Raw genomic sequence first — 72,089 nt, forward strand, 5'->3', positions numbered from 1 at the left:
GAATCAGGGGAGGGAACTGGCGGTTGGGAGAAAGGGATATAAACCATTGCATGATGGCTGGTAGGCGCGTCCACTTGATGGGGGCGCCCGGTCTTGCAAGAACGTAATAAAGAGTGCTTCACACCGCATCCTGTCTGAGCTATGGGTAATTGGCAACTGAGCGTTTCTCACAACAGTAATAGTGATAGCAATGAACAGAGCAAAATAGCTACCAAATCCAGCAGTGAGAAGCACGATGTACAAAACCACGAGTGCACCGCGCTCCGCGCCAGGAAAATGTGACCTGCCAGGATGTGACTTCCGCATGGTATCTGAATAACCCGGCTAGAGCTCCCCCCCACTGCTGGGGAAACTTAACCCTATCCTGGCTAAACCAGGACATAAGGCTAACAATGTAATTTGAAAATCTAATATATGGCACCATGAGGATAACATCATTAGTAGTTGGGTAAAATAGATGACATTGGATGCATTGCAGATCAATTCTGCAAGCATGTCTGACAAATAGCATGGGAATTGTATAAAGACTTCAGGTGTCAAAAACAGTCCTTCTGGATAATCCAAAGCCTATAAGTACTAACACAGGGAACTAGTAAGATTGTCATTTTTTTTAAAAGGTTTTGCTCTACTGATGTGAGCTAAATATCTGGTCTGTTACAGTCCAGTGCACCTTCTGTTCTCCACCAGCTTGCAGATCACACTGCTTGTCCCAGTGTGAAACTGATCCAACACCACAATAGTTATTACATAGTACCCTTTCCACTAATTTCAGAAATCTAAGCATCAGCCCTGAAGAGCCATCCTTGCCTTTCCACTAAGCATTAATGTTTTTCAATCAAACACTTTCTTAAAAATAATTTCTTTAGAAACCCACCATCACCACCACTGAAAATGCTATGCCATTGCCTGTAGTTCATTTTTTTCCTAAGAAATTATTTAGCTTTAACTTAAATGAATTTTTACATTAATAGATTTTATTCTCTACCTATTTCCTCAGATTTCTTTATCCATGATCCATGTTATTCATTTGCTGTTCTGTGACACTAAGCACATTATTGCCAGTGGAAATAATTTTACTAAGTGTAATAATTTTACTAAGCTGAATCCTAGTGTTTCTACTGGCCCTTATTCCCAAGGAGGCTGCAGTTTCTCTTTGAGACAAACCAGAAGGAAGGCTTCTGGTTCAGATCCTGGCCAAGGAGTCAGAAGGATGTGGCTCAATGCTGTATGACTTTGGCTAACCAGCATGGTTTTCATCCTTCCGTTCCACATCATCAAAAGGGTGGTGATAAAACGTCTTTTCTGCTGACCTCGATTCTTGCCTATCAGGAGGACAAGACTTCTGCGATAGGGACGACTTCTCTTCTGGTGTAGTACGTGCCACAACATGTCCTGTAAGGTCTTGAACAAAATGACTTAGAGGCCACACTGCAGCTGTTTGACTCGGTGCAGAGAGATGGCCTGTGTTTAACCAAGACAAAAGAAGGTCCCTGGAAGCATTTGTCCAAATTTCTGAAGCTTACAGTAGTGCTGAACAGGGTGATCTCTCCTGCATGCTAACCCACTTGGCCTAGCGAGGAGATATTTTCACAAATTCTACCTAATGGTCAGCTTCTGCAAGGCTTATTCGAAGCAGCAACTCTCTGGCATGATTAGGCTCATTGACAGTGCTATGTGTATACAGGTTGCCTGATCTAGTCCTCTTTTTTGTTTGCTAAACCACAAAATATCCAAGGGAACTCTAAATCTTTGTTTGTGGTGCAGTTATGTGGCTAGAAAACGGACCACTGTGTATGTATACATAAACAACTATAATACTAATTCACTTATGATAATTCAAAACAAACTGCACTGATTTTTGAAGTTAACTACATTGTATGGTGTGCTCATCACTTCCTATCCCTTCTTTACACAAAACCAACTAATAATCTTTTTCTTCAATTTTGAAAAACACCATATTTTTTTCTTCTGCAATGTTCTGTAATGTAAGCATATATGAAAGCCTAGTACAAATTATAATATTTTCTGTATGAAATATTGTTTTTTCATCACTTCTGGTAACTTTTCAATATGCCAGGTCCTAAAAGGCAAAAGCTTTCCACCTTCGAATTGCATGCAGTCTGGATGGCATGTGTGAAATGCAAGCCTTTCAGAAGAGGAGTTAGGATGACCATGCACTCCAAGAACACTTCTCCAGTTGTATCAGCTGCAGGCTATTGGCAGGTCTTTTCTCTCTCTGGCCTGCAGACTTGGCACTGGTTACAGTGACATAGACATTTTGGCTCACAGTGATGGCTCTTCCCAGCCAGTGCTTAAAAGCTGACGTTTAGGGAAGGAGTTAAAGACCGGGGTTGCCATTTGGTGACCCTTTTGTCAGAATCTACTGATATTCTGATAATCTGTATTTCAGCCACTCTGATCTGTAAATCTTGTCTGCAACTTTGAAAATTCAAAATCTCAGTGAAATTTAATCACAGCACTACACTCTAGGGGCTTGTGCACTATCATGGAAAAACTGAGTAAAAACAAAAGAAGAGAGAGGTGTACTGAAATTGGCACCATAGCATGTTAGTGGAGTATCAGACAGGGCAAGCAGTTCAGTGGGAAGAAGCGAAGACATGGTCATGAAGAAGTCAAAGGAAAAGAATGAGATGGGAGCTAATGAAATTACTCAAAACACTAACAATGACACAGTCAGGAGGACGGGAAATCTGTGGGCATTCATCTCCTGCATGAAAGAAAAATGTGTATGTGAAGGAAGCCAAGACAGAGAAACACAAGAACATGGGTGGGAAGTTCTCCGTGTATGGTGAGGGAAAGGATAGTCCCTCTGAAAGCATTTGAATGGAACAAGGAGGTGCATCTATGATTCAAGATGAGGCGAGGTCAAAGATGACTGAGGTCATAGGTCTGAATGACGAGTGCCCCATGCTGTTGATGGTAGTGGTTTGGGAGATGAAGGCAGGTTTGAGAAGTATGGTTTCAGAAGTTTAGTTTTGACCATGCTGACTGATGTCAAAACGCACTAGGGATGGCTGTAGAGACAGTTGTCTCAGAGGGTTGGATAGATGTTGACAAACCTTATAAAGGGCTGTAGACCCACCAGTGTCTGTAAGAGGAGTGAGAACTGAAAACAAATTAACATCTCTGCTCAGAGACAACTCCAGGCTGTAAAAAAAAAAAAAAAAAAGGGAGAAAGAGAAAAATGACAGGCCTCTGTGGAAAATCAGACAGAAGAGGAATACCTGATGAAAAATACACTAATGGTCAGGCATTGTCATTTCATGAAACAAACACTAGGTTTTCTTCCTCTAATGGGGTGAATATTTGGCAGGCTGCACTAGCATACCTTGCATAAGAGTAGTAATTATCAATTAATTAATTTGAATAAGCAATGAAATCACCACATTCCTATTTTGCTGGTTTTCAGGCAATAATTTCCTAATCAATATTTATTTACTCAGTATTCCCATCTGGAACCAACTGTGGCAATTTACAATCACTCCAAGTAACCAAAAACCAAATAGAAAATCCTGTTCTAGTAATTTTAAACTACTGTGTAACTTATTCCCCTCTTTGGGAATTCATTTGCTATACTTTAATTATACTACACTACTAAAATGTGTTTAAAAGTATTTCACACGAAGGCTAAACAAAACAACATCCTAAACTTGGGCCATTTATTGTGACAGTCTGACAACTTGTTGTGACAGGCATAACAGATTGGGTAGCAAAAGCTGAGCAGCAAAGGCTGGCTGTCTGACTTTTGTTTCGGCAGACGATACTCTTGCTTGCTTACATTTTTCAAGACTGATCAGAACTAGCAAGACCATTTCCAAAGTAACTAAAATTTTGTAAAAGCTGCAGTGTAAGCAGTGCTGCAGTTTTGGGGGAGGAGGCAAAGCCATAGCTCTGTAATCCATGGAAAGCCATAGAGGAGACATGAACTTCATTCCTTGCATACAAGAAAGAAATTTGGGATGAGGATTTCTTCCTGACTTGGTCCAGGTTGATAGGTAGCTTGAGTTGGGGCTGGGCTGGAGATGGTGACACCAAATCCCTGTTAAAATCACAGTTTCCCTGCCTCCCCTCCCGAGGGCAGGCTGTCAAAGCTTGGTTAAGAAATCAGCTCACCTTTCTCCTTCACTGTGCAGTGAGGCATGGATTTGGAAGTCTTTATCTACCTCTGTCACCCCTTCAAATACTTATGGTTGGGAATGGCCTTGTTTCCCCATTCTTTGTCATAGCTCAGGAGCTATTTAAAAGGCAGCACATGAGCATCTCTCGTATGCCAGGCCAAGCCTTAATTGTTCCCAGTGCAGGTTTAGACTGAGGAAAAATAGTTTTAGTGCTAGATACATATCACTTCGGCAAAAGAAGAGGTGCTGTCTGCATCACTGCACAGCTGAACTGCTCAGATAGATGAAGACCCTGCAAAAAATCACCATTTTGCTTAAGTGTATGGAAAAACCAAACTTGGAAACTTCTTGCTGGGAAACTGAATTGCCAGTTCTGTCCAGCTCTTTTCATGACTTCAGCACCAATAAAAACCAAATCATCCACCAGTCACTAGTCCATGATTGTGAGGACCTTAATCAAAACTCAAAATACTCCTAAAAAGGCTTGGAATTTTGCATATCAGTACAGTCAGAGGCACACAGAATGTGTTTGAAAGCCATCTACACTTTTCAAGGAAGCCAATTTGCCAGAATTTACTAGCCACATACCCAGACTGCACACATAGAGGGACTCAGACTGCAAACCCGTGGAAGCAAGGACCTCAAAACTACCCTGAAAATAAAGCCCTCAGGTTTATTTCTAGTTTGCCTGAAAGAATAATACAGAGTAAGGATTAATACAGATGGTTACAAAAAGCAGCTATAATAAATACAAAGTGTGCAACACCTCTTGAAATGCTAGTGTCCCATAATCACTATATTTATAGATTGTGACAATCATTTAATCAGATTAAAATCTGTTGAACATAGATAGCTAGTCATGCAGAGGCTGTACTGGGACCAGGAAGCATAAGCAGTCTAAAGAGAAGGAGATGGAGATGAAAACTACATATAAAGGCAGGCACGCATGTGTGTCTGTGTTCATGCCAGCAGAAGGAGGTGTGAAGATAGAGGAGACTTATTTTATCTTGCATTATGCAAACATCACACAAGATACTGAATGAGAAGAAAATGTCCTACAAAGATGTTGTGAAATTCCACACAATTTAAAGAAAAAGGCCTTCCAAGTTTCCTCTTCAAGGCATATGTAAACTTAAATACAACAGCAAGAAGTCATGAAATGCTATGAAAATGTGCAATAGAAGGATTTAGCATTCTCTACACATTCTTTTAATTTTTTTCTGCACACCAAAGCCAGGCAGAAACCCAGCCTAGGCAGACAAACAGAAAGGGAAAATAATGCATGACTAGTGTACTTTCAAGACTCGGTAGACACCCTCAAAAGTTGTTGGATGATCTTCCATTGTTGATGTCAACTGTTGGTACTGCTAACGGTGCACAGGGCATCGCTGGCTCTTATCCATGCCCCACAAAGGCTGAGGGCACTCTCAGTACTTCCACCTTGCTGAAAACCTCTCTTAAGCCCCTTCACATCAGTAGCTGTGATTAAACTGTGAGATTTTCTCACTAACATGGCAGGGGAGGGGGAAGCCTGAGTTCAAGAGGCTGGAAGAACTTTGACGAAGAAAAATGCATGAAAGAGGGAAATTCTGAGGTCTCTAGAAAGTGCTGAAATGAAACAAATATTCCTAACATTTTCATAAGAGGCTGTAATTCAAAATGAGTGGCTTATTCAGAATTACCTCCAACCTAACTCAGGTCTTAGTAAAACTCTATTTTTAACTGGACTTTAAGGGAAATACCCTAGAGACCTTTAGAATTTTATATTTTTATTCCCCTGTATTAAGATATTTGCAAATTCTTTATCAACCAAAATGCTGTTCTACAGGGTAGTTCAGAAAATCTGTGGAAATAAAATAATTCACTGATAAGTACTACAGATCTTCACTAGAAAGAAAGTTTTATAAGTACGATCTAATTTTATACATGCAAATGCCCACATAAGGGACATTTGGTGAAAATTTACAAAAGCAGTAGCTTCACAATAAAATTTATGAGATTAGGCTTAAAAATCATACTGCTGTCCAAATATCTTGTTATCATATAATTATGAAGTTTTTATTCTGTTCATATCCCACATTTCCCACGAGAGTTACCCTGGTGCCAGGAAAGCTGCAAGGCAGTAACAAAGAACATTCCAGGGTTTCCACTTCAGCAGGCCTGCAGAGGAAACCTAAATATTGTTTACATTTAGAGTAATGTATAGACTCAGAATCAGACAACACGTACTGGCTAAGTATTTCTATACATTTTGTCCATGTTTTCTTATTTTCCACCTTTAGAAGGTGGGAAGCTGTGGGCTTCAACTCAAGGCATGAATGTTGAAAGCGTGTTTTGAGGAGACAGATGGCTGAAAATTTACTTACTCTATCCTGATTTGTCCCCCTTCTTCTGAGATAAATGTCATTTCCCCAGATCTACAATATTTCCAGTACATATAGATTTATGAAACTTTAAGTGCACTCCCATAAATTTATCATATTCTGTGAAAACAGTATATAATTAGCCTGCAGTCTATTTACACATGTATGCAGTAACTGGCACAGAACCATATGCATGTACAATAGGAGTAGTCTTCTGGACACTACTGAAGTTACGTTTTCGTTTCAGCCTGATTTTGCCCAGTTAATCTCCCCTCAAGATGAGTCCTGAACATCATCGAGGATCCAAAGATCCTACAGCTGCTTTGGGCAACCTGTTCCAGTACTACATCACCAACATTATAAAAATTTTGTGACCAATATCTAATTGGGATTTCCCACATTGCACCGTGTGCTGGACTCATTCCTGTACGTCGGGGTCTGTCCTGCACCAGTAGCCCAGACCTGGACCCTGCACTCCTGGTGCGGCCTCACCAGTGCCAAGCAGCGGGGCAGGGTCAGTGCCTGGCCCTGCTGCTGCTCCTGTGCTGCTGCAGACCTGGGTGCAGGGGCTGTGTTGCTGCCCAGGAGCACTGCTGCCTCCTGGCCACATGCTGTCCCCCATGACATTTCCATAGAGCTGCTGCTCCTGGCCATTGGATTCCAGCATGTCCTGCTCTGTGGGTGAGTCTGTCCCAGGGGATGGACTTTGCTTTGGCCTTTGGGAAACCCTGTGGGGTTCCCATCAGTCCACTGCTGTCGCCTGTCCAAGTCTCTCTCAGTAATAGTCCTGCCCTCCAGGCCACTAACAACTCCCCTCAATCTTGTCTCCCCAATATCTTGCTGAGAGTGCTCTCTGTCATTAAAGACACTAAAGAGCACTGGTCAAAGACAATAGAGAGCTGCTTCCAATGAGACTAGCCAGCTCCACAAGCACCCTTGGGTGCATCCCATCTCACAGACTTGTGTTTCTCTCACTGGCTTAAGTCCTCTCTAACTCAATTGTCTCCTGCCTGCCCTGCCTCATTCCCCCAGGTTGTGCTAGTTCACCTAGGGACCTGGGCAGCTGTGGACAAACCTTACCAGAAAAAACTAACACAAAAAAGGCATTGAGTACATCATTCTTTTCCATGCCCTTTGTCGCTAGGTCCCCCACCCTGGTAAGCAATAGGACTACGCTTTCCTTAGCCTTCCTTTTGATGGTGGTGTATTTACAGAAGCCTCTCTTGCTGTCCTTCACCTTTCTTGATAGTTTGAAGTCCAGCTGAGTTCAGATTGCTAGACTCTGCTGCTCCATGTGCTCCCAAGGAGCTTGCTCCTGCTTCTACCTCATGCGTACTTCCCTTCTGTGTTTAAGCTCAGGCAGGAGCTCCATGTTCATCCAAGCAGGTCCTCTGCTGCGCTTGCTTGATTTTCTGCACATTGCAACGGACTGCTCTTGTGCTCTGATGAGATGACCCTTGAAGATCAGCCAGCTGTCCTTAGTTCCTTTGCCCCCATGGCAGTTTTGCACAGGATTCAGCCAAGCAAGTCCCTGAGCAGGCCAAAACCTTATCTTCTGAAATTCAGGGTTGTAATTCTGCTCTTTGACCTTCTCACACTTCTCAGGATTTTAAATGACAAAATCTGATAGTCACTGCAGCCAAGGATTCCCTTGACCTTCATGTCTATAACCAGTTCTTTCTTATTTGTGAGTAGCAGATCCAACAGAGAATCTCCTCAATTTGATTTGTTGATCCCCTGCATTAGGAAATTATCTTCAATAAGTTCCAGATAACTCCTGGATTGCCTGCGCTTAGCTGTAGTATCTTTCCAGCAGATACTGGGGTGATTCAAGTTACCTACAAACATCAAGGCTTGTGATAGTGATGAAAAAGGTGTCTTCTTCTACTTCTTCTTTCTGATTGGGAGATCTGAGCAGATACTTACTGCTACATCACTGGTGCTGTTCTGTCTGCTGTTCAACACCTGCCCCAGAGTGAAGCCCCACACATTTGAGCCACCCCTTTGCAGAGGGTACTCACGCTCCATGACTGCTCTCCCTGCCTTTCCTGAAGCACCTGTATCCCACCACTCCTCAGGACTCCCCAGCTCTCTGCATGTGTGAGAGTTGTCCCACCATGTCGCTGCCATTCCGCTGGGGTCACAGCTCTGCCACTGTGTACCCACTGCTAATGCCTCTCCATTGTCCGTAGGGCTATCTGAATTCATGTGCAGCTGTTTGAGATGGGCTGTAAGTTGTTCTGCTTTTGCAGATCATGCTGTCATCTGGACACCCCTGCTCTGCCCTGGTGCTCTCACTTCTCTTGAGACTATGGAAAGCATCCCCCTACATAGCTACTTTAAAGTCCTTCTCACTGTTTTATCAAGCTTGTTTGCAAAGACTTCCAGCCCTGCTTTGTATGGCTTATCCCATCCTTTTTTAGTAATGCTTACTCCTCAAAGAAGGTCCTGTAGTCAGTAGATGCCAAAGACCTGCCCGCAAAACCAGCCATGCAGCAAATTGCTGACCCGCATGTTGAGCCTGCTTCTACTCAAGTGTTCTTGCTTTGCTGGCAGCATCAAAGAAACACCACCTGGGCCCTTCACCCTTGTCCCCAGAGCTCTGTAGTCACTCTTGACACTCTTCCAGGACTTCCTTGGCAATATCACTGCTGCCCATGTGGAAAAGTAGGAGGGTAATAGTCTGAAGGCCAGGCAAGCCTTGGCAGTCTCTCTGCAGCATCCTGGTCCCCAGCAGACACCAACCTGCCAAGACAGCGGGTCATGTCAGTAGATGGGTGCCTCCATACCCTGCAGGAGGAAGCCTCCCATCACTGCTGCTTGCCTTTCCCCTTTTTGCAGACGACACGATGTGCAGTCTCAGCTGGCTCTGATGCATCCCCTGTTGGGTGTTTGTCCTCGCCAGTGCCAGGGCACTGAGCCTGTTCTGCAGTTGCAGATCTACAGGTGGAGCAGAAGCCTTTATGCTGTAGCTAGAAGCCAAGGCACCTGTACCACTGGTGGCAAAGAGCATGCCTTGCACCGTACTGAGACCATCACATCTTGCAGTCTCCAAGCAGCCCCACCCACGCCCCCCTTGCACCCTGCAGGCCTACGGCAACCACCAACACCATGTGCTGGCACGTTGCTTGTGGGGCCTGACCCTTCCTCGGCAGGAGGTACACATCTCAGAACCAAAGTCCAGCTATCAACAAAGGCATTTCCAAAAACTTTTCCAGAGGGAGACAGGCAGCACAAATGAAGCAGTGACTTGCAAGCAGAGCTACTGTGGTGTCCGGAGCAAAGGATACAAGAGAAAGAACATCAGACTCATTAACTGCTCTATCAACTGTATCTGCCAGTCCTACAGTTGAACTTTGCTGCTGCCACTGAAGGTTCAGCATTAGCTAAAGAGTGCCCGGCAAGATGCCAGCAGCATTGTACTAATGCTTCTTTCTTCATCTGAAATGCTAGGAAGAAGTAAACTTTGTAATACTAAAAATATTGTGGATTAGTCTGTGGGAAGATGACTTGAAATCCTTTTATTTGGCATTTTGCATTTCTTATGCATAGGAAAGAAAAGTAGTATGCTGTAGTTGTCATCTGCATCTTCTCTGATGACTCTCGGAGTGGGGCATGTGCTGTACAGTTCACCCCAGTTAAAACTGTTGTGGGACAGGAAAGAATTTAGAATTAAGAGTCTTCCCAGAAAATTACACTATGACTTTTGAGACTTTCTAGAAAAGTTTCCATTATTTCATTTGCAAGAACCTTTGTGGTGACATCTCATATACTTTTAGATTAAGATTCAAGCTATTTCTTGTTGGGGAATGGCTTAAGGAACAAGGACATGGCTCCCTAGATGACTTGATCACTGGTGTTTAGCATGATTAGGCCTCAGTTAGCATAACTGAGCTATGCAGAAAGTATCGGCAAAGTCACAGTGACCTTGAGTAAGTAGTAAACAACTTTCTGGGCAGGGAGCCAGAGAAAAGAGGGTGTCGAGCAGGGTGCGAGACCACGAAGGAGCAGGGATGTTACAATGTAGCCTTCTGATAGAGCCAATTAGATTATGACACGTCTGCATAGTTAATGTAGAAAGAGAGAAAAGAAGTTGTGTACGCAAATAAAGTTGAAGCTTGCTTACCATTCATGTTGAATTCGTGTCTTGCTTCCTCTGCTCGTCGCAATTTCTTCCAAAATCTTTTGAATCCACACAGGATGGAAAAAAAACCCCAGAAGTATCTCAGAAAAATCTGTTTCTGTAGTGAATTGACTGCAGGGAAACGCTTGCTCCAATGCTGGGAGCACCTTCGCCTTTCGTCCTTCTCTGACCTTGGTGTTCACAGGACTGTCTCTCACACTTTTTTCCTAATTCCTCACACTGCCATGTGATGTTTTGCCCTTTCTTAAATATATTTTCATAGAAGTACCACCATCTTGGCTGACGGGCTCATCTGTGTCCTGTCGTGGGCCCACTGTGGAGCCAGATGGAACCATGTGTCCTTTTCTCACAGCCCTGCAGCCCACCTCTGCCAAAACTCAGACACAGATACCCAATACAGCAGAAAATACCAAAATTTTTGCACAAAAGCCTGAATTAATAATATTTTCTTTTAGTACTGCAAGGTAGAATGAAAGTACAAACCTCCAAAAGCACAGCCATCCTTGTAGCTTTCTCACTGTCTCTGTCATGAGCAAACACAGCTGTACCTTCTACTTTTGAAAAACAACAGCTACCACAAGATGGTAGCACAGATAGCATTAATCAGCTGCAAGTATGAAATGTCATCTCTGTAACGAAAGACACCTTATAAGGCACTGAGGTAGTTACTACCCAAAACTGTCTACCACACATTTTATATGAGTTTTCTGGGTTGACAGCACTTCCCTTTCCTTTCAATCTTTGGACCTAGAACAACAGCTGTATGCAGCTTTCATAAGGGCAACATAAATCCAATTATTTCCATGTGTGTAGTTTAAAAACAAGCCAGTTGTTTTATTAGGAAGTTGTGCTATAACTGAAAATAACATAATCATTCAAAGTATCTGGAATTGTTAGGAAGCATGTAAAGACCATTCATCTGTTTTATGCCTGTGTCTTGGGAGGGAGGGAAGTTACTTATTTGAAAAAAACACAGAATACATCCTGGGGAAATTTCAATTAAAGAGATACATTCAGAGTAAGCTTGCGAGTTGCACTGGGAAATTTTAGAGAGCTTCACACCAGCTTAACGTATCCATTGTAAACGTGGTTGCAGTGGAATTCCCGTGTCCCTAAGAGCCCTGGAAGAGAGGGTGGGTGACGGCAAAAAGCTTCATACAACACTTTGGAGTTTAACTTTAAAACATTGTGTAATTGCCAGATGTAGTATATGTTTGTTAGTTTTTCTGACTGGGAATTTAAATACTGTCCTTTCCTAGTTGCCAAGATCTTGTCTTATCACAACAGCCCAACTAATTATGGCCTGTGGAAATCCCAAGTGTTTCCTCTGTGCCAAGTTAAAGTCTTTTTAAGATGAGATTTTAAAAAGTTACATTATGACCATCACATCCCATTGCATAATGCTGGTAAATACATTTTGCTTCTACCTTTTCTGCTAACCTTTCAGAATATTTGTACAATTCTTACTGTGGATGACAGTACTCAACATAAATGACAATGTTCATATTCTGAATTATCATCCCAAATGTGCAGGACACTTCTTAACGACAAAAGAAATTGATGGTTCTCAACCCCCAATTTGCAGACTGAAGAAGTAAGAAGGCAGAGATCATAGGACAGCAGATGACACAGAATATGGCTGAAGCTTTTGGCAGAAAGGCATGTTATTTATAAATTCTTGGGGTTTGCTCAATATTAAAACCACAAATTTCATCCTCATAGTACCAGTGGCTAAATCCTCTCAACTTCTACAGCCATCTCATCCAGTATCTCTGAGCCTTCCCAATTAGACAAGAATTTCAATCTTCAGATAAGGCACAAAAACACCTGGTAAAGGAGGATGACTCCATGATATCTTTTCTTTTGTCTCCTGCAAATATGGGCTGCTTGAAGGACTTAAATAAGCAATGATTGATCTGGGCAAAAAAAGATTTCAGAGAGAGGGACAAACATAAGATTTTAGATTTTTCTAGGTTTCCAAGCACATAGAAATCACATATGAAGTCTAGCACTGTTGCCAGCTCCCCCTCACATTTGTAACATATTTCTGTAGGGAACTCAAGGGGATATCAACACCATTGTACAGTTTATTATCCCTAAAATGGTAAGAATGTGCCACAGCTTTTAACCTCATTTCATTCACCTGAACACTGAGGGAGATGCAGCTTCACCTTCAACCATCCAAACTTCCCCTCTATTTCTGGTAATCTCAAAAGAATGAAAAGAATTTGCTTTCATGACTGGCATATTTCTCAAGAATTTCTATTAATTTCAGATGAAATTTCAACTCAAAGTTGTCTTCAGGAAAAATACTGAAAATTAGATTTTTTTTAGATCCATATGAAAACAATTCATGCAAAGCATATGCCTATAGATATATTAGCAAGGTTTAATCTTGACAGATGTCACTCCGAATTCTGTTACAACAGAGAAAATATAACAAGGAAAGTTATTATTACTCTGCTTATTCAACTTCACCCTGCATCTTCAGTTTTACTGCTACAAAATATACAGAGAGAGGAAGAGAATTTAACAGTAGTAGAGCAATTAAAATGTATTGCTGAAATATCTGTGTATTTCAATATAGAAGAAAAAGGAAAATAAAGTGCCTGAGCAAGCTGATAGAGACAAAGTACCTTCAGAAGTGAATGAACAATGCATGGACAAACTTGTGAAACTGGGAAAGGAAGTGGAAAAACAGGGAACAGAAACTCGCACCAGCCGTGCAGAACAGTTCACCATTACAGAGGCATTTGTTTCCCTGGCCATTTTAGACAAGGGCTGCAACTTGAAAGCATGGCAGGGCTGACACAAAACCATTTCTGTGACAATATTCCAACCTCTCCTGTTAGATCTGTGTTAAGCAGCACTGGCAATATAATACTTCAGGACCTGGAACTGGAGCAGCACGCAGCCAGACTCAAGGCTGGCAGCACAAAACTCAAGTAGCTAGAAGCTGAGCCAATTTGCATCCCCACCAAGTACTGGGCAGCAGCAAGAGTGGGCTGCTCAGCAGTGGAGCCAGGAGCCCAGGCACAGGGAAGAACCAGAAGGACTGAGCTGACACACTGCGTCCAAGCAATAGGGAGGCCCCCAGCACAGCCCCTGGCACCTCTGCTTGTGGCAGCCTGACCTCAGGCTACCTGGCTGCACTGTGCCAGAGCCAGCCACCAAGCAGAGGCAGCCAAGCCCCAGGGGGAGGGCTGGAGTGGGGCGTCCTCCAGACCCCAACATTAACTTCATGTGATTCATGCTCTGTATATATTGACCTATCTGGTCAGATATCCGAGATGTTCAGGGCACATACAGAAAAAAGAAAGGTGCTAAAAGAAGAAAAGGATGACGAAAGAAGAGAAGAAAGCTTGGAGGAGAAGTGTCAGCTCTGGAGCTGTTAGGCATTTTGTAGAGAGGTTGTTAATCACTGATGAAATGTATGATTTATGAGCTTCTTTATGATGTTTCAACAGGAAGATGCTCCATGCAAGACCTCTGCTGTCCCTTCTGGAACACCTTGGCTAGGTGTAAACAAATGCATTATACAACTGCATGAAGGTTTTGCCAAATATGTTGTTAATATCAGATGGTATGGCTTCCTTGCTGACGTTGTTTGGGTTGGAAAAAATAGACATTGCTCTTTCTCCAAGGCTGCATTCATCACAGGACAAGAAAACCAAAGTGAACCAGTGCAAGGACTTTCTCAGTGCCTCACTGGCTGTAGGTGACACTGGATATTTGTGATGTTGTTGCTGCTGTGGAAACAATTCAGGGGAACATCGTCTGTCTGCGAGGAAACATGCATAGTTGAGACTGGGTGAAACATCAGCTCTGGTAGGACAACCACAGCATCTCAACAAGCAGAAGAAAGCTGATTCTTCCTCATCCCAGTGACAGACAATCCTACAGTCCTGAGACAGTGGCTGAATGGATGTGTCACACTGCCTGAATCATGACCTTCATAGAAAACAAATCTGTCAAATGTTACTAAAAACAAATAGCCCAGGTGGGGTGATGTGCATACAACAGTTATTCAGCTATTTGTGTTTTGTAACTCTGGCTTGGGATGCTGTTGTGCTGCAGATGCCCAGGGTACCATAAACATTCTTGCATTACTCTCAGCTAACCAATTCTGTTTTAGTATCCATGGACACTAGGTAACCACTTTTGGGAACTATCAGAGCTTAGATTATCAACTGTCATTTTATGTTTTTAAGATCGCCATTAGGAACTCTAATTATGTGGACCTTGCAGAACAGCCTATGATCTCCTGGCAAGAAGGGGGCTTTGCTGCTGGTGTCCATTTTTTATCTCAAAAGATGGCTTCACATTCCCAAACTGTAACAAATTACTTCTTGCAATGAAGTCGTCCAAATCTTCCAAGATATGTATGTAACTTCCAGTCAGCTGAAAACCTAATCACCTATATTGTTACAGAGTCTCTCAAATAAACACCCAACCACCAAAAATTAAAAATTTTTTATTAACATAATTAACTAGCTCTCCATAAATAACAGGTTCAAATGTCTGTGAGAGGATAACAGAACAACTTCCTAGGGTTTCATGACAACCCAAAACACAGAACAAAGCCCCACTCCCTAGGGTTTAACAGCAACCCAAAACGCTCTATCGCTCACCTAACAAGTGAGGGCTCTCAACCTCGAGGACCTGCTCAGGGCAGCATCCTGACCCAAGTCACCTCGAGGAGTTTCCTTGGGTGGTGTCCTGACCCAAGGGGAGAGTCCTTGACCACAGGGTGCTGCTCCAGGGGACAAGTGCAAATTGGCTCCCCCAGGGGACTCCATTTATACTCAGGCCGAATCTCACCTGTAGTCAACAGCGGCTCCCATTGGTCAAAGACCCCAACTACCATGAAGCCCTGAGAACAAAGGCAATCAGGAGCTGCTACACTTCAGCAGCCAAGAAACCCTATTTTCATTGGGCGGGTGCACCTGCCACAATCTACCCCGTGACTACAGTCATGATTCGGCTAGTTTCCTTGAAGTGGTGCTGCAGTCACCTCTTGCCTCCAAGGTTAAAAGGGAGTGTGGTTCTGGTAAGTCTCTATACTCATTGTGGATTGTCAGATGATTATACAATCGAATCTTAAAAAAAAATCTTCCAACCATACAATGTATTACAATCAAAATTGAAGGAAGCTGATTAACCATTCAAGGAAGATTCAATCCAATTAATGCTTAATATAGCAACAATTGCCTCAAGTCTCTTGCCACTTTCTTCATTTATTGACCTAAAGTGGCATTAACACAACAGCACCAAATTCAATCACATTCTTCTGAATTCTGCCACTCACCACCACGTTGTCATCCAAGTCTCGATTGTCCATATGGATCACCATTGCCAACCAGGATGTTGAAGTCATCTGCTCCTTCAAGATCTTAACAAAAACAACAGAACTAGGCCTCGGATCAGAACTCAGGCATCAAGTTAAAAATTAGCAATTATCTATTGGGCATTAATACGGTGAGTTTTTCTACCTTTCTCTAAGGCTTCCCAAGCATGTTGACAATGCCCATTAGCCTGAGGATAGAATGGGGTGTGCAAACCCACTGTATTTCTTGTGTGCCCACTCCTGGAACACCCCGGCAGTAAAGTGACTCCTGTTACCTGATTAAACTGATTTGGGTGTTTCCTTCTCTATCTGCCGTGTGTGGCAATAATGATCTCACTGCACATAGAACTTCCTCGCAGTTTCTCACTGCCCGACTACCACAGCAGGGGGGGGGGGGTTTTCCAGAGATCTTAACCCCTTCTCCAGGCGTGGTTTTAGCAAGCTTTTGAGCCAGTGCATAGCAAGCAACTGTCGGAGAGTGCCGATATCCCCGGACAAGACATGCAAATGGGAATGGCACACCGTCCCACGGGGGAGCAAAGCCATCTCTGTTTTCTTCCTGCAAAGGCACCACAAAGAGCCTGTCCCAGACCTGGCGGGCGGCTCCTGCAGGCCGCGCCCAGCCCAGCCAGGTCCTGCAGCTGACAAATCGCCTGGATGGGCATTCAGCCGCCCATAATTGACTGTTAATTGCCACCTTTTTCTTGGTTTGGGGATTGGTCACACCGGAGAATTATAAAGCAATGTGTACTATTTATAATCTTTTTTCAGTATCATTAATCACCTCAAAAATACTCTGTTTGGCAGCAGTTGGCAATGGATATTGAGACACACAGGTAACTTCCGTCCCCCTAACTGCAAAACTCCACACTTCCGTCTGGTAAACACCACTGTTTACCTGCCAAACCATCAAATCCTAATATTTTTCCTTTGTTCTCGAGTTCTGCCTTCCAACAATTGCACGAACTTCAAGATATTAGCAGTAGACTACCCATATAATATTGCCCGGGGTACCCCCAGTGCCAACGCCTTCTGCCAAAGATGATTCCTTCCTGAATCATAAAATCGACCTGACTTATCCCAGGGCGGTTTAAACTCTCTATAATGAGGCTGCTCGGGGGGGAGTTTCCGACAAACTGGCCGAACCCTCTGGCTTCCATCTTGGCCCCCACCTGGGTCAGTCCAGCCCATCTCTCGCCCATCAGCAACCAGATCATGTAACACTTCTGCCCATGTTAACATGTGCACACGAGGGCCGGGGGGGGTTTCGCTGGTTGCATTCAATAGCTCTTTGCACCCTTTCTCTGAGGGACTGGACATGTATCTTTAAGGCATCCGGGAGCCTTCTAATAAGAGCTTTAAGGTGGCTGGGATCCACCAGCACAGCAAGCGATATTCCGCACCGCCCCCTCTCACCCATCGCCTGAATACCAGCCGCCTTCTGTACTCCTTCTGCCAGCTCTGACAGTCCCTTCACCTTAATAGTAACAGGTTCCACCCCTCTCCTTAGGGTCCACAGCCCCAGCCCAGTAAGCCACTCGAGATGTTATTGACTGGTTAACCGCTGGTCCATCACTTAAAAACACACCAGGACCCCAGAAGCCTTCCGCCTCATGATCACTCAACAGAATTCAATCCCTCCCCATTAAAGGAACTCTCCACAAATACTCAGTTTCAGTTTCACCCGGCTTATGCTAATATTTAACCTGAAGTTCAGTAAACTCGGGTCCCGTCCAGGGGGTTGTACAGACAGTGGTTCAGGGGTTCCCACCTTGTGGACCTGTATGCCTTTCTGTTTTAATGAGAGGTCGCACATGTCTTTCCTCCAATCCCTTTATTTCCTCTGAGCCACTTTCATCAGACTCTCCCCAAATATCTGCATCCCACTCCTCAAGATCTAAACTTGTAGTTAACTTTCAAATCTGAACAACACTAGGAGAATTTTTTGCTAGTGCCAACATAATTTCAATTTTTTTTTCTAATAACCACCTTCTCTCTCTTTCTCATAACAGTTCTGTCTTCAAATAATCAATTTCCAACCACTCCTCTAAGGTATCTTTCTCCACTACTACAAAATAATCCTGCACCTGAATCAAGCAGGCACCTAAAATGGCGCACACTTTTCCTTCACTTCCGCTATTCTACCAACTTCCCCAGCTTTATTTCAACTTTCTCACAACTGCCACGAGATCAAACCACTTCTCCTTCACCCATTGTACATCTGGGGAAGAAGGACACAACTAGACTTCTGTAGCAACTCCTTTATCAACATCCTGCCAACTACACCAACTTGTTATAGAGGCTCTCAAATAACCACCCAACCACCAAAAATTAAATTTTTTTTATTAACACAATTAACTAGCTCTCCATAAATTACAGGTCCAAATGTCTGTGAGAGGAGAACAAAACAACTTCCTAGGGTTTAACAACAACCCTAAACACCGAACAAAGCACAACTCGTTAGGGTTTAAGCAACCCAAAACACAGAACAAAGCCCCACTCCCTAGGGTTTAACAGCAACCCAAAACGCTCTATCGCTCACTTAACAAGTGAGGGCTCTCAACCTTGAGGACCTGCTCAGGGCAGCGTCCTGACCCAAGTCACCTCGAGGAGTTTCCTTGGGCAGCGTCCTGACCCAAGCAGAGAGTCCTTGACCGCAGCATGCTGCTCCAGGGGACGAGCTCAAAATGGCTGCCCCAGGGGACTCCCATTTATACCCAGGCTGAATCTGACCTGTAGACAATAGTGGCTCCCATTGGCCAAAGGCCCCAATTACCGTGAAGCCCTGAGAACAAAGGCAATCAGGAGCTGCTACACTTCAGCAGCCAAGAAGCCCTATTTTCATTGGGCGGGTGCACCTGCCACATATATCCACCTAGTATCACATGAAACAGTGCCATATTGATGTGATGAACCCTCAAACATGCGAAATAGGCCAAGGTAGTCATTTAAACATGAGGTCATCATTCATCCTAAATCCACTTAAACCTTTAAAACCTTGGCTCTCTAGGCCACTTTTTTTAGGAAGGTACCCAAATGCATCTAGTTGTCCCATGCTGTGCTTAAGGAAAGAAATGTGGTTCCTACATCTACACCCTCATATATACCCACACCTGATCCAAATTCACTCCAGACAAGACATATGTTCTTTGAGTTTAGAAATCCAGCAGCCTGAGGACGTGGGGCAAGGAGAAAGCACACCCAGAAAGTATGCTAAAGATGGCAGGGATCTGGTTAAACACGATTACTCAGAACAACTGTGTTGCTATCACAGAGTAGTACTGTATGGGCAAGGGCTGACCTTCATTTCTAAATTACATTAATATTGCTGGAGGAACTAACTATATATGGAAGTGGCACTGAAAATTATAATCTCTAATTGGTGTCAACGAGGCATTGTTAAAAGAAAGTATCACACTGGCAGCAGTCATTACCACACAGATAATATGCTGCATACTATTTCAACATGTCTGTTCAGTGCGTGTGGGAGATGGCATCATTATTCACCTGTTTCACCTATATGACATGGTATGAGTATTTTGTGATATTGATTATTCTTTGGCGATCTTCATTGTGGTGCCAGCTATTAGCATCCGAATAAAGCTGTTCTCTTATGCATTGTACATCAGTGTTGTTTTCCACCATTGCCCTGTAGCAATCAGTAATCCTGTACAAAAAGAAAGCAACAGTGCAATTAACTTCTGACAATAGTATAAATTTTGGCTTGTTAAAACAAGGTTTATTAATATTCCCAGGATAATCACCCTAACCTAGTTTAGCCAGCTGTAAAGTGTAATAAAATACATACAGCCATGTAAATCTGATAGCAAATATGAAAGCTCACATAAAGCAATAGAAAAGTTAGAATGAAAATATAATAAATTGATGGTCTTTAATAACACTTCAGAGTGCTGGAACTCTTGCATTAATTTTAAAGGCAGCAACAGCACCTAGTGTGTAATGACAAACATAATCTCTCACACTCTGAAATCGAGATGCCAGCACAAAAAACCTTGTCATTAAACAACATGAGGTTCTGCTTTGTGGCTGAACTCTTTATCTTCATAATTTTATTCCCCCCCTTTTCTTAGGCTGTAAGGCACAATTTAGTCTAATTGTTTACTATGACCCACTCCATAGCAAAAGCCAAAGAGCCTTATTGAGTTATTTCTGTGCCAAACATATAACTTGCCATGAAAAATGAACTGTAGAGATTTCCTCTTTTGTTCTTGCAAAAAATAAACAATACAAGGGATTAATAAAATCTATTTCCACTCAATAATGCCTCAGCCCAAAGTCACTGGTTTCTTGGCTACAAGTAAAGCAGTAGAGATCACCTGTACAGTACCAGAACACAGCCCTATCACTAGCTTGTGATGATCCATTGTATTTAATTATCTGTGTGGTTTCTGCAGTTTTCACCTGTGCCAATTCAAGCAAGAGTGCTGGAAATTACCAGTCACAAAGGAACACCACCGGAGAAAAAGAAGGAACAAAAAAAGACAAACAGTTCAATACAAGCTTCATGATGACCATACATTCTGAGATCCAGCAGGCTGCTGCATGGTCCGTGCAGGAAAATGATGAATGAATGCTGTTTAACATTTTGCTTGAACAGTTTTTCCTTTCAGAAAACTATTTGCAATACAATAATGAGAAAAGCAGAGCTGTGAAGAGAAGCATTTTATAAGGCTGATTACCTTTCTATGGCATATCATTTGATACACACTTTGTTTATCCAGAGTGAATTCAGTGGTTAAAAAGATTAATTGAGCCTATTTTATGTTACTTGTACATGCTCTCACAGAGGAAGTGACTTGTGTTTTTTCTTACTGACTCAAGCACAAGAGCCTGCAATACACCAGAAACAGCAAAATGACTTTTCTAAATTTAGCAGTTCATAAATCTTACAGGATGCCAACCCATTCAGTGGGGTTTTTTTCCTTCCTTCTTTTAGGTCTTTCCTGTATGTCCAAAAAACTAAATGTGCATGCAGGAGATGCACAGTATCTGCCTTTGCTTTTCTGCTCTGCTCTTTCACAGTACAACAGGCATCTGACAGCTCACTTGTGCACTCTCTCTCTATCACTCTCCCTGCTTCTCCCCATAAATCTGCACAGGTGTGCAAGCACATACATACATATGTACATTTTTTATGCCTCAGCTGATGGAGAAGAAATGACTACCATTTCAAAGCACAAAGTCCTGTAGTTTGAAGGAGTTGTGTGATCTTGTTCATGTAGGTAGTCAAGGATCAAACTGTTATTATCCCAACTACACTCACCAGGTGAATGATCTTAAAAAATGCTACGGCACAGCTCTACATCTCTTCGCTCCTATGATCTTCATTGCGATCTTAATGCCTTGGACAGCAGCTTGTCACTTAGTTCAGGCTTGTTCTGTGCATAATATGCTGGACACCTAATCTTTGAGTGCTACAGGTTTTCAAAAGATAAATGGTAAATATTGCCAGACGTACTGGTTCACATGTCTTTGATGAGCGACCAGACATATTATTCATCAGGATTGAAGACTTAGTTGTACACTAATGGTTATGAAATCACCATGCCTGGGAGGTGATAAAGGAGACTGCAACACATGTTCAATAGCTTGCTGAAATGACTCACTTTGGGGTTTAGATACCAAGTCTTCAGTGCTGTCAGATATGCTCATCATTATCTTTACACACATAATCAACTAACAGATGACATGTGGGATCCACATCTGTCAGGCCAGGGTGTACTGGCAAGGTTTAGGTAGCCAGGGGCGCTGCAGGGTTGCAGGAAGAAACAGGGGCTGCCCTGTACCAGGCACAAACGGTTCCAGCTGGATCCAAAACAGACCCACCACGGGACACAGCTGAGCCCAACAGCCATGCTGGTGAAAATACATTGAAGAAAGGGTAAAAATTTCTGCAGGACAGCTGTGAGAGGAGTAGGAAAAACATGAAAGAAACAGCTCTGCAGGTCAGAGAAGGAGGAGGCGGAGGAGGCCATGCTTCAGAGCAGAGATTCCCCCACAGCCCGTGGTGCAGCCCATGGTGAGGCAGCTGTGCCCCTGCAGCCCGTGAAGGTCCATGGTGAAGCTGTCCACCTGCAGCCCGGGGAGGAGCCCACACCAGAGCAGATGGAGACGCACTGAAGGAAGGTACAGCCCGTGGAGACCCCATGCAGAAGCAGGCTCCTGGCAGGAGCTGCAGCTTGTGTTTAGGACCCCACACAGGAGCAGGTTTGCTGGCAGGACTTGTGACCCCGTGGGGGACCCACACTGGAGCAGTCTGTTCCTGAAGGACTGCACCCCAGGGAAAGGGCCCACGCTAGAGCAGAGGAACAGTGCAAGGAGGAAAGAGCAGCAGAGGCAGAGTGTTATGGACTGACTGCAACACCCATTCCCCACCCCCCTGCAACTGCTCGGGAGGAGACAGTAGAAGAGTCAGGAATGAAGGAGTGAAGTTGAGCCTGAGAAGGGCAGTTTATTTTGTCATTGTTTCTCATCATCCTATTCAACTTTTAATTGGCAATAAATTAAATTGCCTCTGACTATTTGGCCTGTGACAGTAATGGTTAACTGATCTCCCTGTCCTTATCTCAACCCATAAGCTTTCCCGCCATGTTTTCCCCCCCATCCTGTGAAGGGGAAGTGACAGAGCAGCTTGGTGTCTATCTGGCAGGCAACCAGACAAGGTCAAACCCACCACTCATGGAGGCAGTAACACAGGAGAGGCAGAAGGCAATTTCCTGCTTCAGCCCTGAGAGCTACTGCTGCGCACACAGAGAAGGCCCAAACCCTGAAAACAAGACCCTGCCTGAGCCCTGTGCCTTGCACACACATGAAGCAAGACACCTAGGGTGAGCCAAGCTGGGCAAACATTGTCTAAAGCAAGGAGGTCAGGAGGAGCCGCTCTATTGCCAAAGCTACAGACAAGACGGATGCCTTCACGGATGTGGTGGCAAGGCACAGAAAAGGGGCAAACAGGCTCCTCCTCGATAGCTGCACAGCAATAGGACGTGAGGTAGAAGGCACAGGCTGCAACAAGGGAAAAACAAAAGAGATCTGAAAAAAACTCAACATTTCCCAGAGGAATACTCAACCATTAGAAGGGATAGCACAGAGAGGCTATCTAACTTTAGGAATATTCAAAACTGAACAAATCCCGAACAATCTGATCAAAGTTGTTCCTGGTTTCAGTGGATGCTGGGACCTCCTGACCTCTAGAGGTCCCTTCCAACATGAAGTACTCCCGACAGCACAAACATCCCATGGTCTGTGTTGGTAAGACACTCAAAATGGAAAGATAGATGTTCTGTTCGCAAAGTACACAGTCCACACATTTAAATTCATTTTTTTTAAAAAAAGTCTTATTGCTTTATTTAGATTTTGACATAGCCCACTTAGGTTACTGGAAGTCCTGTTGAAGATGTATATAGAAGTAACTGACTACTTCTTAGCTTAAACCAAATAGACTAAAATAATGGTAGAATTCAGCCTGAACAATTTATGAACTAAGCAATTCTTCCTTTGTCTAAGAAGAGCAATCACCATACTATCCATTTTCTGGCTTTTGATTTGGGCTTCATTTTTGTCATTTGTTTTAAAGCAAAACTTTGAAATAGTCCATGGATATATTTTACATACTACAAGAATACAGGATGGCTTTATGAAATCAGAACTTCCAAACAGTCTTCTGAGAAAATTTCAGTACTAGTAATATTCTATCTTCTTTGACTCAAAAGTGCATACGCATTCAAAGGTTTTACACATTTCCCAGACATCTTGTAGCATACACGAATCACATCAGCTGTTTTTGTTCTCAATGGGAAAAAAGTTAAATTAATAATTTTAAAAAGCGTTCCATGGAAAGTGCGCTACATTTTTTCTTCTGGGAAATCAAACCAAGAGGATCTGTTGACAAGTGTCTTTGGCAGTCTTAGTATCAATGGTTGTCTCTCTGGACACTCTAGGAAGGAAGTCCTGGGGGAAGGCAGTTGACTGGAAGGCGCTGCTGGTGCTTCTTGAATGTAGCTGGTTATAGTTTCTGTGCGAGGGGTGTTACTCCTGGTACTCGCTATGGTAAGACCCTGATCAGCTGCTGTTTCTCGAATTTCAACATCAGCATTTCTAATGCCACCATCTAAGCCTCCCCTTCTGGTGGGAATATTGCACTTTTTGGCTGCTTCTCCAGTTTTTTCACCAACTCTGTAAACATCTTCACATCCTGTCTTTCTCAGAAAAGAAGATGGAGACTCGTTTTCCCTCTCATTTATCTGAGTTGTGCCTGTCCAAGTAATACTGCTGTCACGTTCAGTACTTTCTGGCTCCTTGCTACTATCACTATCAATTGTAATCACAACTGGAGAAGAATGTGCCGAGTTACTCATGTGATGTTTCCGGTGTTTTTTCTTATGCTTTTTCTTTTTCTTTTTAAGATGCCTTGCAGTGTCTGTTGCTTTTCCTTCATAGACTATCTCCACACTTGGACTCCTCACCTTTTTCTTCTTTTTCTTACGCTTTGTCTCACTGCTTGCTCGATTGTCTGAAAGGCTATCTTCATTTTTGAAGCAGTCAGTGAATTTTGAGGAAGTTTTCTTGGGTTCATTTTCTCTCTCTAGACTTGTGCTCTCCATGGATGCATTTTCCAAGTGGCGAGTTTTGTACTTCCTTTTTCCACCAGGCTTTTCACTTTTCATTCTGTCAGTTCCTCCAGAAGGGGTCCTTGACCTGTTGCTTGATCGACTCCTTGACCTGCATTTTTCATAACAGTAATAGTGTCTCTCACGGAGTCCCCTCTGGCTACGCGGATCTCTCCTTTCAATAAATGATCGTATCCTGTATTCTGGACTCTCAGATTGCCTTGAATAGAGGGCATTAGGCTGAGTCCTCCTCCTGCCAGAGGATTCACTGTCATCTCTGAACACCTTTTGACTACAGAAAGCATAGCTCCACTGGCATCTACTTTGATAATTGTCTCTTACATAATAACGATCACTGTCTCTGCTTCTTGATCTCCTTTTGCCATGGCCTTTGCTACGTGATCGTGATCTGCTTACTTCTCTGGATGGAGTGCTCTCACGACTTAGCGAGCCTCTCTGGCTTTTTAGAGACTCTCTGGTGTCATGAGCCCTCGATCGCCTGCTGCTTCTTTTGCTCCTATGTTTGCTACTATCTCTGCTTCTCGATTGTCTCCTTCTAAGTTGGCTTTTGCTACGATGCTCCCTCCTAGACCGATGGCCATGACTGCGACTGTTCCGTGAACAGGATTGTGGGCTCCTGGACTTTCCCTTTCTAGACAGTCTGTGATTCCAAGGGGAGCATACTGTGTCACTCCCCAGAGAGGGGCTCCAGCTCAAGTCCCGTGGAGACAGATCTTTTACTTTACATTTGTTCTTCTCATCATCTTTTGACTCTGTCTTCTCAACTGCAGGAGATAAGCAGCTTCTACAACTACCTACATCCTCCTTATACGTGGGGGAACATGGTGATAAACTCCTGCTTGGTTCACTATCACTCCAGCTGCGACACTGGATTGGTTGCTGTTTCTTCACATCTTCCCTTTTCTCTTCCTTGATGGACTCCTCAGTGTCTGAGGACAGCTCAACCACTTCTGGTGTCCTCTCAGCTAATGGCTTAACATACCCAACAATAACACAATTGTCCGAGGAAGAGTCACTGTTGTTCAAATCAGCATTAGCCTGTAACTGAGTTTGCAGTTTGGTTCTTCGACTCTGTGTAGCAGAGCCCTCATCAGAACTTTCTGACGTCTCCAGAGGAGAAGCTATGGTTGCACGAGCCTCTTCTGAAATAGAATAGGAAGGCCCCGGAGTTTCATCGTCCCAGGGGGCCTGACCAAGACCAGTCACAGACAAACTGTTATCTGGCCCTTGAGAATATGCCATATCTGGAGATATTGTAATAATTGATGAGTCTGAGTGGCTTCCTTCATCATATGATGGTGCAGGACAGTCATAATTGGCGTGTTGATCATATGCTTCTAAGTTAAAAGGACAACGGGCAAAACTGATGAATTCATGTAAGAAGTGTTCAGTCCGATTCAGCAAAAACGGCTTTAGATCGTCAGCAAAGGCCTGACTTTCCAGATCATACCTAGTCACATTACTCATAATTACGTGCTGCACAATATTAACCAAAGATCCGTGGGCACCAAGCAGGACTGTAAGTTCTCGCTTCAACCAAGGAACCAACCTGTGAAGGCAAGCAGGGTTGCGGCGGAAAAACTCTGCTGAAATGTCTCTATAGCGGCCACCATCCTGAATACTACGAATACGCACACCGCTGCGGTACAGAGCTCTGCGGAAGTTGATCATGTCCTCCTCCTGAATCTGCTGCAGAGATATGCCCTCTGCACTAGCCTGCCTCCTTGAGGCCAGACTCCTTATCATATGCTGAATCTCTTCAACTCTCTGCCGCACTGGTTCGTTAGACAACCCTTCAAACAATACCCCATTATCTGGAGGTGACAGTGTCCTTCGGGAAGGAGAACTGCCAGCACGGCGCTCCCCTGTTAAGGTAGTACGGTAACGAAATCTTCGGCCATCGGGGCTTGCAAAAGAGCTATTTTCTGACGGGCTGAGTATATACTCTTTAAAGTCATCTTCAGCACGAATTGTATGGAAAATGGAAAAAAAGGGTTGCTTGCAGAGGGGGCATTCTGCTTTGTTTTTTGACCACTCCTGGACACAGCGGAAACAGAACCTGTGCAAGCAGCGATCTAGATACGCAACATTGTCAAATCTATCCAAGCAGATGGGGCATTTAGAGTCAGGAGATGCATCTGTTGGCAGCTTGCTGGTGCCAGCTTTTGGCGAAAAATTGCTATCTTCTGAAAACTCCTTATCTGCTGAAGTCATGTTCTACAAAAGAAAGACACAAAAGATCATCGCTATCCCAGAGAGACAAAAATGTTAAAGTTTAGACACAGAAACCCGTAACAGTCACCTTCAAGGCTGCAAAACCCCGTGTTAGCACCAAGAGAACACCAAACAAAGAGGCAGCACGACCTAACTACTTTGCTTGGCTTCTCTTCACAGTGAGATCTGGCTCTTCAGAGTTGCAAGTTTTAAACAGAGCTTGAATAATGCTGGCATACATGAAGGTAACAGGCAGGACTCTGTCTTCCACCCCACTCATAACTGCTTTGATGTAGTAAATTTATGGTTAATGTGGTATCCTTCGAAACGCACTTCCAAAAGAGACCAGGGTTTACATATGAAAAATATGAGAGCGTATTTTGACAAAAGTCACAACAAGTAATTGCACTGGAACTAAACTATCAGTGTCTGCTGTTCTGCTGGACCTGTCCTGCTCCTGCACCCCCTGCCCACAAGCATGAGCATCTGCACGAGCCTCTGCTGGGCACTCATGCTGGACCACAAACGGTTTCTTGGACTGAGCAACCTTCAGGGAAGTTTTCCAGCCTAAATTAGTCTTTGTTTTTAGGACTGAAGCAGAAACAGCCAGGTGTCATTTCTACGCCCATCCTCGGGTACATGCCACCTTTTTATCCTTTTTATCTAGTCAGGCTGTCAAGCGTAATTATCAATAAATCCACCTATTTTGCAGTTATTTTTGGTATCAGCATTATCTTAAGGCATTACAACACAGCGGAAGTAAGTTACCGTGCTGCTTCAAAACTTGGTAGCCCATGTTTTGCAGCAAGCTCGGGAGCGTGTCGTAACCGGACACCGGGCACAAAGTCTGCCGTGCAGGCCAGCGAGACACGCACACACGGACGGTCGGGCACACACCGGGGTACAACCTCACGGACGCGCGGGCTGTCACGGGGGGGGGGGGGGGGGGGGGGGTGCGGGAAGAGGCTGACGCCTCTCCGGTACGACACCGCCCGCCCGCTGCGGGACACCGCCACGCCCAGCACCCTCCCCCGCGCCTCCCGCTCGCCTCGTCTCGGGCCGCCGGCCCAGCCGAAGGGCTCCGGCGCCGCTCCTCCCTCCAACTCACCGCTGCTGGGCCCTCGCTCCCCGCCCGGGCCGGGGCCGCCTTCAGCCTGTGGCGCGCCCGGCAGCGTCCAGAGCCCGGAGTCTCCCGCCGCTCGTCCCCCAGCGGGCGGCGGCGGCGGGCGCCCTCCGCCAGGCGCCGTAACGGCTCCGCCATCCGCGGCGGCGGGCGCGGCGTTGCCACGGGAACCGTTGCCCCCCGCCACCAGCGGGGCAGCGCCGGGCCGAAGCGCTGCCTGCCGGGAGCGGCGCGCGGGCGCCTCGCTTGAGCGTCACTTCCGCCGGCGGCGGCGGTCGGGTCTCGCCGGCGGGCGCAGGCGCTGCTGAGCGGAGGAGGCCGAGGAGGGGCCGAGGCCGGCAGGGTTCCGCCGGGGCGGCGGGACCTGCGCCCGGTCTGCCGCCTGGTGCGTGCCGGGGCTGGCGGGAACCGCGGCGGGGGGCAGGTCCGAGTGTGCCGCCCGCGGCGGGGGGGAGGAGGGCGGGAAGGCCTGAGGCCGCCCGGCCCGGAGGGCGGGTCTACCGCCCGGGGGCAGCGGAGGAGCGGGACTGGGTGTCCATCTTGGTGGAGGCAGCGGACGCTGGGACCTGGGGTGGGTAACGGGGAGGTGCTGCCGCCGCCAGCGCGCAATGTTTTGTCCCGCAGCTGCTGGCTGCCGTGGTGCTGCTTTCCTGAGGCTTCGTCCTCTACGGGGCAGGGGTGACTGCCCAGCGGCAACTGGAGAGCGGCCTCCTGGCCCGGGAGCTGCCGTAGACAATGGCAGAGCCCGGGGGACTCTGCCGGGAGCTGGGCGTTGTTTCCGAGGGTACGGAGGGATCCGTCGGAAGGCTGAAGGAGCCTTTTAGTCAGTTGGGCAAATAAAGCATAAACAGCTCTTGGAAAAGAGGAGGTAAATAAAGCACGGAGAGTTACTAGAAAAGTGAATGATCTCTCCTTACTGATTTACTAGCACGTATCAGCAAGAGACACACGTACCCATATGCAAAAAGAGACACCGACACAGCCAGCTCTACAGACTGTCACAGAGAAAGTGCTGCTTTCCAGAGCACCTGCCTGTAGTACTACCAGGACTCACACAAAACATGATGTTGTGGTCTGAGCCCAGAGGACAACTGAGGAGCACCACGCAGCTGCACAATCACTTCTTCCCCCTCAGGGATGGGCAGGAGAAAACAAAACAATAGGCTTGAGAATTGAGGTAAGAACGGGGAGGGATGATTCACCCATTATGGTCACAGGCAAAAAGACTCGTTGAGGGAAGAAAACATCAATTTCAGTTAAACACCACCACCACTTAATTTTCCAATCAGAGTAGGTCAGGAAGAAATATAACCACATCTTAAAAACACCTTCCCCTCATCGCTCCATTCTTCCTGGACTCAGCTTTGCCCCAGTTTCTCTACCTCTTCCGCCCCACAGAGGCACAGGGGATGAGGATTGAGATCAGTTTGTCACCTGTTGTCCCTGCTGCTCCTTCCTCAGGGGGAGGACTCCTCACACTCTTCCCTTGCTCCAGTGTGGGGTCCCTCCCACAGGAGACAGTCCTCCACGAACCTTCTGTGACGAGTCCTTCCCATAGGCTGTAGCTCTTCCTGAGCTGATCCAGCCTGGGTCCCTCCTGTGTGTCACAGTCCTCCCAGCGTGGGCTTCCCTCAGTCATGGCATTTTTGGGCACAGCCACCTACTCTGACATGGGCTCCTCCCTGGGCTGCAGGTCAGCATCTGCTCCTCTGTGGAGCTCCACAAGCTGCAGGGGCAATCTGCTCCAGTGTGCCCCCCAACTCCTTTCTTCCACTGACCTCAGTGTTTGCAGAGGCATGTCACCACTCCCATTCTTCCTCCCAGGTTTCTCTTCTTAAATACATTATCACAGAGGTGCAGCTGCCATCCCTAATTGGCTCAGCCTTGGCCAGAGGTGGGTCAAACTTGGAGCCCCCTCCCCTGCTACCAAAACCCCTGTCACACACACACAAACCCAACACACATGACCACAGCCAGCCATGTCCCTTTTCTCCTCTACAGCTGGTAAGGATTGAAGTTTACTAGTGAAAGCACAGATCCCCTGAGTACCAGCACAGCTCTTCTGTCCATCTGATAACCCTGCCCTGTACCCTCAGCCCTCTGGCTTGCTCCTACACACCAGCTGGTCCAGCTTCCTGCTCACAAGCAAATGCACATGCATGCACTGACACGTTTACCCAATGGATGCTCCACACCCACAGATCTCACCAGATACCAGCATGAGCCTATGCCTGATACCCTGCCTGGACCCAGGGCTTCCTACTCACCAGCCACCCCACATTGAAGTTTGTTAAAATGTTACATCCCCACCCCCAACACTTTTCCCTGGTGTTTGTGGGAGATGCAATCACTTTGGCTCCCCAGCAGGCAGCACCAGACACATGGGCACCTGCAGTCCTGCTTCACGTGCTGGTGCCGCAGCTTGCTTGCTTTACTCATCCCAGTTCCTCCAGTAGCTGTGCCTGGGGCACACGTACTGGTCCTGTCCCAGTGGCTGGAGCTGAGACCCTCACTGTCACCTGTGCCCTTTGCTGGCACCCAGACCCTAAACCACTCCCATCACTGGCACAATAGAAGGGATCTGATCCAGAATTGTCCTAACTTGGTCAGCTTCCTAAATGTTGTGTGCATGTGTTGGCTCTTAGGCAAGGTGGGATCCACTTGGAGAGACCATCTCTGGAACTCCCTGAATCACCAAAATGGGAAGATGGAAGGTGCCCCAGGCTCTTCACTGGGGGATTTTCATTTATGAGCTGAAAAGAAGCAATTCCGGAAGTTAAATGGCTCTGGTTTTGAGTCTTGGTTTTCTACACAGCTGGGAAGAGCGAAAGTCCTGTGGCTCCTCTCTCCCACAGCCCACACAGACCAGCAGCACCTTATTCCACCCACTGACCTCTAGAAGCCAGGAAAAAGCCTTCCACTGGAGAGGCCTGCCTCTGCTTCCTGGGCCTTTGCGTCTTCTGGGGTCGCTTGGTCCGTGGCAAGGGTTTTCCCCACAGGCAGCTTTGTGGGAGTGAGAGCATGCAGGGGCCTTGGTCTCATATTCTCCTGAGCAGCAGCTGCAGCAGCACTGGGAGTGCCCAAGCTGTTGACAGTGGGACCCACAGACTCCAGGAGGGGACAACCTCCAGCCCTCTCTCTGGCTCACCCTGGCACCAGGGCCAATGCCCTCTTGGGGACAGCAGAAACAGCTCCTCGGAGGAAGGAGGTGTTCAGGAGCCTCTGTCTATTTGATTTCTGGGGCTTTTGAGCATCTCCCGTGTTAGCTGCATCACCTGGTGAACGCATGAAAATTGTCATAGACCCCAGCCATGCCCCTGCAAAGGTTTCTGTGCTGGCAGAGAGGCTCTCCACCTCTCCACTGATTCTAGGAGCCAAAGCTGAGCAGCTGGATCATCCTTTGCTATCCATGCAGTAAGAGCTCAGCTTTGATGTGTTGTTGTCCTTACCGTGGTGTTCAAGCAGTCACCAGGCTCTCTTTCACCTGGCCAGCTGGGCACCTCCAGCAGCACAGCGCCAAGAGCAGGAGTGATGGGTGCAGAGCTGGCCGGCCCAGTTAGAAAGTCTCTGACCTCCAGCCTGCCCCAGACTGTGGCCTCTCACTGTTAGCTTCTCTGCCTTTGTTTCAGGTACCACCACTGACTTGCACCTGGAGCTGCAGGTGGGCAGGGATCAGCCACTGCAGGGTTTTGCGTTGCTCGGCTCCGCTGCAAACCTTCCAAGTGCCATTTTGCAGTCACCGCGATGGAAATCACCCATTATAACTTTGTTCCTTCTGGGTAGGGAGTGTTCGTCACCACACGGAGCTGGTTTACCTGCAAGCTGCCACCAGATGGCAAAATACTCCCCAGCATCGGTCCCCAGCCTGCTTGCCGCTACCGCAGGCCGGAGCTGTGCAGGGCTGCAGGGAAGTCGCAGCACGGGCTGAATTTCTCTCCCCTCGGTTTGGCTGCTGCTCGGCGTGTTCAGGGGTGTCTCTCCAACAGCCTCCAGAGGAGAGAGACCTGCCCGTTGCCTTTGGTCCCTGGAAGCCCAAGGCAGAGCCCACAACTGCTCACAACAGAGATGAAATGCCTGAGAATGTCCCTGCTGCTGACTAGGACCTTGCACAGAGATGGCAAGTAGGCAGAAAGAGAACTTGGTCTTTTTATGGTATGGTCCTTAGCTAACTGAGAAAACCGTGTGATGTTCTTGCAGATATTAAGAGAACTGAGAGTCTCAAGACCTTTTTCTTCTCTGCCCTGCCCTGCCTATTCTCCCTCTTCTTTCTCCTGTGCTGCTGTCATAGCACCATGCTGGAGTCAGTGTTAAGGGTCTAAGAAACATCCTCAGCTTCACATCCTGATGTTTGCCTGAAGCCATGTCAGGATGATGGCAGCAGCAAGAAGCAACTTTTTTTCTCCCAGGTAACGTGGGAGTGGGATCAAAGCCCCTGTAGAGGTTGAGAAATACCTCATTCGAGTCTAGTGGTGAGGACAAAGCTTGCAGCTTTGGTCTCTTTGGCTCATCCTTCTGCTTGCCTCCGCTACTTGCCCAGTAAACAGTAGCTCTTTGAGGAAAGCAAGAATTAAAATCATGTGCATCCCAAGGATTTGAAACTGTCACCTCGGCAGGAAGTCTCTGTGCTGTGCCACATAAAACATAGACTCGAGAAGCTCTGGTAACCAGAGAAATCCCAGAAACTTGAGATTTAGATTCAGCTCAGTTTCCCATATTGGAGTAAATCTTCACTCTAATTCTTCTGCCCAGAAGTTATGCATTGTCTTGAAAACATGCCATAAGGATCATTCTCCAGGATAAAGCTCCTGAGACATGTATTGAAAGTATTTTAAGAAGATCTCTAGTAGATATGTAGTCATTAGAAATAAGGGAATATAACCTCAGCATTTCATCAATAGCAGTATTAAAAATTTACTTCCTATGCAGTTTTGATGTCAGTTTTCTCATTTCTTAAAACACTGAGCTACCTCTCGCTGAAGAAGCTGTCTCTGAAGCTGCTCACTTGCAGTGTTATCACCTATGTCATATGTTACACCTCTCCTCCCCTTTCAAATTCTCTGTTCAGCCTGTGCTCATGTGCTTGCTCATGGAAGTCATGAAGCACATGCAAACCTCCTCAACTTGCTTTTGGGATGACGCAAGTAGGACTTGGACTCAGTGCTCAGCATCCATTATCCTCTCCTTGCCCACGAAGATGCAGTGCAGAGCAGAAAGCATAAAGCATGTGTTTCCTGTCACAGTCAAAATGTTACAGCAAATAACTATGTTTAGGCAGCATTAACCATTCAGATGAGATCACCAGAGATGGCTATTTTGCCAATGGTATCATCCCTAAAGGAATATATTCATAATGGTGATGAAATCTCCCTCAGATCTTTTTTTTTTTTTTTTAATCCTTTTTAATAAAGCATAGCTTATTTATCAGAGCAAGGCTGGTTTGTTAGTCCTGAAGTGGTTTGTTTGTTTGTTTAGGTTTCAGAGGGTTGTTTGGAAAAATTGTGATCAGCATGCTTTTGATTAGCATAGCTAAGAGGACTTTCATTTAATGAAATGATTAATTGATTCAGCCAGGTATGCAGCCACACTAACAGCTGCTTCAACAGATACAAAAGATGCTCCCTCAAATATGACCTTGCCTCACTACCATGAGGCAGTACCCATGGATACATGTTAATTATAAGGTTGATAAGAATATGTAAGGATAACTAATGTAGCTGAGTTATTTGATGAAGGCTATTGAAAACAGTCAAAAATGGAAACAAAATCATTAGTCAGGCAACTGTGGGCTAAATTCAGCTTTAAATCACTTTAACATATTGATGATAATCAATTTCTCCCAAATTACACAAGCAAGGAAGCTGAAACATAATTACTTCATTCCTGCATTAGACGCTGTTTGAAAATGGAGGAATTACACAAGTTCAAACTAGAGTTTAATAGAGCCCTTGCCTGCTAATAATAATTACATGCTTTCATTATCCTCTCTATTATTTATGCAATACCACCTGTAACCTAAAAGCTGTATAAATACAGATTTTGGTAAATACACACAATTTCATGGTAAATGGAAATGTAACAATCTTTTAAAATCCCAATGGTGGCCAGACATAAAATGATTATAAACCTAAAGACAGTACTTAGGACTACAAGTAGCTCCCAGGTCACCACAGACCAAGAAGCAAAAGCTACAAATTTTGTGGTGAAAGAGGAAAAAAGATTTATGCATGGTATGAGACACAGACAGATAAGGGTAAGAGAGAACTGCAGGAAAGCAGAAGACAGCACTGAGCCCAAAGGAAGGTGACATGTCAGACTACCCTGTCTGAGGACACTACCAGTGACTGGAAACACTCAGCAGACTTAGGATGGGTTTGTCTGAGTTGTGGTGCTGCCAAAAATCCTGTAACAATTTGGACAGACAAGTTTCAGTTCCCTATCTGCAAATACAGGCAGGGAGTTTCCTTGCTGCATTGCCACTTCAGGTCTCCTCTACTGTTTGCTGCAGCCATCTGCCATCACTCATCCCGTGCTGCGACCACTTCAAACGTTTCTGCAGGAAGGAACACATGTATCTGAACAGAATTCAATGCTACAGGACCGTGACTCACCATCAGAGGCTCAATAAAGCTGTGTAACACATGAATGTGAGCAACTAAAGCAAAGCAAAAGCATACAAAACCTTTGCAGAAGCTAGACGGCAGTGTTGGCACATGCTCTAAGGCACAGGCAAGCTACTGCTCATATTTCACACAGTGGGCTCTAATTGTGGGTCTTCTATTGACAGGAATCAGTTTTTGACCTCCTTTTTCATCATCTGAAGAAGAAATGGTTTAGCACCTCTGAAACTTAAGCCTCAAAGGAGGTACTCAGAGTTTATGGGGGAAAGCAAGAGCCAAAAAGACTCAGAGTTCCCAAAGCAGAAAGAACATATCCTTTTCTTTAATAGTAAAAAGGTGGTTTCCCCCCCCCCCAAGTCACGTTTCTGCATGTCCGTAGATCGTCCGATTTCACAGTGACACACCACCAAATGAGCTTGTCACTAAAAGGAAGTTGCAGTTTTTGAAACAGCTATTTACATGGAAATGAGATAAAAAGAGAGGTGGAGGGCTCTGCTACAGATACTGGAAGAGACAAATGGTTAAAATGATAAAGACCTTCAAAGACCATATGTTGCCCCAAGCAGCCTTTAATGAATTTTATTGTGGTTCAGTGAGTCTTGTTTGCTTTTAACGGCTCATTTGGCAAGTTGTTGCTACAGCAATTTCTAATAAGAATGTCACAATAATCTTTTAACCGTGTACAGCTTTGTGACTATACAGGATTGCTCTGAAAGTGAATTTTGGACTTGGTAAGATGGAAAAACATCTGCAATAAGTTCCTTTATTTCCTTCCTCTGTGGCGCACATCACACAGAGGAACAGGAGGACAACAGTCACTCCCAGGAAAAGCAGAAGGAATTCTCTTCCACTCAGATGAGGATTATTTTGAAATTATAACAGGAGCTGAGAGCACAACATTGCCAGCAGATAGGAAAAGCATTTACTTCCTTCACACTTTGGGTGTTACTGATTATAGTCAATACAACAATATATTTCCTCCCAACATACTAGATTTTTGGTAATTTTCCCAGTCCTCTATTCCAAATGATATTTTGACTCTATCCTTGTGCTGTGCTGATTCAAGTAGAAAAGTAACCAAAATGACTAAAATAATGAAGTGATGAACTGTAATTAAGACTATATATATATTGTTTTTCATCATGAACCAAAAGCTCAGTGACAGCAATAAAGCCCAAAAGGAAAAAAGATTTAAACCCAAACTACTGAAATAATTTGCTAGCTATGCATCTTGATAACCATACCTTATCTTTTTTCATCAGTCATCCTGCTGTCACTCCAAGTTTCTGTAGAGGCTCTCAAGCACAGGAAAACACACCATGTTCCGTATTGTCATTTTTCAGATGTAACTGTGGGTGGACCATATATTTCACAGCAGGTAGGAATGCCTAATGAAAGAAGGAGAAATTTGTGGTGCAGGAAAAGGGAAAGGAATTGAAAAGGAGACTTCCCCTAGGAGATTAAATCCCAGGTCCATACAAACAACTCACCATGACTTGGGGCAAATAATCCCATCAAAGTCAATAAAAGCATGCCATTTTAAAAAATCACACTCTGCGTAATCTGCAGTAGGCTTCAGATCAGTGGCAGACATGAAGCTTGCTACAACTTTGAGAGTTTTTTCCAGTGATTTCAACGGGACTATTCACATACAAAAACGCATGCTGAACTTCCAGAATCTGGACGCAAAGCCAGTTAATTCCATCTAGCTACAAACAAGCTCCAGACTAAAATCCTTGCAGGGCTGCTATTTATTAATCAGTATTTGTGTATCTCTTTGTGGTACCTTCTAATTTGATATCTTAAATCACATACCATACACCCTGTTTGCAGGATCAGGCCATAGGGATGAGATTTGCCCAAGTACTGTATCTCTGCAGGAAGGGCTAGTACTGTAACATACCATACTGCACAGAGCAGTGGGCCCTGAGTGTGGAGAGTTCAGCTGGTCTCTGACTGCAGCAAACCTGCTTCCAACTGGATTTTTACAGTATTTGTATTCCAAAGGCTTGTGGACCACATACTGTATGAAATTTACAACTGAATGCACTTGTCCATTATCATCCCATTAGTGATTAAAAGAAGAGAGTCCATGACTTCAAATCAACAACCTCTGCCTTGGTAATGCTGAGCTCTCCTCTCCATAGAGAGAAGCTGTTTGGGTGTTTCACCTCAACAGAACTAAACTAAGCAGTTAACATTTCAGTCCTTGTTTCCATTTCTGTGCAGATAGATGGCACCTATTAGGAGTTATATGCCAATCTAAAAGGTGGTCAATTAAACGATTATACTTTACTTCAGACATGCAGCATCCAGCCACAGCCTACAGATTTTATCAGCTGCAACAAGAAGGGTTTTGCCTCAGTAGAGAACTGAGAGATTTGGTCTAGTGATGAAAGTGTCAGCTTAATAATAAACCCCTCCTCCACTGCAGTTCATTAAGCCTTGATCCAAAGCATGGAGCAGGTAATGACTTCAAGGAGGTCTGTCAGCACTGTTGTGTTGGGGGCACATGTAATCCTAACACTCAGATAGCCAAGCTTTTGTGGAACTGTAAAAGATAGCACACATCCCATGGAGTTTACAGTCTTACGTAGAACTGCTGCAAATATAACAAGTGAAGGGAAATAAAGTCATGACTATTTCCCTGAGTAGGAGCTGAGGAGAAAGTTGGCTGAGCTCACAAGCAACCTGAGAGATAGCAATTGACTGCAGTCCTCCTGAGGGCCCCACGCCAGAGCATCTTTCCAGGCTAGACAGGGTTTTAAAGAGCCTTTAAAAAAACAGCTAATATATACTTTTTACTAAAGTCTTCTGAAACTCTACTAAAACCACAGCCACAGCCATTATGGGAATCGTGGGCTACAAATGGATGACAGTGGAGGAATGTAGAGATTAACAAAAAAACTCCTGTATGTCACAGTGGACCACTCCAGACTGAAAGGTGATGAGTCTGATGTTTAAAAACTTGAGGCAATAGTTATTTGATGGCTACTACCACAATAAACTGGAAGAGCAGAAATAAATTTGTTCCCTTGAAATCTACAGTCATCTGCCTCTATCTGCAGAAGAGCTCTTTGCATTACGTGTGTCCAGGACACAAATGCTCATGATCATGCCATCCAGCTCTCACAGGAGTGGGTCCAACAGAAGTGGAGCAAGGATAAGCTTATCACTGCTTATGTAGGTTTTGCTCCTGAACCAGCAGTCTGTAGCAGGAGAGCCGTCCTGCTGTCCCAAGACCAGTATAATAATTTTCTCAAAACCATTGAGAAATTTTCCCTTTTTCTCAAGAACTTCTGTGGATTTTTTTTACAACTGTCAGCTCACCTGCACTTCACAGAGAAAGGGGCAAACTTCATCTTTTGCACATACTTGTTCTGCACTCCTTTTAAGCAGTCTGTGAATCCTAGGTGGTTATTACAGCCACTGACATTTCTGTCAGTCCCTGGTCTCTCCAGGTGCTCTCTCTGCCCCCAGTGACTCTTCTCCTCTAACATTTTCCTTGCCTTTCATTTTGAGCCTGGAGTATGCTGGAGAGCAAGACAGACAGAGGGACAATACTAGTCTGAGGGGTAGGATAGGAGGGGAGACAGCTCCACCCAGCAGGCAATGGCAAACTGCCTTCCTCAGGATGAAGCAGATCAGCAGAGAGGGGTATTCTTCCATCCCCTGTAGGCTGCACAGCACAAGTGACTAAGTGGGGACATCAGCCACTCACAGATGATTGATTTGTATCTTTCCTTGCAGAGATTGTTTCCTTCTGAATAGTCCATTAATTCTCCCTTCCAGAAAAAAAAAAAAAAAAAAAGGAAAAAAATAGTATTGCACAGGAAACCTTGTTTCTGGATAAAAAGAAGGGTTTTACAACACATGTTAGCACAGAGTTGAGAATTCAGAAACAACTATTTCATTGCTTTTCCAGATACTACAGGGCACGTTAATACATATTAGCACAAAGTCTGTGTACAAATATGTAATTTAATATGCTTTATAAAGCAGTTGTATCTCAGATCACTAACTGTTCATTTGAATGGATAATAAATATAATTTTCAATTTTCTCAAAATGGTAAAAGCTCATAAAAAACACAATTTCTTAACACAGATCTCAGTAGACTTGGTATAAACTCCTGGTTGTGTCTTCTGTGCAAGATTCACCCACAGTTAGTCTGATTGCTCTGTCAATTTTTCTTCAGATAAATTCAGATTAGGAAATCTTTATCCAATAGGAAGAGAGATACATAATTACATTTCAAAACTACTTTGCTTATACTGCACTGGCCAACATATCTCTCAGCCACATTAATGTTGATAATAAATACTAACTGGCTCCTTCCGGGAAAAGAGTACACAACACTTATTGGAAGAATGCATACCTCTAGTTTGGGAAGCAATTTTAGAAAGAGCTTAGCAGGATTCCTCTATTACTGCTTAATAATCATATGTTCTATTATTGCTTCTTTTGAGTTAAACATAGCTCACCTATGTCATCTTTTGCTGTTGAAGTCAGATAATGAAACTGTAAGTGATGCTTTAGAAACCTGTATAAAACTTCAGTGCTGAATTAAATGGACAATGTCAAGTGCTAAATGAGTTACAATTAGTTTTAGAGGAGAGCAAGCTATGCCTGCAGCCTGCTGATAATTTACATTTTCACACATTTTTCACTGAAAGTAATGCTTCTTTCCCTGATAGTATTGTGTAAAAGGCCCAAATGAAAAAAGAGCAAGACTGATGGTATGCATATGAATGTAGAGAACTGTCAGCATTAGATCAGGCACATCTCCCTGTCCCTGACAGGGGACAAGAGACTTCTGAAACCTCTTACCTCTAAGAAAATGAGGCCACCTCCACCAGCTGAAGTTTGACTCCTTTTCCTGGCATGATCAACTCAGCACACACAGTCATGCCTTTGAAAAGAATTAGAAAAAACCTGTTCCTTACTTTGCTGCATTTATAACAAGTTTAAGCACATCTTGCCACAAATTTAAATTTAAAAACTCAAACTGAAGTCAGGTTTTTGCTAAGTACATGCAACTTTCCTTTGAAAATAGTGAAGTAAAAGTTTTGAAGTGCAAGTAACAAGGACAGAGGCCACAGCTCTTACAGTGCAGCAGTCATCATATTTAGTCTCATTCTTAACAGAGGTGATGATGTCTTTTATAACTATTAAAAGCCTTGAATGAAGCATTCAAGCAGCACACAGAACATGGCAATTAAAAGCCACAAGATAGCACCTATTTTATATTCCATGTTTACAAATCCTTACCTATTTAAAGACCTTTCTCCTGTCACACCTGCATGGACAAACTGAATTACTGTGGTATGAAACTGATTAAGCCAACATATGAGAACCCACACAGGCCTTGTGTCTCATAACATGAGCCACCCAAGATTTAGGTATCTAGCCTAAATTAGCCAACTAGGTTTCCCACCACATCCCAGGCCATCTAATTTTTACTGGATGATCTGGTGTCTTGGTTTTCACCTATGGGCCAGCCTCAGCTGGCTTATGGCAGGCAGCTCAATGAATTATTGCTTGCTTCTCTTAATTTCTTGGGAGTGCCTTAAAAATGTGAATCAGGCATTAGGGCAAGAGCTATAACAGGATCTTGCTACACCAGAGCAATGCTAACTCCAAAATCTATCAATGATTTCAGTGTAAGCAGTGGTGGGAAAATGTGTGTTAATCACTGTGAGTTTGGGACATCTCTACTTTTTCTCCCTGAAACTGCCCAGCATTGCAAGTACAGAAGCTGCAAGGCAAGAGGGTTATATTGTAACAGCCAAAGACAATGGACTTTTTGCACAGGTTCAGTGCAGAGGTTTTATGCCTTCTGAGACAAAAGCTTTTACTAAAAAAGTGATCCGAATTAATGAATTTTTCAGAAGAAATGTAAGGCAGAGAGATGCCATTGGGATGGGGCAACCTCAAAGTCAGATATAGAAAGTGAGTTTCTCCTGAACGTCTCATCTGTTTGCTGCTCTTCATCTTTCCATGGCTTCCAAAATGTGTGAAACTAATTTAATTAACTTTAAACAATGTCCTTATTAAACAGAACATGTGAAGAGGAAGAATTTAACCTGTGCATGGTGTGAGAGTACAGACATTTGTCCTGTTCATGTCTAATGTCTTTTGGTTTTGAGAAGAATATTTGACACATGAAGTATAATCAGCAACTTAGCTCTCCAGTTTGCCTTCTTGACTTGCTTCTGGTGCCTCACCCTAAGAGTTATGCATCAGTCAATGTATTTCATATCCTCCTATTGGCCTTGAAAAAAGGCAACCAGCCACAAAGCTGTCTAAATGTTGCAAAATTATCAGGTGAGCCTCACTGTTCAAAGACAAAGTCATCAATTACTTTATAATGAGAACAAAGGTAAAAAGAATTGAGAAGGTATTTTTAGCACTAACCAAGCCCAACATATTCCAACATGCTTAAGTACCTACACAGGCATATTTTATAAAATATGTTCAGCTTCTGAACAGAGCCTGAACTGACAGTGCAAAAATCAACCCCCTTGCTTTTTTTACCCTTTCATCAGGGTCTGCTGATGTTATAGTAGGACTGTAAGTTGAATAAAAAGGCATGTCCTTAGCTTCTTGGTCTCATTCCACACCTCTCCTTCCCAACACTGACTGCAGATCCCTCCTCTCCCAGATCCTCCTGTGCATTTGAGAGGTGCCATGTTTGGCCTTTCCTGTGTGAGGACAGAGCTCGCATCAGAAGGAAATATCAGGAGTGCTTATCTGGGGTGAGTTGCATTTGCCACTAACCATTCACAAGGGACAGCTGGCATGTGAATTGTGTATCTCTAAATAAAACTTGTGAGGACACAGGAGTGAGATGGGCAAACTCCATGTGAGGTGGGTTTTTCTGCTCTGTTTTTTCACCCAGAGGAGACCAACCTGTAACAAACTCTGATTTTGTTCGTCTCTGAAGACTGGGCAGCATCCCCATACCCCACCCATGAATTAGAGAAAGAATAGATTAGTATTTAAGTAGCAGGTAGAACCACAACTCTGCCTAAGAAAAGATGCTTTCCAATGGCTTAGCCTTGCTTGCTGAGCTGATCTGCCAGGCTGCACCGTCTGCCAGAGCAGGCAACATGACTTCTAACAATGAGATCCAGTCATGCAGTGAAGAGATTAATTCACATCAGTTACAATATCTACTGAAGCAACTCATTAAATCAGCCAGGTTGTGCCGTCCAGCACACCTGATGGTCTCAATCTAATGTCTCACCCTGGCCCTGGGGTTATCAGTGGGCAGCTGTAACTATAAGTGATTGAAAAGACATTTTCCCAGGAGAGTTTCTGATTCCTGGAACTCAGGCATCACTGATTATTTTCCCTGTGTTGCCCATTCCAATCTTTCCTTTCCAATCTTCTTATCTCCTAGAGGGCCTATGCAGCTTTCTAGTGACTTGAAATCAAGGTAGGAAATCAGCAATATTCTGATTACAGGCAAGTTCTGAAGGTAACACATGTGGGCTTATAATGGTGCCATGTTAGCACTGTATCGATCTACGGATCTGCTATTGTCTCTGCAAAGTAGGAGCTGATTCATCTAAGAGGTCAAATTTTGTTTCCTTATTCCTGCAAAGCCTTGAAGTGTGTTACACCTGGAAGACATAAGGACTTTCAGGAATGCCAAAGCAATTGTATGCATTTTTGCAGAAATTATAGACTTCTTTAAACATGAGTCTTTTCAAAGAAAATTGACCCACCAGGTACACATCTCTCAGCTAACAGAAAGCACGCAGCATCCACCACATTTTAAGATTCCCATTGTCTAGTTGGGTCATTCCTGCTGAGAAATGCCTTGGAGCATGAGTCACACCCTGACCTGCAAAGGACCGGTGAGTTTAGTCACTGGGATAAGGAGTCTTTCCAGGCAGAGCACGCCACATATGCATCTCCCATCTCTGTTCTTAACACCAGCCAAGGGTGCCCACAGGGTCCCAACCTGCAGGACAAATTAGAGGGGCTTATTTTTTTTGCTTTCCTATGGTTTCCTTTCAGCCTCGAGGTCTGGACTTGTACCACCATCTCATTTTGATGTGAGCTGCAGGCAGCTGTCAGATGGCAACACTGCTCACTAGTATGTGAATGGGAATTGAGTCAGCAACTTGGGAAGTAAAGGTTTAGCTTCTGTAACTGTTCCTTTAAACCACCCAGTCCCTAGAATCTAGTGAGCTATTTTACCTTTAAAAGTAATCATGTTCTTGGGGGAAAAAGGATAAAATTAAATGGGTTTAAAGGTAGAATTATTCTTTAACTTTAAAAATTATTATTCTCTAAGCAAATCCACACAGATTCAGTCTCGTGGACATGAAAGGACATATACTGTCTAAACCAGCACCATAATCAAAAAGACAAGATGTGTACAGCATGCAGTCACTTACAGAAGGGATTGCATGTTTGCAAAATTACATGCTGGCCTTGAGGAGTTCTCTGGGTAACAACTGGAAGGGAAGATATACAGACGAATACCTTTCAGCACGATAGTATCTGCAGTTTTATTTCTGGACATGGAGTAATATTTAATATTCCCTGGCACAGGGTCTCCTATGCAAATCCTTCAGGCTCTTTGAGATCAGCCACCTTCTACCAGCAAGCTGTACATCCCCCCGTTATTTCCCCCACTGCTGCAGGGATGCACATGCTCTGGCTGAACAGAGTCCTCATTAGTAACCTGCTGCCTTAAACATATTCAATACCTGCCCTTTGGTTGGCTGGTCGCAAAGAAGCAAGAGGAACTTGAAAGGTCAAAGGGAAATCACTGAACAGAGCGAGCCATACAGCACACACCACGTAAAGCAGGCAATGAGTTCTCAAGCTCTGGAAAAACTGGGTCAAAAGGGTCTGAAACAGAAGCTGTTAAGCAAAGTGAGAAACCGAGATTGTTATTTCAAAGCTGCTCCATGAGGCAATATTGCTCTGTGGCCATGATATGCTTTGCTTTTGGTTGTGCTCAGCTCAAGACTGAAGGCAGTTTTGAATTGCAAGACAGCAGGGATTGTATAAAGCAGACACAAGCCACACTGGGAGCAGCAGCCATATACAAACGCAGGAAGGTGAGGAGGAAAAAGCAAGAGCAACTATCCTGATAAGGCGAAGAATTTAAATCACATGCTTTCAAAGATAGGCAAGGACAGCAGTGAAAACCTTCCACACAAAATAACAGGTAAAACCACACATATAGAACTTTTTCACCTTCCAAGAATTTCATGCAGATTGCCCTTTTAGGTCACAACATCTCAGCTTTCAGCCTACCCACACAATGACTATGCCTAGTCCTCAAAAGTAGAGGAATAAAACCAGCGATGACTCCATCCTCCTCAGAGAGGGATGCTACAGGATGGTACTTACAAGCCTCCTTGCAGCACTTGTTGGGAGGACATTTCAAAACTTACAAGGCATCACTTTGTGTGATCCTAGGTAGCGTCAGATGCTTGAATGCAATATGTTCAGAGTGCACAGCCCTAAGTTGAGAAACACAGGGTCTTCTAATAGGAGCTTCATGGCAGGTGTGAATGCTGCTGAGACACCCAAGCTTTCCCTGGTGTGCTGAAGTCAGAAAAAGCATCCCATCCTTGGGACTGCAGGAACTGGAGTCAGATCCTGAGGCAAGAGCAGAACTCTGCACTGAAGAATTTACCTGGAAATTTGTACAGAAATACAAAGGGGACAACGATTTTACCAGAAGCCTTAGCCAGAGTCATCCTACAATTATCTGTCCTTATGTCTTGTTTATCTCATGGTGAAAAAAAACAACCAACAACTGTGAAGTAACACCTGTAAACAGGTGTTGAAGTGACACCCTCCTGTAATAGCAGCTCCTTATAAAGAGAATGCGCCAGGTCCAGCAGAGACCACAACGGAGAGAATAACAAAGGTGTGTGGTCACTCACATTCCATCTTGCTCCTGTGACAGCTGAGCCCTGCGCATAGCAAGGCTTTTGGGGCTCCCCCCCTGCTCCTTGTATGCAGTGGAAATCCAGATTTTGGTGTATGTCACCTCATTACGTTGCAGCAGGAGAAAAGACTTCTTTTTCTTACCTACCTGTGAACGGTTAGGCCATGACAGAAATAAATCACAATAAATTATGAGGTCCCACTCCAATCACAATTCTTGTTGCATTTAGGGTAAGAATAAATTTGGTAAGAGATAAATCCCCTTGCATTTTTGCCAGTCCTCAGAGATTAGAGGGGCTAGGGGCAGCTGGACTTAATAGGTATGCCAATTGGAGCCATAACTATAGGTCTGACCCAGACGCTCAATCAGCCCGTATGCTATAGGTCCGGTTGCGTTCAAAAGAAGCCATCAGATTCACAAATAGTGCGGATTAGTGGCCGTCACTATAGGTCTGACTCAGCCCAAACAGCCATATACTGTAAGTCTGGTTGCATTTAAGAGAAGCAGTCAGATTCACAAATAGTACGGTTTATTTTCATGCAACATCTACAGATTCTTTAAGATTGCCTATGATAAATGCACAAACTGCAGGTTGGCTATATAGCACTACACAAAAGAAAAGGATTGGAATCACACACACACAGTTCCTGGGGATACACTCAGCGTAGCCGAGGAAGTCTTACCAAAAGGCATCCCTTCTGGGGCAGGGGGGTGAGAGCACAAACCTGTCAATCTGTCCCTCCGATTTGGTGTTGGATTATCATCCCTCCAAGTTAGGTACAAACTTGGGGTACTATTTATCTTAGTAGGTATGGTGAGTGGGTGGGACTGTAGTCAAACCATTATTCTGTCGGTAACGACATAATTAATTTTGTGGTGCCAAGGGGTACAGCTGGTTTTTGGGGGAAAAAGAGGGAGGACGGGAAGCAAGGTAGACTTGGTACGATGGGTGCAGCTGGGTTGTGTGGGGAAGAAGGGAGGATGAGGCACATAGTTGGATGGTTGCTACAAAAAATCATATTTTGAGGGAAACGAGTAGAACAGGAGATAAATCTGTCCTTGAAGTGAAAGAATGGGACCGCGCGGCCTGCACCCCACTTCACATTCCTACTTGGCGCCACATCAAACACACATCACTGGACCTTCGTCCCGTCCTGTGTTTATTCTGGGCACACTGTGTCAGGAAAATGTGTGCTTTGCAGATTTCTCACTGTTTTGCTGTTTTGTCTTCCTCACACTTCCAATACCTAACAGCTCTCTATCAGCCTGGAGTATTTCCAGGTAAGCAGCAGAGATCCTCTACCTGCCCAACTAATTTTTTTTTCTTTTTGTTTGGGTTTTTTTTAAAGGAAATATACTTTAGATGTCTAAATAGCCAAACTGGAACAGCCCAGTTTTGGGAACCAGCATGCTCTGCAGCCATGGCGAGTTCTCAGAGTCAGCCTGATGCTGCAAGGCGTGGACTGCGTTGATTATATTTGTTTAAGTTAAGTAAGCAATTCTCACTGGAGAATATATTAAATGCTCAAATCTGTTTCTATGCTTTATGTTCCTCAGCTTCAGACTTTGAACACCCAAGTGAAAAACTGCTGCAAAAAATGATTTTTTCAGTCACACCACAACAATACACATCCTTTGAGCTTTAGACATTTGAGAAGCTAAGAAGGCCTTTCAAGATGAAACCTGGGGACTTAGGAATGTTTCTAAGTTCAATTTTTATTTAATTTCAAATTTTAATTTTTAGAATTCCTGTAGTTTGGAAAGTTAGGTGCCCAGCTGGATCCCACAGTGTTAGATGGGGTTTTTTATTCTCAGGCAAAATAACTTATTTTGACATTCACAACAATGCAGTTTACAAATGGCTTCAAAGCCCCACATCTGTTGGAAGTGCTGGACCTTCAGTGCCTACAATGGACATGTGATTAAACTGGCTGTCAGCTGAATGGCTGATAAATGCTGTGAAGTTTTGCATGCAAGGTAAAACAATCTACACACCCCACTCCGCCCCGAATTTATATGCTAAAGTACTACATAAATGGACATCATTAAGCAGAAAAGCAACCACATGAAATAAACGCAGTAAATGCTTGCTTATCCAGCCATTAAATAAGAAAAATACAACCTAGATTGAGGGATACAAAAATGAAGAGTATTTTTTTTTCTTATGATACAAACTATTATCAGACTCCTGCCTAAAAAAGCCACATAACAAGACAAACTTACAATGCACTGGAAGGGAAGCACAAGCACACTCGTGTTGTACCACATCAAATTCACAGTGTTATAAGGCAAGTGATCTCACTTCTTGCAGCACTTGAGAAAGCAGAAGGAGAAAAAATAAAATGAGGGTGGGGGAAGAAGGGAATTTGAAATACAGAAAGAGAACAAAAACCCATACTCTTTAAATTTCCCAGCGTCCTCATTTGCATATGCATATCTGAAAATGCAAGTTTCCTCCTGCCCTTTTTAGACACGGTATTGTTACAAATTTGTAATGAGGCCACAGTCTGAACAGACACAACCTGGAGTCCAAGCCATCTCTGAAGAACTGGCAGGACAAGACTTGTGCAGGGAGACAGCAGCCAAGATCAGTGCACAGCAGCAGGGCAGACCTCTTCAGCTTGGTCTGAGGCACCTGTAGTTCAGAGAACGTAAAAATAGAAAGTGGCATGTTTTTAAGAAAGCATCAGCCTTCTGTAGTGCTGCAGGTTAATGATATTCTGCTAAAGCCATATGGATCTGTGTCAGCAGACACTAAGGAGAAAGGAGAAGAAGACTGGGAGATGAAGAAAACCAAGACAACAGAGTGGGAAAGCTGAGGAGGAACACGAGGGGAGCTGCATCTCCACTGGACTCTTGTGACTGGAGGTCATCCTGGAAATGGCAATTTAGTATCCTCACACCCTAAGCCCAAGGGAAGGACTGGTTCCAGTGTCTGCTCCCCACAGGGATTCCCTATCTGGCACAAGGTAAAGAGCAAATTAAGTTCTGTCTGAGCAGCCCGTAACCCAAACCCAAGCTCTCAGCAGCTCCTGTGCACACCAGCCACCTTTTGGGGCCTGAAAGCTACCAGCCCCTGGCATCAACCCCAAGCACCAGGGTAATGCAGCGTTAGCTCCTTACACCCTTATCCTCTGCTGAGGAATACCCCAGCTGCTACCTCTGCTGGGGCAGGTGCTGGTGTGGGGAGGACAGCAGGCATAGCCTCACAGCCCTCCTTTAACGAGATGCATACCCGTACAGAGGCACTAGATAAGACCAGCAGCTCAGCTCAGGTGAGGCACCCCCTCTAAAAAGAGTTGAGGTTATGTGCAAAAGTTTGTCATCATTTATGCAGGTGTCTAACAGCAAGGTGAAGAGAACAGCCAGTGTGCTGGTTTTGACTGGGAGAGAGTTAATATTCTCCATAGTAGCTATGGGGCTATGTTTTGGATTCGTGCTGAAAACAGTGTCGATAATACACTGTTTTGTCATTGCTAAGCAATGCTTACACAGAGTCAAGGCCTTTTCTGCTTTTCACATTGCCCCACCAGTGAGGAGGCTGGGGTGCACAAGACATTGGGAGGGAACAGCTGACCCCAACTGACCAAAGAGATACTGCATACCATATGCTGTCATGCTCAGCCTATAAAGCTGGGGGAAGAAGAAGGAAGCAGTGGATGGTCAGAGTGATGGCATCTGTCTTCCCAAGTAACCATTCCACATGATGGAGCCCTGCTTTCCTGGAAATGGCTGAGCACCTGCCTGCCGATGGGAAGCAGTGAATGAATTCCTTATTTTGCCTTACTTGCACGTGTGGCTTTTGCTTTACCTATTAAACTATCTTTATCTCAACCCATGAATTTTCTCACTTTTACCCTTCTGATTCACTCCCCCACCCAGAGAGACACACGGTAAAAGTCCCAGGACATTGAGGGGTCAGCAGGTTGCCCCCATAGGGACAGACTTCCACGAGGCTCTGGAAGTCTGTGTGGGCAGAAATCAAACCTATGGATCAGGTGGGGAAGACAGAGGAGACAGGGAGCAGCAAGGGCCAGCCTCCCTGCAAAGCAGCATGAGCTGGGATTGGGTGCAATAGCAGGGCAGGAGTGAGCAGGGACCTTGCTAGCAAGTGCTGGGATGCAGAGTTGCAAGTGTGGGTCAGGGTTGGGGTCAGAGGCAGAGGTCAGGGTCAGAATCAGGATCAAGGAGGTATGAGATTGGGCAGAGACATCTCTGCTGGCGGCTGTGACACAGTGCAGTGGGGGGTCAGCAATAGAGCTCAGCTTCAAAGCATCTCCCCAGGGAAAGAAGGAGCAGGTCTTTGCTTCCAGCTTCCTTCACAACCACTGTTACCAGCAAACGACCTGACCAGGACCTGACCATGGATACAGCCAGCCAACCTTCAGCTTGGCCAGCTTGCCTCCTGGCAGGGAAATGTGCTCCTGGCCCTGAGAAGTGCTGGTCTCACACCTCGTATGTGCTAAGGCAAAGCTTTCCAAGAGCAAACAGACCACATCCCTAGTGTCAAGAAATCAGAAACATTCTGACTTTGCAACATTATGGTACTCAAGCACCATGCTTTGGGTACATAAAGACAGGCAGATGAAGAAAAAGATGGTATGATTCCACTTTTATGCATAAAGAACTCTGGAGAGAGTCAGTTTGCCCAGTTACACATGTGAAATTAAACCTGTTTTCCTAATGGCTTTAACTAATTCTCTTTCCTTGGGTCAGTTGCTTCATGTCACACCTTGAAAGTCAACTGGCTTGGAGGAAGTGAAGTCTCAGGGCCAATAGTCTCTCCCCAGGAAGAACGTGTGCTGAACATGTCCACCTCCAGACCAAGCTCGGATGAAATGTGAGCTTGCTGATGGCGGCAGCACACGCAGGACAGGCAGGCTCTCCAGTGGCCGGGCACGCTCCCCCTCGGTGGCTGCAGCCCGTGTCCAGGGCTACGCACTGTGCCCAGAGGATGTTGGTGTCACTGGCGGAAGAGGGGTCTGGTAGGATGACAGCTACCCCTGCCAGCCATGCAGGAAGGAAGCTGTAAACCAGCACTGAGTGAGACCCCGATGGATATCAGAGACAGACCGACGCAGGACACCCTGCACTGAACCATCTTCCTCCTAGAGCTGCTTTACCTGCCAAAGCCAGCCTGACCCAGAAGCTGCCAGCTGAAATCCTATCCCTTGAGCCCTTGTGGGCTGAAAGATAAATGCATCCACAGGCACAGAGGAGACAGAAGTGTGGATTATCTTGGCCTACTGCAGCTCCACAAAACAAGCTGTCCTCACTGCATACTGCAGACCTGGGTGCAGATGCTGAGGGTTGACACACACAACTGAAAATCCTACAGCATGTCCAGGAGGATCCTTGAAGGTCAAACAGCAAAGCACATGGTAGAGACACATCCCCCCGCTCTGATCCTTCTCATACCTGGCTTTATTTTTCTTGAGACCCTCTCTCATTGCAGCCCTCCTGCCATGAGCTGCTGCCCCAGCAGTGCACAGGTCCCACCAGGCAGCTGGTGCACCCTATGCGTTACCTTTGGGCAGCACGTTGCTTTTCAGCTATTCAAACTATTAAAGCAAGAGGCTGTGCCTTTCAACCCTGGTGCTGAAACAGCCTTGCTACCACGGTGGTTATGATGGGGGCAAGCTTTGTAAAGCTAGACGAGGCCTGGAAAGCCCTCCATTTACAAGCTCTGACCCTTTGATGGGACAGCTGCTCCGGTCTGCCAACAAGGGTCAGGCGTGAGCACTGCTGATGATCTTACAGACCACGGGAGTCGCACCAGATCATTAGAGCTGGGAACCTCCTTAGAGGTGGGCATCAAAGCAGCGTGCTCCTGCTGCAACAACCACACCAAAAAAGCAGAGGTAAAAATGCTTTCAAAAGAAAACACAGAACAGGCACTACTGCAGCTGTAGGCTTCTCAGCTCCACTAACTCTCTGGGTTTTTAAAACCTCTTCACTATAGATGGACAACAGCTAACACATCAGTGTCATGGGTCTGTTAAGCAATCCGGATGTAACTAATTACTTCAGGAGTGGGTGACCTCTCAGGTATTCAGAACAACATGTGCCATGTGAGTAAAGCCTCCCAGTGCGCCCGGCAGCTCTGGCAACATGCCACCCTTTGCTCTGAGACCTTCCCCACCTACAGTGGTTCAAGATTCAGAAGCAAATTTAACCGGCTGGAATTTTTGCCTCTTCCCATCTTCTCTTCTGAATGAGAAAGCCAGTGAAGAAGGATGAGCAAGACCATGCTAAAAGTATGCATAACCAGTGCGCTTTTTCTTGGAGGACCGTGAGCATTGAAATCATTCGGGCACACCACAGCAGAGTGATGTAAGGGAATCAGTTCATGCACCACTGAGATGTATTCATCGTTGGGGGGAAGTACAACAGCTGTTTAGCCACGTACAGTAGCAGCATGTAACAATTTTATGCTAAGAATGCCTGAATTAATTGGACCTTTGGGGGAATTGAGGAAGGCAGAGTGTAATTACTTGAGCTGGAATTTATCCAGACTAAAAAAAAGAGCTTATTCCCAGAAAAAAATTATTATGGGAACTTCCATAACGAAGCACATTGTCCAAAAGCACCCAGAATGCTGGCTTGACATTTCCTATTAAAAGCTACCCAGTGCTGCAAAGAAATAGGCCAAATTCAATTTTCAAAGACAAGACCATTTTAAGGGATTAATCTCATGCAGGCAGATCTGATCAGTGGAAGATGCAAATCAATATACACCAATTTACTTTATCAGAGGAACAGGTCTGCTTATACTGATTTATAAATGTTGAACATCTGGCTAAGGTATGTTTATTAGTCTGTTTACAACATGAGAGAGTTATTTATAATAAAATAAATAAGCATTCATTTTTTTCATTCCTTTGGCTACCCGGAAGGCTGCTGTCAGGCTGTGAATGCTCAGAAGCCTACAGAGAAGTGACCTAGAGCTAATGTCAGACCATGAGCTACTGAGCAGGCCCACATCTCAATCAGTCAGCAAATTTTGTACCAGATGTGACTGGTTTCTTATTTAAATTGAGTCAGTTAAAGAAATATTAAGGTAATGGATGAAGCCACTATTAGGCTGAAAGAAGAATATCATATAAAAATTTAACTCGTACAAACCAGGTAAGTGAAGTAAGCTGAATTGATCCTGCTTTTGTGTTTAGACAAAGAAAAATATGCCCAGACTCGGCCTGAAACTTTCTTTTCAGTGGCAGGGCCTCTGCAAACAGCTCATCTAAAGCACATGGTGATTCAGTTACCTAGCTGTCTATGCAGACCTATGTAAATCATGAACTGTCTGAGCTCTATACACTGTTCAGCAGCCCGTCAGCTGGCTGGTACATGCGAACAGGCTGATGCTGATCCTCCCAGCAGAAGCCACCTGGGATCTCATGCAGCTTGTGGTGCTGACCTACCAGCTGTGGGGTCTTGTCGCCTTGTTCAGAAATGAATTCAATTGCAAAGAGCAATTTAGGGCATGCCCTCACTGGAGGAGGCTCTGCTGTTAGGTAACAAGAGGCCATCTTCCAGGACACAGCGTCCCACATCTAAGACGAGTGAGACATTTTTATTATTAGAAAGCTACGATGTACCTTTGCAAGCTTCCACCAAGTCTTTTTTATACTTGCTCTGTCAAACAGAAAGCCTGATATTATTCATACTGGTCTTTTTGTGCTATGCTTTTCACAAGCACAAACCTGACAATTACAAGCTTTATTAAAAAAACAAAGCAAAATTTGCAAAGAGAATACTAATTCTTGCTCATTCACACACACATTCACATACAGACCGGGGTGAGCATAGGACAATCTTTCAGACATCATGTACCTATGGATAGCTGGAATTCACGGAAACTCAGCTTACATCAATGAATTACAGTTTGGTTTGGTTAAGGAAAGTTGGGTGTCCCATTCATCACTTCAGATCTCGGATGTGCATTTAAGAATTTGATCCAGTTAATGCGCACTTAAGCTTTGATCCAGTAAAAATCTCCCTGGGACATATGGATTGACAAAGCTGATGACACTGTCCCAAAATTGGCTCTGTAGTGACAGTGGGCAGCTGTTACACAACTCAATGCTGAAAGCTGATCTCGTTTCATCTGCAGGCAGCCAGGGAATTGCCTACCCTCCAAACATTTCGGCAGAAAGAAAGAAGGATCCCAGCCAAAGGAAATGAGAAGGTGATAGGCATGAAAAGACGAATCACCTCAAATGCCTGAGGGTGATGGAATGAGTCTAAACACAGGCACAGCTTTGCTCTTCTAAGAGGCTTAGTGCTTTCTTCCCAAAGCTAACTTTCACACAAGGGACCATCTCAGCTCACTCTAAAGAAGAAATTAAGTAATAAAAGGCATTTCAGGAATACCAGAACAAATTCAGTGCTAACATGAAGGGAGAAAGAGCTACCACCAGCAAAACATTTGCTCTGCTAGGTCATACTGCTGAATTTCATTCATTTTCCCTAAGCACACTTGAGACATATTCCAGAAATATAAATCTTGAGGAAAGACAGAGAAATTGTCTCAACATCCCTTCCTCTACCAAGTCTGCTAGGAAAGAATAAAAAGAAGTGGATGTTCAAAGCTGGGTTCTGAAGCACCAGTGGTTGCATGGACTAGAAATGCACAGCTACAATTGTGGAGGTAACCTCAGCTCAGCTCTGTCCAGTACAAGCCATCTTCCAGACTTAGGTCTAATCATATGATGATGATAGAAATTGCCACAGCACATTTCTCTGACACATGCTACACCAGCTACTGTCTCAGATAATTGCCAGATGTGAGAAGAGGCATCATCCAAAGAGGAAGAATGATACATGTTTTTTTCCCTCCACCCAAAAAGTAGATTTAATTTCTTACAAAGCTATAATGGTCTTGTTCTCAAATCCTGGTCTCCGGAGGTTATTAGCAAAATGTCTGTTAAATTCAACAGGATCAGGGCAGGGCATTTGACCACAGCAGATGAATCTGTCAAATAAATCTTGCTGAGAATTTTTTTATCCAGTCTTTGTCCTGCTGCCTGATGCAGCTCGCACTTGCGTAGGAACTGTGGAAAAGACCCTGACAGAGACACAGGGTCTGAATGTATGCTAAAATGCCATTAGAAACTTGCTTTGCTGAAGACAGCGACCCTGCAACAAGCCATGGGATAACACAGCAGCTGATGGCTTCCCCTGGGCAGAACAGGGTGGGATTTAGGACAGGGAGTTACAATAGGAACCAGTACCCTTACTAGAGAAATAAGATCATACTCTCCAGTTCAAATCCAAGGATTACATGCCTCACAGCCTGTTTCCAGCATGCTTAGCAGAAGATCACACCCTCCCTGAGATGGCTTTGCCCCTGAAGGGAGTCAGAAGGACCAAACATACTGAATGCAACTGTCTGGGACCTGGAGACAATATAGTACCTAACAGTCAAAGACGCGTATTTGGGGAAGAGTCTGAAAATGACAAAGCTGCATAATTAGGTACAATGCACTGTTCAGTGTTTCTGCTGGGTCTGAGCAAGTCAGTGCAGAGAAATATGTAACATAGTGGGTTGTGGTCACTTGGAGTTTAGACCTAGCTCACTCACAAGACCTTGCCTACACTTACGGTCCTGTGAAGAATTTCTGCTCTGCAAAATCAGCAGCAGACATCAGGTCAGCTTCAGAGGTCAGACACTCTCAGGCACCATGACATGCCTAAGTATGTCTGTTAACACAACAAAGCACAAAGGACATGTGAGTTTACAACCTGGGAGGGGGTCTTACGCACACAGCATTGTTAGAAACCACCCAATATTCTTGAAAACAGCTATTTAAAGTTGAAAAAAGAAAACCAATCAGATGATTGTTTTGAAAGGAGTGAAAATTACAGCTCTGCCAGCTGCACACAGCAGTTGACATGAGTGCCCCTGGTAGACAAATTGACTATTCTGGCAGGCTGAGCTCAGCCAAGGGAGGCGTGTGCCAGGTAGGAGTTAGCACAGCAGTGCCAGTGACCTCAGGAGGCCACAATGAAATGCTCAGAGGATTGGCCAGAAAAGGACAACAGTGCAAATTGCATCAGTGTGGCACAGGCCACTTATATAAAGCTACTCCTCAGATAAAAGGTCTAGAAGCCCCTCGTTTAATAGGGTCCTTGGAGGCTTTCAGTAGAGAGTGTAGGGACAGCTCCTTGGCAGGAATGAATTGAAGATGGTAGCACTGAGCCAGTTTACACCTGTGAGGAGTCTGGCCTCGTGAGTTGAGAGCACATTTTGTCACGCAGCTATGGCAGAAGCATCTGCTGGGGAGAAGGGCACAGTGTGCATTTCAGAAGAAATTGTGTTCAACCCTTGCTGCCTCTCGGCTGTCAGCACTCAGCTTCAACAGAGCTTTTGGGCGCTGCAGCTACCCTGTGCTCCACAATGCCTTCAGACTCAGGAAATGGGTCACCAGCATCCCAGAGTCCAGCCACAGAGGAAATCATCAACAGCCTTAAGGATTAGGAGGGGGAGGGCAGATCACTACAGCAAACGAAGTCATGTTTGATATTCACTGTAGCTACTTGCATCAAAAAAGGGTCAGAGAGTACTGGGAAAGAAAAGCTTACACTCCGCCTGCCTGCAACAGGGGATAAAAATCATAATGCATGTAGCTTTGTGGAGCCGCCACAGCACAGCTCTGTTGCCATGAAACAGTGAAAATGTTCCCATTTCAGTTCAAGTAGAATTGCTGGGGGTGGGGGGGAGTGAGGCAAAAATTACACACAATTAGGTGCTGAGAAACGCAAATTGATAATCCCACTAATGTTTTGAGTTTTCACTTCCGATGAGATAACCTACACAAGAATCTAGGTATTCTAGTTTGGGACAGCATTTTAGGAAGAAAAGCATGAAAACACTCCCCTTCATCAGCAAACAAAGATGATATGTATGCTTCTAAGCAGGTGGCTCTGAGCAGATGACTTGTAGTGAAGCATCCCTAGCTTTAGCAATTTCTCCAACAAAATTGTCTGTATGCAAATCCACAACACAATTTCAACCAAATGTGGAAGAAAAATTAATCTCTGAGGCTTTAACCTAAGTTTCTACTAGTGTTTAAAAAACAGTGAACTGTCTAGAATCCCCACAGAGGAAAAAAAAATAAATATATTAGATGCTCAAACATTCATTTTAAAGAGACCTTCACAATTAATTCTAGTGCTGATGGAAGTATCTGATCTCAGACATCTGGAGAACTGTACCCCGCTGAAAAGTACACAGAGAATTTCATTGCTGCTGTGGTGCCACCCTATTCCCCCAGAGAGACCTTCCAGCACATATTTTTCACTCTCCTCTCCTGTCCAAAGCTCCAATTTCCTTCCCAGGCTGTGTGATCCCTTGCTACACAAGGTCCAACTGCTGTCTTTGCTGTCATCCACTCATTCTTGATTTGGGGTCAAACTTAAATATTTCATCCTCACAGCTATACTTTGTAAACACAGTGCAGAGGCAGTAAGGGAAGGTAAAATCCTTCTGCACGTGGTTTTCCCATTAGGACAGATCTTCGAGTGGAGCTAACCAGGTTACTTCTGGGTCCAGACTGCATCTGAGACTCGTGCAGCATCCTAAAGACAAACTGTGTTTGTGCAGTTGTCAGGCAGGGTCAAGCGTAACATTTGAAAGCTAATATGGAAAAGAGGGACAATCCTGCCTGACATTTGAGAGATGTAGGCCCCCTTTCTGATTCTCTTAGGCTTTGTGGGGGATCCTGCAAAACTCCTGGAGTTGCAAATACATCAGTGTTTCCCATGGTCACCGATGCAGGGATCACAGGGGTAGCATAAGGTTTGGTTCCTCAGTCTCCACTGAGATGCCGTAACAGATGACACCGATAACGGGGTGCACTTAGCCCTCATGGTGCTTGGTCTGCAAGCACCTCAAATGACTCTGCTGGACAAGTCACATACAAGGATGTTGGGACATTAATCGGTTCCTAAGAACCAGCACTTACAAGGTCACCTTCAGTTTTCAAAGCCTCTGGACTTGGGCTAAGGTAACAACTGAGAACAAATGACACTAAAAATTAGGAGGAAGCAAGTGTTTTGCCTTGATAAAATTAGAGCACTCTTCAGCAAAATTGTCTGTGCTTTTGGTGGCTGGAACTCAGAATGTCTATTCAAGTTCCTGCTATTTGCCCCATAAATTAATCTAATGAGTCGCCTGTGAAATAAACCATTGGAAAAGCCTTTGTTAATTTGTACCAAAGTAAATGGTTATCTAAAATAGACACCACAGGGAGGTTCTTAATTAGTCTGTTGTCAGCTGGGACTGGAAATGCTTGTGGCAGCACAACGCTAATTAATTACTCATCCTGCCACATTGCAGCTTCCTGTCAAAGCACAAGGTACTTGTCAGTGTACACCAATGACTGGTTGCTTCTTTTCAGAGACCATGAGAACAGCAGACGAGGGTCCCAGACTGACCTGCGCTCACTCTCCACAGAGAGGTGAGTTGAGTGGGTGTCCAAGCCAAGTGTCTCTGCCTGAGATGAGCTGCTGTCTAGACAAGGAGTCTTTGCTGCCCACATCCTGGGGCTTCAACTGAAGGTTGCTTCCTGAATAGAAAATGAAAACTAGTCTTAGGAAGTGGGCATTTGGGATCACCTGGAGGACCAAGGATGTGCTTACCTAAGGGTCCTTACTCCAGGTCAGAGTGATGCAGCACAGGCTGTTCCCATCTGCTTGTGGTGTGGCAGCTGGGGGCGTGGGTAGCACACTGGTTCCCTCTTTAGCAGCCTGTAGTGGTTTAGCCCCTGCTGGGGTCTGAGACCACGCGGCCACTGGCCCTCCCCCACAAAGGGAGTGAAATACAAAGCCCCGAGGCTGAGATAAGGAAAGGTTTAATTCAACAGTGCAACAGCAACACAACAAACAATAACAATAACAGTAATAACAACGAATAGAGCAAAATCTCTACCAATACAGCAGTGAGAACAGAGCCAATCCCACAATACACGCGGTAACCCACCATCCGCTTCGGCGCCAGGATGTGACGTCCGCATGGTATCTGAATAACCTAGCTAGAGCTTCCCCCCACTGCTGGGGAAACAACCCTATCCTGGTTAAACCAGGACACAGCCTCTTCACCTGCAGGTCTTGTGGCTGGACCTCTGATAGCTGTCCTGCTGTAACACGGCTTCTGGGAGTGCCCCCACATGCGGTACACCAGGAACCCAAAACACAGCCAGAGTCTGCAGAAAAGGCCTGTGCTTTGTAGGAAGGTCTAAAAAGCTTGTTATAAAACTTCTGCTACTCTGCGCTCCCTACCACCACACAAGTGAAAGATGTATTCTTTGGCAGAAGTGAATTAAAAAATTTTGCACGCATGCATTGTGCAATACCTCGCAGCAGCCTGCAGAGCAAGAAAGGAGCCTGCCATGTGGCCCAAGCAGCTCCATCTAGGCTGGAGATCCCTTGACCGAGGACATAGGGCACCTCACACCTGATACTGGATGAAGAGAATGGGCCTTACCAGCAGGTGGCTTGCGATGGGCTGAGAAGGGTCAGCAATAGTAAACGCACTGCGTGAATATTCACTGGTGCCCTCTAAACCCAGTGGCAATGTTAAGCCCATCTGTGGGAGATGGTAAGCAGCACCCTTGTCCAAAGGGAGCTGCCTTGGGTGGTCCGGGCTGCCTCTGCATCAGGCAGAGTGCAGGGGAGGCAAAGGTGGGCATAGGGCCAGGTTTGTCCATTTTGAGCCTGTGCTCAGAGGCTTGGTTTGCACCAACCCCTCACTCCCAGGGGCTGGCTGGAGACCTTCCTGTGCTCTGCTCCTCCTCCACAACATATGTAGCTGTTTTTACAGCATCCTTCCCTGTCTCTTCAGAAACACAGGTCTGTTCTTCAGAAAGGGAATTAGCAGTGCATTTACACCCACGCTTGCAATCAGGAGCCATTTGATATCCCCTGATATTAGCATCCAAGGTTTTTACCATTTCTAAGTGTTGCAATCAGTCCAAGTGTACAGCAACAAAAACTTTAACACCCGCCCCCTGCACCGAATGCCTTTGAAATACAAGAACAGCCTATTACACTGAAAGGTGTGTAACACTAGCAAAGTCCTCCCCCATCACCATCTTTCACCGGTTGTGGTTACACATCTTCTCATCTAGTAAACACTATAATGTATTTTATGCCTAAAGCATTCACACAGCTGCGCTCCCAGCACAATGAACACATAAGCCTACCTTTAAATACTGCTCCCTGACACAAGGCCGTGACTGGCTCATGGTCGTCATTATCTCATCATCTGCAATGGCTTAGTTAGGTAATGGATACTGTGGTGCAGCTTCAGGAAAAGGCAGAGAGTCCATAGAAAGGAAATATAAAAACCTGAGAAGCTGCCCTATAACTGCTCAATTAGTCGATAGGGCACTAGAGTCAATCAGGTACACATTTAGCTACTACTGGGGCAACGAGAGCTCTTATGAATGGTGCCTGTACAAGTCAGCACTTGATTTTTAGACAACTGGTGGCATGCAAGGGCCATAATGATGCGCGGGCATTTTCCTTTGGACAACAGAACATCTCCTGATTTTTCCCCACTTCATCACAGAGACCTTATGGCTATTACCCTTCCCACTCCTTTGGTGACTTATCCACGGAGGAAAACAGCAACATCTTCCTAACAACCATTTCCTCCCGTCCTCCACCCAAGAATCCTCAGAGCTGGTACCTGTGGGTACAAACTTGAACAGCGTTTCCTCTGCTGGCAGTCTCCAGCAGCTCACAGTATGAGAGGGAAGCCTGGTCAGACTTCTGTCATTCCCTGACCTCGGTCTCTGGTGCACCTGAAGGCCAAACACAAGAACAGGAATTGCACAGCGTGTACATGCTGTTGGTTTGATTGCTGGCTGCCCTGACTGCCAGCTCTCGGTATTGCATACTGGGATAGCGAAGCTGACAGATACCTGTCTCATAGCACATCACTCTCCCCTGGGACTTCAGAGAAGGCCTGAAAGCTCTTCACAGTGGCCACCACCAGCAGCTAGCTGGGCTGAGGTGAGACATGTCCGCTGAGGGGCCTCTGCGGCCCTGCAGCTGCTGAAGGGCATGGCTGGAGGAATCCTCTCTGAGATACTTGGCTCGTGGGGCTGCGGCGGGCAAAGCGACTGGTATCTCCCAAAGGCAGAGGGAAGGAGAGTTGACAGGGAGGTGCCTGAGAGATGGGCAGCCACCATGGGACTGCAGCAACCATGTGACAGCAGACGTGGGAGGGAAGCTGTCAGCATTTGACAGGGATCAGACAGGCTGCCTCCTGAAAAAAACAGATTTCATGTTATTCAGGGACACAGCTGCCCTGTCCCTTGTGTCACATTGCACTCCTCCCCCCAGAGAACTCCTGAGGCACTAAGCAGGTTTCACCTCCTTCAAAGAGAGCTGCTTGCATCCCCTTCTCCAGTAAAATATGCCTTGCCCTTCTCCTCCATCCAGCGCCCCTGCTCATGGTGATGAGGGGCTGCTCAGCCCATGCATGCACACATGCTCACACTCATCCATCATTTTCTCTGCCATTACAGAATCACAGAGTGGTGCATGCTGAAAGTGACGTCTGGAGATCTGGTCCAAACCCCCTGCTCAAATAGGGTCACCTACAGCAGGTTGCCCAGGACTGTGTCCAGACAGTAATATCTTGAATATCTCCAAGGATGGAGACTCAACCACCTCTCTGAGCAACCTGTGCCAGTGCTTGCTCACCCTCACAGTGAAAAAGTGTTTCCTGATGTTCAGAGGGAACCTCCTGTGTTTCAATTTGTGCTCACTGCCTTTGGCCCTGTCCCTGGGTACCACTGGAAAGAGCTTTGCTCTGTCCTCTTTGCACCCTCCCTGAAGATATTTATATACACTGACGAGATCCCCCCTGAGGCTTTTCTTCAGGCTGAACAGTCCCAGCTCTCAACCTCTCATAGGAGAGGTGCTCCAGTGCCTGAATCATCTTAATGACCCTTCAGTGGACTTTCTCCAGTACATCCACATCTCTACTGTACTGAGGAGCCCAGAATTGGACACAATACTCCTGGTCTCACCAGCTCCGAGTAGAGGGGAAGGACCTCCTCCCTCAACCTGCTGGCAACACTCCTCCTAATGCAGCCTAGGATACCATTCACCTTTTTCGTCACAAGTGCACACTGCTAGCTCGTGTTCAACCTGATGTCCACCAGGACCCCCAGGTCCTTTTCTGCCAAGCTACTTTCCAGATGGGCAATCCCCAGCATACATATTTGTGTCTGAGGTTGTTCCTCCCCAGGTGCAGGACTTTGCATTTCCCCTTGCTGAATTTCATCAGGTTCCTCTCAGCCCATTTCTCTGCCCTGTCGAGGTCCCTCTGGATGGCAGCATGGCCCTCTGTTATCAGCCACTCCTCATAGTTTTATTTTTTCTGCACAATTCCTGAGGGCACGCTCTGCCTCATCATCCAGATCATTAATGAAGATACTGAAGGACCTAGTATTGACACCTGGGGTACTCTGCTAGTCATTGGCATCCAACTAGATGTTATGCCGCTGAATACCACTCTTCGGGTCTGCCCATTCAGTCAGTTTTCAATGCATCTCACTGCCTGCTCATCCAACCTATACATCAACAGGTTGTCTATGAGGATCTTACGGGAGACAGTGTCAAAGCCCTTTCTGAAGTTCAGGTATTAAATATCCACTTCTCTCCCTTCACCTACCAGGCCAGTCATTTCACTGTAGAAGTTTTTCAGGTTGGTCAGGCATGACTTCCCCTTCATGAATCCATGCTGACTGCTCCTGACTATTTTATTGTCATTCATATGCCTGGAAATGATTTACAGGATTAGCTGCTACATCTTGGCAAAGATGTAGATGTGGCACAAAGTAATCAGAGGGAAGGCAATCAGGACTGTTATGACAAAGATTTCACTGTTTCTTTCACATCCACAGCATGGGATGATTTCTTAACAAGAGATATTTGCATTGTTTAAATGAGCTATAGACTGGGGATTTGATGCTACTCACCCCATCTTCATTTGCTTCAAGTTTAATTGGCTTGGGAAGTTCCAGTCTTCCAGAGCCTGCAAGTAACATGAATTTCTGGTACTCTTTTGATCAGTTCCCTTAGTTTTTTACTAACTTTTCCTAAGCAGACAGGAAGGGTGCCAGAAAGCTTTCCAGAGAGAATTAGTCATTTCAAATGCCCTAATATGTGGTTATTTCTACGTGATTATGCTTAAAAGTATTTTAAAGTTGTTTCAGCACATCTGAAATCACTAGCTGCTTCTGTACAGTTAGGTGAAGACAACCTGACATGGGTTATTTTCCCTCCCTCTCCCTCCACAGACAAGAGACTCCAAATAGAGACCCCTTTTAAGAAGTGTGGGCTTCAGTTTGCTGTGTTCTTTGGGACAAAGCAAGATACCTATTATTCACCATTATGCATAATACACAGTACTTGTGGGTGACTCCCCTGGCATTATTGCATCTTTTGTCTGAGTACTTCTAGACAGAAGAAATAAAACATATTTAATCAGAAGTATACTAAATGGAAAAAGCACACCAGGCAGAATAATGCAGGTAAGCAAAGTTCCCACTGAATTATATGGGCAGGGTTTTGCTCCTATGGTACAAATTTACTGTCTGATGCTGTGACTCACACAACAGCCTGTACCTCTTCCACAGCAACCTTACCGAAGTCCCTGAGGTCACCTCAAGACTGATGTATGACTCATTATCAGGGTTTTTGAATCCCACTCCTGGTGTGATGGCTCAGTGGCAAAGCACAAGTCCTTCAGGCATTGCTACTTCCCTTTTGCCACTTGTTTCTTGATCAGAATCTCTCATCAGCAGAGTCCTTCCACATCTGACCTATGGCAAATCACCCAGCAAGCAGCAGTCAAGCACAAATGATTGCCTGCAAAGATCGAGACCCAGGGGTAACAGTGAACAGCCAGAGTCCAAAAATCCTCCCTCAGGTGAACTTCTTGTGCTTGAGGACATGAAGAGACAGAGAACTGCCCAGGGCTTTGAGAGTGGTTGAGAGGGATGGAGGAGCCATAGGGTCAGGCTAGACAGACCCCCTAAGAAATATAAATAAGGTAATTTTGTTATGTAGAGCTCAGTGAACAATGAGCTTTTTCAAAAGGGAAAAAAATAATCTGTAAATTGAGGCATATGAGGATCACAGCACACATCTGCGCAGCACAAAGAAATTAGCAAGTATTTCCTTTTGTGGATGTGGCCAAGAAAACATAATGTTAAAGAAGGCTTGGAGACAGATGTGGCATACAGCACCCACCTTCAGCAAGGAGTATTTGCTATAGATAGCAAACTGGAAGGACTTTGTGAAGCAGCTCTTGAGTGGTTTGAAGTGCCAATGACTTCAGCAGCATGACACAGTCAGGCTAATAAGGTACCTCAAATGTGTGCACAAGAACACTGCTGTAAAAGCTTGAATCTTGTGCATCCCAATTCACAGAGAACAAGTCCTGTGTTTCATATTCAAATTATAGATAGGACCTACACGTTCCCACATTCAGAAGCAGTATAAAGTTGTGTCAAGTTTAGCATTGCCATAGAACTTGGAAGGTGAAAAGGAGAGTCTAATTTTACCTGTGATGTTACTAAGGACTTGTGGAGACTTCATATGGTATGGCTGAGATGTATTAATTCAAAACTCCACCTCCCAGATCTACTTCACTTTAGGATGCTAAAAAATATGCTACACACACTTTTCCATGGGTTTTACAGCACTGTCTGGTCCAAGAAAGGCTTTGCATTTACACAAAGCCACGTTTGTGTCTGAAGCAGACAATCAGATCTGCAAAACAAAAGATTCAAAGAAGGGTTTAAGAAAGAAATTTATCTAAGTGTCACTCAACTGATCTGTACTATCAAACCTACATAAAATCAGAAATTATGTAGCACATCTAAAGTTGTTTATCTAGAGAGCTATTTTGGTTGGCCCACGGTAATTAGGAAAGGTAAAAGAAAGCGTAACCCCTTCTCCATGAACACGACTGGCAAACTGGTAACAACAGACAAGGAGAAGGCTGAGGTACTCAACAACCTTTTGCCTCAATCTCCATGGGCAACCTCTCTTTGCACACCTCGAGTGGATGGAATGCAAGGCAGGGACTGGGGGAGCAAAGTCCCTCCCACTGTAAGAGAAGATCAGGTTCGTGATCACCCGAGGCACCTGAACATACATAAGACTGTGGGCCCTGCCGAGATGCATCCCAGAGTCCTGAGGCAACTGGCTGATGTAGCTGCCAAGCCACTCTCCACGACATTTGAAAAGTCACAGCAGTCAGGTGAAGTCCCTGATGACTGGAAAAAAGGGAAACATTGAACTCATTTTTAAACAGGCTAGAAAGGAGGACCCTGGCAACTACCGACCTGTCAGCCTCACCTCTGTGCCTGGGAAGATCATGGAACAGATACTCCTAGAAGCTATGTGAAGTCCCATGGAGGACAGGGAGGTGATTTGAGACAGCCAGCATGGCTTCACCAAGGGCAAGTCCTGCCTGACCAACCTAGTGGCCTCCTATGATGGAGTGACTACATCAGTGGACAAGGGAAGAGCTACGGATTTCATCTGTCTGGACTTCTGTAAGGTCTTTGGCATGGCCCCCACAGCATCTTTCTCTCTAAATTGGAGAGATATGGATTTGATGGATGGACTGTTCTGTGGATGAGGAATTGGTTGGATGGTGACATCCAGAGGGTAGTGGTCAATGGCTCAATGTCCGGATGGAGACCAGTGATGAGTGGTGTCCCTCAGGGGTCTGTACTGGGGCCAAGTGCTGTTTAGTATCTTCACCAGTGACACAGACAGTGGGATCGAGTCCACCCCCAGCAAGTTTGCAGATGACACCAAGGTGACACACCTGAGGGACAGGATGCCATCCAGAGGGACCTGGACAAGCTCAAGAAGTGGGCTCATGTGAGCCTCATGAGGCTCAACAAGGCCAAGTGCAAGGTCCTGCACATGGGTCAGGACAACCCCCAGTATCAATACAGGCTGAGGGATGAAGGGATTGAGAGCAGTCCTGAGGAGAAGGACTTGGGGGTACTAGGGGATGAAAAACTGGGCACAAGCCATCAATGTATGCTCACAGCCCAGAGAGCCAGCTGTATCCTGGGCTGCATCAAAAGAAGCATGGCCAGCAGGTCAAGGGAGGTGATTCTCTCCCTCTACTCCACTCTCATGAGCCCCCCCACCTGGAGTGGTGTCCAGCTCTGGACTCCTCAGCAGAGGAAAGACATGGACCTGTTGGAGTGGGTCCAGAGGAAAGCCACAAACACGATCAGGGGTGAAATACCTCTCCTATGAGGAAAGGCTGAGAGATTTGGGGTCATTCAGCCTGGAGAAGAGAAGGCTTCAGGGATACCTTATTGCAGCCTTTCAATACTTAAAAGGGGCTTATAATAAAAATGGGGACAAACTTTTTAGCAGGGCCTGTAGCAACAGGACAAGGGGTACTGGTTTTAAACAAAAAGAAGGTAGATTCCAACCCAAGCCATTCTATGGAAGAGCCTGCCATTGAGCTAAAACATTATGTCAAGTTAAACAGTAACAACCTGATTGGCTGATTCTTGATATTTTAACATCAATACAACTGGTCAGCAAATGCAGGCTAGAGGAAATTTGCACTGTTGAGGTGGCAAGTGCTAAAAGTAGTGGAGATAAGAAAGAAGATGGGGTCATCCCTGTCTGAGGGATCCGACCCTTTTGGAAGGACGAGTTATTCCTATAGAGATGCACTGGACTCAGACCACTGCATGAGACCAGGGCTGCTGAAGACTCTCAGATCTTCGGTACCTTAAAGTTCCCACCTTCCTAGCTAAAGCTGAACAGCGTTTTACTCACTTGGGGCCGTTCAAATTTATATATTTTACATTTGATGGGTCAATATGATAAAAAAAGAGGTTGAGAACTTTTGAGCACCCACGATATTTAACATGACTAACACTACAATAGTCACTGTACATGGATTTAGCTCTTTATTTTAAATCTTTATTTTCAGTTTGAAGTCAGCTCTAATTTGCAGTTTTCCAACTTCCACACCACAGTCATAAAGAGCTGTGCTAAGTGACACCTCTGTAGCAGCTTTCCACCTGAATAATGCTTACATGTTTTACCAAGTGGTCACTACTTTCAGTTATGAATTTTGAACAGTGAGAGAATGACATACACTACCTGATTACCAGTTTCACCAAACTGTTACATGGGACAGGAAAAGGGGTTTGTATCTAACTGATTATATAGGGGAAATGCATGGTGAGCAAGTTGAAATTGTGTCCCAGTACAGAACATACCAGCTTACCATTTAATATCCCTATTTACCCATGACGCATGACCTGTGTCCAGTATCAGCATTCTGCCTGCCCTGGTAAGGGATGTCCATTCACAGCCTTCTCTTAATGAATTCTAGATCTTCCCAAAAGTCTCTTCCAGAGATTAATCCAGTTAGACCAGTCCTAAAAGAGTTGACAAAATTACAATGTAGAATAAGAACACATATTTTCCCCTAAATTCAGCTCTAATTTTTGCTTTGTCTAAGTCTTAAGTTATGGGTAGTAGCAATAATCATTAATCACCATCATTATCTGCTCAACTAATAATTTGGATTTTCAGTCACTGCACTAGCTAATCCAAACCTTTTGTGTAAGGCACCACAACAGAAACATGCATCACCTCAAAGGAGTCATTTTTTTTCTCTAGTTATGAACAAGATAGAAAATTCAACCATTTGCATTGTTGCTCAATAGTTGCTTATCTCTTGAGTTCTAGCTTGGAAAGACAATTTTAACAATTGTAGCACACTTTCCTGGAACAGGGTGGTTGGTTTCCCTTTTCTATCCCACCAGGAAGCATACAATCTTCATACTGTTAGTCTTGGAAACCACTCAAAAAGGGACAAATTGGAGGCATTTAGTTCCACCTTTCTACTGACATTTTCTATATTTTTCTGCCCACTAACAGCTTTCTGTTCCAAAGTAAATGTTCTCTCTTCCATCTCAGTAACCCTGTCGCTTAAATTTGAAGGGCCATTTTTTGTTCCTGTTAGATCTTCTGACATGTACTGCAGTTCTTACAGTATTTTTTTCCCCTCCACTGATGCCACTAATGATATTTAAATTTCTGTGTCATCTACTGATGCAGTTTTCCCTTCTCTGAAGGACTGTTGATGAATACAGCTAATTACTATTCCCAAGCAACATCGCTTGTTTTTCAGCAAAAGATCGATTTCCAACCCAACAGGAAATCTTAAAGACTATTCAAATGTACGAGGGGTGGTGAAGGAAGGTCAGGGAGAAAGAATGGTGAGTTTCATAGCATTAGTTACCAGCACAACCCCACTCATCACATAACCTTTACAACATTTTAGCTATGTGGGCCAGACTGGATGAAGGTTAATCACTTCCCTTCATTGAGTTTAGCAGACGGGTAAAAAAGGCATTATTCATTCTAACGTGAGGACATAAAAGCTGTATATCTTAATAACAGCAGATGGAAACAAGCAGCAAATTCTCACTCCAGAAAATATGAGCCGAGACGCTACAGTAGTTTCTCACCCTACTAAATCCTGCACAGTGACAAAAGTAGAAGTTAACTTGTGCTGAAATCTAACTGGAAGGTTTTGATTTTTAAGTCTTTCAGTCAAAGTGGAGGGTCTTCCTAACAGAGTCCAAATTATTTCTGTTTCAGCCCAGCCAACAATAGGTGAAAGATTCAGTGTGGATTTTACTGGACAACTTTCTGGAGCACAAGTTCAAACAATAATCATGGTCCATTACAAACTTTTAATCTCAAAACCGGGCCATTGCCACTGACCTAGAACACCTCTCCACAATATGTGTGTTTCTGCTTCCACACAGAGTACGTACTCTTCCTTCAAATTAAGACAGCAAAGGCTACCACGTGACACCCTGTTTATGAACAAAGTGTCCTGTAAGGCAGGAATTGTGCCCATTAATGAGAAGATGTTCTTGGGCTTGCTCTCTGTAAGGCAACCTGGAAATCTACAACACAGAGGTGCTTTGTTCACATGTGCTATAGGGATGATGAATTAAAACCAGGCCTTTTCATGGCTGAAAGATGAGGGGTGTTTGAGTGTTTTCTAAAATGGCTTCTCTGAGTTTTCCAAATTTCTAGCATGAGAGAAAGGAATCATGTTAATGGGAAAACTTACAGAAAGCACAGTTCCACGATTTCGTCCAGAATGTCCTTTTTTATTCTTTTCATTCCCTTGGACACCTTCTGGTATCACTCCTTCTTATCTCCAGGTATCTCTGCCCCAAGGTGAAAGCATTTACTCCTTTATGTCACTGGCAGATTAAATGTTGAAGCAACCTGCCTGAACATGCTGCTGCTCATAAGGCTACTCCTGCCTTTCAGATACTTTCCTGTATTCGTTCAGACGGTGGGCCTTACTTTGAATTACCATCACCCATGCGCATCAAAACACAGAGACTGAACATCACCATCACAGCCGATTTATGTCGGGCCTTAGACGTCACGGGCAACACCGCCAGGTGCATCCCAACAGCTCGATTCGTTCTCGGGGTCTTGGGGAGGGGATAACACCGGGAGAGGCTTTATCTCCAAGGGCCTCCCCCGGGATGGAATTCAGCGGCAGCACAGCATCTCCTAAACGCTTGTTCTCCGCTTGCACCTAACTCGGGAGAGGGGCGTTTGGAGCAGGACCGCTCTCTGTCCGAAGGAGGATTTACTCCGCAAATCCCAGCTCCGCAAAATCAGGGGCTTTGCGGGACGCGGGTCCCGTGCAGAGGGCGCACAGTCCCGGCTCTCCGCAGCGGGGGGGCCAGTACCCCCCGAGGAAGGACGGACGCCCGTGGCAGGGTCCGGCGGGGGCTGCCCAGCCCCGGTCTGGGCGGGGCAGCCTGTCCGGGGTGGCGGCAGCGGCCAGCGAAGCTGCGGTGGCCGTTGGGTGGGGGGAACCCTCCCGAACCGCCCGGGACCACCCTCCTAAAGCTCCCACCCCCCCCCCCCGCGCAGCCCCCCGCGCCGCGGCACCCGTGGGCGGTGCATGTACTCACGGCTGCTGCGGGGCTCCGGCGGGGCTGGGCGAGGAGGAGGAGGGGGAGGGGGAGGAGGGGGAGGAAGGGCAGGTGTCCCTTGCGGCCGCTTGCTCCCCGCCCGCCGGCTGCTGGAAACCGCCTGGGTGTCTCCTCCCTCCCCCCCCCGCCCCTCCCGCCCTCTGGCGGGGTTTGAGCCCCCCACCCCCGTGCCCACCGTCTCGCGTGGGAGGGCGCGGCGGGGCCGCCGGCGCGGGGGGGCCGCTGCTGCCTTAGAGGAGCGGCCGGCGGAGCGCGGCTCAGAGCGGCGCCGACGAGGGCGAAGGCAGGACGGCTCCCGACCGCCGCTCCGTCCCGGTCCCCGTCTCCGTCGCCGTCGCTGTCCCGCGCTCTGGCCGCGACTCTGGCTCCGCCGAGGGGAAGCCGAGCGGTGTTGGCCGTCGGGCACCTCGGCGCTTCACTGTCCGGGAAACTTCAGCCACTTGCCGTGGAGCACCCATCCCCTGCCCCGCGGGGCTGCTTCGGGCAAGGAAAGAGGTGTCTGCAAGCCAGCAGCATGGGGCGGACCATGAGACCCGACGACATCAACCCCCGGACAGGGCTGGTGGTGGCTCTGGTCAGCGTCTTCCTGGTGTTCGGCTTCATGTTCACCGTGTCCGGCATCAAGGGAGAGACCCTGGGGGACATCCCATTGCTGGCCATCGGGCCGGCCATCTGCCTGCCCGGCATCGCCGCCATCGCCCTCACCAGAAAGACCGACGGCTGCACCAAATGGCCCAAGAAGTGTCCGTGCTGCAAGCAAGTCACAGACAGGGATGTCATGGAGCTGCTGAGGACCCCCTCGGACCTGGAGACTGGCAGAGGCAGTTGCGAGGAGCTGGCCAAGAAAGCATTCCAGAAAGACAGGAGAGTGCTGCGGGGCGAGGACTCTGTGTCCATCTGCACCACCACCACCACCACCACCATGGGAGAGTGCAAGAGCCTCATCAGAAAGGTGGAGCAGGAGGAGATGGTGAGATACCTGGAGACCTGTTACCCAGAGATGCCGGGGAACGTGTTCGTAAGAGATGGCCTCACATACAGTGCCTTGGAGAACAAGAACTCTTCTCCCACCAGGGACAATGCTGCTTGCCCTGACATTGAAGACAACATTTTTGTTGCTCCTAAAGATAGTATCATTGTCTGCTCTTACAAGGAGAACAGCCCTTATGACAGATACTGTTGTTACATAAACCCTACTGGAGTCAACTCAGACCAGGAGACCATAGTGTGAAAGATGCATACTTTATATATATGTATGTATACAAAACCTACAACTTCAACTTCTTGATAGGGGATAATATAGCTGTCTGCACTGCATGGGACAATCCTGATACTATTACAATTTAATCTGGTGTGTGACTGATACTCAAACCTTTTGTGCCTGAAATACCTTCTGTAAGTAAACAAGCATGTTTAAAGGTTAAAGAATTCAATTCTTCGTTTTGGAAAAAAGAAATGACATTTTAATTGCATTTTCTCCTTTTCCCTCCCTGTTGTTTTCCTGCTGCCTATTGCACCCAAGCCCATAGACACACTGACAGGAGGACAGCAGTTGGCTGTCAGGTGAGATCAAGAGCTGAATCAAAACTCTCAGCTTTCGGTAGGAAAGAATGTGGTGCTCTATGGCTGAATGGGTCTTAACAGTAGTGTCACTTCACTTAGGGAGGGATTGAGAGATGCCAGCATGCACTCCAATAGCTGGCTGATGTTAGGGAGTGTAGATTTTCCTTCTTCCTGGCAGGATGCTATTTTCCTCTGCTTTAAGGAATCGATGTGCTGACCCTGTGGACTCTTCTGAAAGTCTCCTAGGAGCCAGATAGGCTCAGGGGAGTTTTCAAAAGTTAATCCATCATTAATAGCATGCAAGGTACAGGTTTTAGCTTAATTCCCCACTGGTATTGAGTTCACTGAAATGTTTCTGACAGATTTTATAAGCATACTTGACAAGGAGATTACAACATGATCATGACACAGTTCTTACAGAGACTAGGAGCAGATGTCAGTGGACTCAGGGTCTTAAAATATATTCCTGTACCTCTCAAGTCACTTAAGGAATAGACTTCTGTGGGTTGTGTTCAGAGTTGAATCTGACTTTTCTGAAAATGTTATTTTCATGTGCCTTTTCTCAAATCCCAGATGTTTCTTTATGGGCGATGAATGGTTACAGTCCTCTCAAAGCCATGCTTTGTTGGGTGAGGGAACAGAGGACCTGACTGACATGTTTTTGGTCACAGTTTATGGATACATAGCATAAGAAATATGAAGTGAGTAATGAGGATTAACCATTCAAAATCTGAGTTGCAGCTTACATGTAGAAACGCAAATCCTGGCTATTCCATCCAACAGTAAATTGCATGTTCCATGCTGTGTATAATAAGCTTATGTGACCTTTACTATGTAGGTAATAGAGATGTGGTATAATAAGATGTGCATGCTAAGCAGCTACTCTAAGAGTTAAGCTCTTAGGGAAATGGTTACTAAAGCATAGAATAATTTGCTAGCATCTTACAAAGTCACAGCTCCTGTAACTAAACTCTCACAACTCCAAGAAGTTTGTCTGTGATGGAAGTCTTAGTAACTGTTCTTACTTAGCTGTTTTTGTCAAGTTGTACCAAACAAATATCTTGAATTACCTGGGTAGGAAAGAAGAAAACCAGCCTTTCTTTTGTAGCAACCTGAGATGTTGCGTTGAAAGTGGCAAGGAATTTTCCATTGAAACAAGTCATTCTTTGCTACCCATGGAACTGTTTGGAAAGTGAATGGAAATTTTATGCATCCACTAGTTTGTTTGTTTGGAAAGTTACGTCAAATCATTACAGACGACCAGTCTCTGAAGAGGTTTCCAGGAGGAGGAAATGCAATTTTTTACATAAAATAGTTTGGTTTCTTTTAGACCAAACAAGATGTTAATGCTTTGGCCAGGCTTTGGTGGGGCATCAGGATGCTGTTAGGATAAATTAAGAAAATACTGGCTAGTCTGAGTCGGGTAAAGCCTCTCAATAGGTGGTTACAGGCAGCTTTGCTGCTCTGGCATGCAGCAACAGTACTGTGGGAATAAATACTCTGTACAGCCCAAGTTCTATCCACTGAGCAAAGGAATTCCACAAAAACAGATCCTCTCCCTGACATATTCAACTCCCACTTCCACATAAAAGCACTCTGTCGTTGTCAGGCAGATTGTCTCCTGCAGGCTTAGTCACTGCGGGACCTTATTCTGCAATGTACAGAGCAGCTTTTTGATGGGACTGGGAAGTCCTATTTCATGACTTCTGAAGCCAACAGCTAAAATACTACTGATGAACATGATGAGGAATAGGGTCTATCATTTCCTTGTGTTCCCAAGTGAAGCAGGTGACGCTCTCAGTGTGTGCCCGTGGGCGCTCAGCATCCCTGAAGGTCAGACCGACCATGAGAAAACAAGCTACCAGGTAGCTGCCTTTGCCAGGGTTGTGAGCAATTGCCTGCCTCACGTAAGAGAGCAAAGCCTCAGTCCGCTGGGAACCTA

At 45.3% G+C, this 72,089-nt stretch overlaps 2 protein-coding genes and 1 long non-coding RNA gene across 3 annotated transcripts; 2 read left to right on the top strand and 1 right to left on the bottom strand.

The window, feature by feature from the left end:
- Positions 1-23,329: 23,329 nt before the first annotated feature.
- TOPORS (TOP1 binding arginine/serine rich protein, E3 ubiquitin ligase) lies at positions 23,330-28,207 on the bottom strand. The gene is made up of 2 exons (XM_074812672.1): positions 27,967-28,207; positions 23,330-26,861 (listed from the first exon to the last, which is right to left on the bottom strand). The coding sequence occupies exons 1-2, from the start codon at positions 28,117-28,119 to the stop codon at positions 23,859-23,861; spliced, it is 3,156 nt and encodes a 1,051-aa protein (XP_074668773.1). The 5' UTR covers positions 28,120-28,207; the 3' UTR covers positions 23,330-23,858.
- Positions 28,208-28,257: 50 nt separating this feature from the next.
- LOC141918334 (uncharacterized) lies at positions 28,258-33,405 on the top strand. The gene is made up of 3 exons (XR_012621656.1): positions 28,258-28,366; positions 28,910-29,158; positions 31,611-33,405. It is a non-coding gene; the product is annotated as an uncharacterized LOC141918334 (long non-coding RNA).
- A 35,693-nt stretch (positions 33,406-69,098) lies between these two features.
- TMEM215 (transmembrane protein 215) lies at positions 69,099-69,815 on the top strand. The gene has a single exon (XM_074813579.1). It carries the CDS (start codon positions 69,099-69,101, stop codon positions 69,813-69,815), a length of 717 nt encoding a protein of 238 aa, XP_074669680.1.
- The last annotated feature ends 2,274 nt before the right edge of the window (positions 69,816-72,089 follow it).

Source organism: Strix aluco, chromosome Z, assembly GCF_031877795.1.
Source record: "Strix aluco isolate bStrAlu1 chromosome Z, bStrAlu1.hap1, whole genome shotgun sequence".
Lineage (NCBI taxonomy): Eukaryota > Metazoa > Chordata > Aves > Strigiformes > Strigidae > Strix > Strix aluco.

What these genes read in the sequence shown, in the direction of transcription:
- TOPORS (XM_074812672.1), bottom strand. Translation starts at nt 28,119, where the DNA reads ATGGCGGAGCCGTTACGGCGCCTGGCGGAGGGCGCCCGCCGCCGCCGC. An exon ending in GGAGCGAGGGCCCAGCAGCG is followed by an intron (nt 26,862 to 27,966) that starts GTGAGTTGGAGG and finishes TTTCTTTTGTAG; the next exon opens with AACATGACTTCAGCAGATAA.
- TMEM215 (XM_074813579.1), top strand. Translation starts at nt 69,099, where the DNA reads ATGGGGCGGACCATGAGACCCGACGACATCAACCCCCGGACAGGGCTG.